Source organism: Perognathus longimembris, chromosome 1, assembly GCF_023159225.1.
Source record: "Perognathus longimembris pacificus isolate PPM17 chromosome 1, ASM2315922v1, whole genome shotgun sequence".
In the NCBI taxonomy this organism is placed as follows: domain Eukaryota; kingdom Metazoa; phylum Chordata; class Mammalia; order Rodentia; family Heteromyidae; genus Perognathus; species Perognathus longimembris.
Window position 1 is genome coordinate 83,948,549 of NC_063161.1, and position 72,089 is coordinate 84,020,637.

Genomic DNA, 72,089 nt, shown 5'->3' on the forward strand with positions numbered 1-72,089 from the left:
CTAGAATTCTAGAGATGATCAATTGCAAGCCTGTTCAGCAGCTTACTGGAACACCACTTTTTTTTGGACACTATTGGGGTTTGAACTCAAAGTCTCATGATTGGTAGGCTGGCCTTCTATTGCCTCCTGAGTAGCTAGGTTTATAGGCATAAATCACCAGCACCTGGCAAGTCTCAACGTGTGTGTGTGTGTGTGTGTGTGTGTGTGTGTGTGTGTGTGTGTGTACTGTTAGGTTTTTAAAGTAGGTAGCCGGTAAAGAAGAACACCATGCAGTATTGAGGCAGGAGAGAAAGTTTATTACCGAACTGCTGGCCTGTGGCCCAGATGATCCATGGCCAGAGAGAAGGGAGAGAAGGGGCGACCCCCACCCAGCTCTGCTTTATCTACGGCAGGGGCAGGGGGTATGGCCAGGTGGATTAGGATGTGACCTCAGGGAAAGGGGAGGTAACTGCCTCCAGGTCTGCTGGTTACCCAGGGTGGAGACTTAATGAGGTGGGGGCATCTACATGGAGCCTTCCAGGGACAGACCTTACATGTACCACTACTAGAACTCAGGGCCTGGGCTTGAGCCCACACCTCCATGTTTGGCATTTTGGTAGTTATTTGAATAAAAGCTTCACAGACTGTCCTGTTCAGGATCTCTTCAAACCTTGATCCTCAGATCTTAGCTTCCTCAGTTGCTAGGATTACAGATAGAAGCCACTGGGACTTGGCACAAGCAGATCAAATAGAATGGGATGGGGAAGGCCAGTATTACCTCCCTCTTTCATGAGGCAGTGTTCCTAGCCCCAGAAGTCTCAAAGGCTGCTCCCTATATCTTATCACCAGGAAGAAGTCACATGTCTACTCTTGCCCACAAAGGTCAGGGACAATCTTGTTTCTCAGCCTCAGTACTGAGACATGAGCTGGACAGTAGGGGGCTGGGTGTGGATAACAACAGCCTGACTATGCATGCAGTTATGCCATCATTGATATTCTCTCACCATTATTATTTCAGTTCCTTCAGTTAGAGATGCCCATTTTGTTTTTCTTTCTTCCTCTCCATCTCTAACAAACATTTAACCACAAAGCCTGGGGATTTCATTCTCCCTTCTCAGTGTTTTCCATGCCCACCTCTTTCTTTCTCTCCATGCTGTTCGTAATTTTTTTTATGTTACTACTTTATTAGTGGAAAACAGTAACTTTCATATGGTTCTCTTTATCTCTTTCTCCATTCCTCGATCCCTCCTGCACTCTATTAGATGAATCTTCATTAAATATCTGTATCAGAAACTTTTTTTTTACTGTTTCACATGGCATGTTGAAAGTAATTACAACAGTCATATAACACTCATTTCCATAACATGGAGTTCATTTCATTTAGTATCATCTTATGCGTTCATAAGGGCATAGCTATTGGACTCTTGTGATCCTCTGCTATGACTAGCCAAACCTGTGCTAATTATTCCCTATGAGGGAAACCATAGAGTCCTTGTTTCTTTGGGTCTGGCTCACTTCACTTAGTATAATTTTTTCCAAGTTCTTCCATTTCCTTATGAATGGAGCAGTGTCATTCTTTCTGATGGAGGCATAAAATTCCATTGTGTATATGTACCACATTTTCCTGATCCAGTCGTCTACTGAGGGGCATCTAGGTTGGTTCCATATTTTAGCTATGACAAATTGTGCTGTGATGAACATTGTTGTGCTGGTGGCTTTAGTGTAATTTTGTTTATGGTATTTTGGATAGATACCTAAAAGTGGGACTACTGAGTCATAGGGGAGCTCTATGTTTAGCCTTCGGAGGAATCTCCATATCGCACCACATATACAGAAAACGGCCAGAAGCGGCGCTGTGGCTCAAGTGGCAGAGTGCTAGCCTTGAGCAGGAAGAAGCCAGGGACAGTGCTCAGGCCCTGAGTCCAAGGCCCAGGACTGGCAAAAAAAAAAAAAAAAAAAAAGGTCGTTTATTTTGAGCTAGCTCAGTCCTCTGTGCACTCAGCACGCTGGTGACGCTAAGAGGCCCTGAGCCTAGGGCTTCTAGCTGTTTTATACATTCTTTGGGAAAGGCAGGGACTTAGCATACATCATAGCATCTTTTAACAAATCAACACACACCGCGGGAAAATTATAAAATAATTCTAAAGCATGTTTGGCACATTTGGTGGCAGGAAGGAATCTGGAAAGGGTCATTGGTCAGATCATTTAAAATTGCATTTAAAATTTAAAATTGATTGGTTAACTCCAAAACTTGTTTTTCTTCTCTGCCGGTCACTCTTATGAGTGTTTATGGTTTTTCTGAGAACTCTCTGTCCCAAAAGCGAGGGGTGGGGGGTAGGGCTTACAGTAAGGTCAGTCAGGTACAGAATGGGGTCTTAGTACAATATGGAGTTACTCTGGTCCTTCACTCTGGCTCTACACTTCTTCGTTGCCTCATTTTAAATGGTGTTTTGCTATGTATCCCAGGCTGACCTTGACCTCCCAATTCTCTTGCCTCAGACTCCTGAGTATTTGGATTACATGGCTTACCATCAATAGATTTTTTCTTGAAGCCGGCGCTGGTGGCTCATACCTATAATCTTAGCTACTCAGGAGGTTAAAATCTGAGGATCGTGGTTCAAAGCCAGCCCGAGCAGGAAAGTCCCTGAGACTCTTATCTCCAATTAACCACCAGAAAACCAGAAGTGGTACTGTGGCTCAATGGTAGAATGCTAGGCTTGAACTGAAGAGCTCAGGGACAGTGCCCAGGCCCAGAGTTCAAGTGCCACACCGGCCAAAAAAAAAAAAAAAGATTTTCCTTGAAAATTAAGTGCTGAGGCTACAAATATATTCTCAAGGCATAATGGGCAAGATAAATAAAATAATTATAGTCAAACTTATTGCCATGTATTTTCTATGGCACTCATTTGGCCTGTTAAATATATTGGTGAGCAGATGTATTATTAGTTGTCTTTTCATATATTTAAGTCTTATTGCCTACAGTAAGTTTCTCATAAATACAAAACTTCAAAGGGTTAAGAGCACCAGCAACCAGTTAGTTCATCAGTAATAGAATTAGCTTGATTATTGTGGAAGATCAGTTATAAAGTAATGTCCTTTCCAAATTGTTTTTGATACCCATTGTTGAGGGAATGATGAGTTTGGTATCAAACATGGATTATGAATGAAAAATAGAGAAAAAAAGCCATTATTTATTTAATCGACCAAAAAACTTCTCTCAACTTCTACTGTGTTCCATTGAATTGCCAGACTTTGAAGTCAGGCCCCACTTTACCACACGAACCCCACTTTACCACGTGAACCTGAAATAAGCAGGCCCTGTGAGCAGAACCAGGGCAAGCTTATTAGGGCCCAGCCGGTCAAGAACTCTAACCTCTGGGAATGCTTAACTCTAACCACCCCTAGAATGCCTCGAGCCCTGTGCCTCGAGCCCTGAGCCAATCAGATTTGTACCTGAGTCCTAATCTTGCTTGCTTGAACACCTGATTGCTGTAACTTTGTTTTTTCCTTTATAAGCCCTGTGTAATCGCAGCTTGAGGCTCCCTCCTAACCTCCGCTGTGTCGGTGGGTAGGACGAGGCTCGAGTTGCAGCTCGCTTGAATAAAGCCTTGCCTTGCTTTTGCATTTCGAAACGTCTGAGTCTCAGTGGCCTTCTTGGTGGTTGTCTCGTGACTTGGCACAACACCTTTTGGCTTCTCTTGGACTCTAAAGTGATTATTTTTCTCATACTTGGTGCCACTTTCTTACAACTGGTGTTCAGAGCTAAACATCCAAAGGGTTGATAACGTCTTTGCTTCTTTGTACTAATTAGACTGGAAACAGTCTTAGAAGTCTTAATTTCTGATTCAGTACCATAAACAAAAAGATCATGTGGGTGGGTGGCTCAAGTGGTAGAATGCTTTCCCAGCAAGCACTTTGGAGTAGGGGATCTCTTTTCCTACTCCCCCCACCCCATTCCTTTCCTACATTCCCTAAGTGTGAGAGTGTGTTCAATTACCCCAGTGTGCCTAGGAATGAGTCTTAGATGCAAGACTTTCTATGCTAAAACTGGGATCATCTGGACAAACTGGGGGTGGCCCTATGATGTTATAGCAGAAATACTCAAAGCTAAGGAGCCTGCATTAATTTAGGTTAGATTCCTGGCTAAGTTCCTTAATGGTGTCTGTGATTGTGTCTCTGCAACAGATTCAGGGCAAGTATCTTATCACAGCCTATTGGGCTTGATTTATATGTTGTTTGGGATAAGTCAGTACAAGCATGGATTTTTCAGTAAATATTTGACATAACTTTCATATCACAAATTCTCATGGTCTTGTAATAAAACTATACTAGAAGCTGTGGAAACCTGTGGGGCACACCTGGAAGTCAACTAGCTGGCCCCGCCTGTTTCTCAGTCTTGGGGACACTTGTGGCTAAGATGGCGGTGCCTAACAACAACGAGCAGCTGCTACAAGTGTCTTAGCCCAGCTCTTCCACCCTTGATGGACAGCTCATCCCTCCCCTTAAATAAAAAGTGAAGGTTGAACATGATGGTACACCCCTATGATCTCAGCACGCAGGAGGCTGAGGTATGAGGAGTGTTAAATTCAAGGCTAGCCTGGTTTTCAAAATCCTATTTAAAAATACAACAAAGCAAAAACAAAAGAAAGGGTTGCAAATATGGTTTAGTGGTATAGTGCTTGCCTTGCATGCCTGAAACCCTTGGTTTAATTCCTCAGCACCATATAAACAGAAAAAGCCGGAAGTGGCGCTGTAGCTCCAGTGGTAGAGTGCTAGCCTTGAGCAAAAAGAAGCCAGGGATAGTGCTCAGGCCCTATGTCCAAGCCCCAGGACTGGCAAAATAAATAAATAAAACATTTTCTTTCCTACTAAAGCTGGCTAAGGGTAAATATTTGCATTTGTTTTCTTTGCATTGAAATTAAAATAATCCACCTCAGTGGCTCCTGCATATAATCCTAGCAAATCAGAAGGTTGAGACTTGAGGATCACTGATTGAAATTAACCCTGGACAGAAAAGTCTAGGAAATATCATTTCCTATTCAATGTAGCTATAAAAGATAAGGTCTCAACAAATATTGCCACAGTCAGCCATATCAAATATCTTTATCAATTGTCAGCAACTTTTACTAAAGCAGATATGGGCTATACAACTTTTAGGTCAACAGTAGGAGAAAGCCAAGACTCAGGTCAGTGAAGTGGACACATATCCCTGATAATACAAGAGTTTGGATAGTGAAAATGGAGCTTTCAAATTTGTTAACAGTTATATGTATGTTAGCTCTGCATCTTGGAGAAAAAAAGCAAACTGATAGGAAATGCAAAACAGGGATATGGGCTGGGAATGTGGCCCAGTTGTAGTGTGCTTGCCTACCATACACGAAGCCCACATATACAGCACCACATATACAGAAAAGCCAGAAGTGGCACTGTCGCTCAAGTGGTAGAGTGCTAGCCTTGAGCAAAAAGAAGCCAGGGACAGTGCCCAGGCCCTGAGTCCCAAGCCCCAGGACTGGCAAAAAAAAAACCAAAAAAAAAAAAAAAAAAAAAACACAAAAAAACAAGGACATGTTTTGCAGAATTATTTAGCAATTGTTCTACTGATAACAGCATGATTGTGTTTTTAATGGGTTAACTGAAAGGACATTATTTAGGCCCCATAAAAAGAAATAGCAATTTATACTACATGCCAGGGGCTCATGCTAGCTACTCAGAAGGAAGGAGTCTGGAGAATCATAATTTGAAGCCTATCTGGGCAGATTAATCCTTGGAGACACCATCTACAACGACACCATCTCCATCATCTCTAGTCCAGAAAGCAAGCATGTGAACGTGATGCTCTGATAGCTGTACAAAGAAAAAAGAAAGGAAGGAAGGAAGAATAAAAGCAAGCAAGGAAGAAAGAAAAAAGAATGAAAGAAAGAAAGAGAGAGGAGGAAGTTGAGGGTACCCTTGGATCAAACCTGTAATTTTAGCTACTCAGGAATCTGAGGTCTGAGGATCAAGGTTTGAAGACATCCTGGGAAGACAAATCTGGGAGACTGTTTTTTCCAATTAGCCATCCAAAAGCTGGATGTAGAGGTGAGGCAGAAGTGGTAAAGTGAAAAAGATAAGCAAGAGCACAAGGCCTTAAATTCAAGCCCTAGTCTCCCCCCACCTGCCTCCAGGAAAAAAAGAGAAGTAGAAACACGAGTGGCTTGACAAGTTTGAAGAGTAATACCCGATTATGACAGATAATGGTGGAACATGTAGGAAACAGATCTTTTCTAAAGATGAACTAGATTGATGTTTTATTCTGGCAAGGTGAAGGGATTGTGTCATTCTCCCTTGTGCTTTAAAAAGAGAAATATAACAGATTTTTGCAATGTCTACCTAGATCAGTACCAAAGAGAGTTACACTGAATATCCAGAGGAGTGATGTGCAATTGAAAACAGTAGGACTGAAGGCTAAACATAGAGCTCCCCTATGACCCAGCAGCCCCATTTTTGGGCATCTACCCAAAAGACCACAAACAAGAACACACTAAAGCCACCAGCACAACAATGTTCATCGCAGCACAGTTTGTCATAGCTAAAATATGGAACCAACCCAGATGCCCCTCAGTAGATGAATGGATCAGGAAAATGTGGTACATATACACAATGGAATTTTATGCCTCTATCAGAAAGAATGACATTGCCCCATTCGTAAGGAAATGGAAGGACTTGGAAAAAATTATACTAAGTGAAGTGAGCCAGACCCAAAGAAACATGGACTCTATGGTTTCCCTCATAGGGAATAATTAGCACAGGTTTTAGGCTAGTCACAGCAGAGGATCACAAGAGCCTAATAGCTATGCCCCTATGAATGCATAAGATAATGCTAAGTGAAATGAACTCCATGTTATGGAAACGACTGTTATATCACTGTTGTAATTACTTTCAACATGCCATGTGAAACCGTAGCTTCTATTGTTGATGATCCTCTTGTATCCCCTTCCTGTGGTTGTACCTGCACTATCACTGTATCTTATTTGAGTACATTGGAAACTGTATATACTGGTATTAGAACTAGGAGAGTGAAAGAGAATACCAAAATTGAGAGACACAGGATAAAAAGACAAACGACTACAAAAGCAATACTTGCACAACTGTTTGGTGTAAACCAACTGAACAACTCATGGGGGGAGAGGGAAAAGGTTGAGGGGGAGGGGGGAATGAGGGAGGAGGTAACAAACAGTACAAGAAATATCCAATGCCTAATTTATGAAACTGTAAACTCTCTGTACATCACTTTGACAATAAATAAGAAAAAAAAAAGAAAAAGAAAACAGTAGGACCACAAAACATAGGAGGCTCTATTAGAAGATGAGAGGATTTTACATTCAGGCAGGAATTTTGTTTGTTTGTTTAAAGAACAAAGCACATAGTTTATATCTTAGACTGGCCAGCAAATGTTCTTTTAGCTCTGATTGTGAAGAAGTTGTGAATTTTCTTAGTTTAACTCATGGTAATCCTTTGTTCAGAAGCAAACAGCTTTAAGCTCAGTTGCCTGTCATTTGACTAAAGAAAAATTTAGCATTTTCTCTCTTCAAAGTGAAATATGGGCTTTCTTAGAAACCTTTCCTAGTTGTTGTTGTAATATTTTGATGTTCTATTTTAATAATTTTATGCATAGTATATTAATTTTTATTACAAATGTTCCCACACAGATGCTCACTGGTGGTAATATTTTATGTTTACTTTCTCATCTGTACAGATTTTTTTCTTTTGGACAACACATTCTGATAATGCATTAGGATACATGGCTGGAAAATTCTAATTTTAAAACAGAATAGTTTCAAGCAACATTAAAATTTAATTAGAAGCCTTTGCTGCATTTCATTAGGAGGTTATTCTGTAATTACTCAGCAGGTCCTAGTGTTTACTAATGCAGAAGTGACAGCACATAATACTGCTGAATTATTGCCACATGTCTGAAAAAGACAATTAGAAAATGGAGAACAGAGAAAGGCATTGTTTAAAAAGCCTCAGGGGAAAACACTGCCTCAGAACAGAGTTTTTATTTTCTTTTAAACAACCTTTCCCCATGTGGAACTAGAGCCACATATAGCCCATGGGCCTCATCTACTATATGTTAAGTAGCCTACATAATGGCTCCAGTTACACTTTTCATATTTTGCATGAAACCATTTTCTGGTAAGAGTAGGTATGAAGGAGGGTCTGTTAGACCTATTATTTGCTAGCAGACAATAATCACAGTTCTAAATTACCCAGCTATATATGAGGGGAGAAAATAAACCTGCAAATAACTGCTACAAATTGAGGTTTCCAAGAGGCTTTATGTTTCTCAGTCACATATGATTTTCCGCTAATCAGGGTACAGATATTATATTATGTGCAGAGGACATAATGGAATGAGAGCGTTCCATCAAATGTACCCTGACCCTGACAACACTGCAGGAATGTGTGGGTTATAATTTCTGTAAATGAGCTTGGTGAGATTCTGTGTTTTTTTTTTTCAATTTTTTTGTTTGTGTACACCTCAGATTCTTGCTGTTAATTTGATTTCCTCCTATCAATATTCTCAAACTGACTCTGTGTACTCAAAGTAAGTTGAGGCTAGTTGATCTTTGTATATGTGTGTGTGCCACTCTTGGGGCTTGAACTCAGGGCATGGGGATTGTCCCTGGGATTGTTTTTGCTCAAGACTAGTGCTCTAGCCAGGCCCTGGTGTCTCCTACCTGTAATATTAGCTACTCAGGAAGCTGAGATCTGAGGAGACTCTTACCTCCAATTAACCATCAGAAAAAAAAAAACCCACAAAAAAAACAAAATCGGAAATGGTACTGTGGCTCTAAGTGGTAGAGAGCTAGACTTGAACTGGAAAAAAAAAAGTTCAGGGATATTACCCAGACTCTGAGTTCAAGCCCCAAGACACACACACACACACAAAGAGTAAGAAGACTAGTGCTCTACTACTTGAGTCACACCTCCACTTATGGGGTTGGTTTTTGGTGGGTAATTGGAGATAAGAGTCTCACAGACTTTCCTCCCTGGACTGGCTTCAAATTGCAATCCTCAGATTCTCAGCCTCCCGAGTAGCTAAGATTACAAGCATGAGCCATGGGCTCAGTTCTAGTTAATTCCTTAGATAACTAAGATGGCAGTATTTTGATCAGGACCTATAGATTATAGATATAACTGTGTGAGTGTGTGTAGTGTAGTTGGTGCGTGTGTGTGCAGTATAGTGGGTGTGAGCAGAGGATATTGAGGTGAGGGCATGAACTAGTATCTATGGAATAGATTACCTAGCTAAGGTACCGTGTATGTGTATGTGTGTGTGTGTGTGTGTGTGTGTGTGTGTGTGTGTGTGTGTATGCACCAGGCACTCTACCACTTAAGTAGTATCTCTAGTCCAATTTTTTACTATTTGACTGGGGATAGAGTCTCACGGACTCTTCTGTCCCATCTGGCTTCAAATCACAATCCTCAGATACCAGATTCTCAGATTTCAGCCTACTGAGTGGCTAGGATTAAAGGTGTGAGCCATCAGAACCCAATACATTGACTAATATTTGCATGTTATTCATTTTATATATTGCAGATTCAATTTGCTAATTTTTGGTGAATATTTTTTGCAAATTATTTACAAGATATATTGTCCTATAGTAATGTCTTTATTTGGTTTTAGTATCAGAATAATCCTTATGTCACATAATGAGAAATATCCCATTCTCTTCTAATTTTTGGGAAAAAAGTGCTGTATTTGTATTATTTCTCCTTTAATTATTTTGATAGAATTCCTCTGTGAGCCATTCTGAGCCTGGAGATTTCCTTCTCAGAAGATTTTTCAAGAACCAATGCAATTTCTCCATAGGTAGTCTGTTTTACTTTCAGTGACTTTTTGGTTATTTGTGTTTTTTTTGCAAAAATGTTCTATTTCATCAGAGTGGATTTGTTGTGCGGTTATACACATGAAACTTGTTGTGTAGTTGTTTGCAGTTATTAATCTTTGAATTTCTGCAGTCAGTAGTAACATCCCTGTTTAGTTCCAGGTCTTGGTAACTTTTTAACATTTCTGCTTTTTGTCAGTATCGAGGCTTATATAGTTTATGATCTTTGTTAGTCTTACCAGAGGCACTGGTTTTGTGTTTTTTTTTTTAAGGTTCATAAGGAGGTTTATTAGTGGGGTCATAGTTCCCACGGGAGAGGGAGCTACATGGCATCTGCACCTTATGCAGGTGGCAGCTTCTCTCTCTGGGGGTAAAGGGAAAGTAGTTAGGTAGTGAGTAGGGGTGGCTCATTAGGTATGGGTGGATCTGGGGGCTAGTGGGAGGCGCTGAGGACCTGAGGCTAGGGAAATGCTAACATTTCCCCATTTGTTGTTTATTAATAACAGAGGACGGGTACCAGGCTGAGAGTATGGGCGGAAGTTGTTTCTTCTGCAGCTACTTCCTGCTGTGAAGGGGCGAAGTAGTCAGGGGTTCCTGATTCGTCATTTGGCCTGGTACCGTCCAGTTTGGTTGGTAAAAGTCCTCATCATTTCCACGAGAATGGTTAATAGGGCCAATGGGTGTCATGGTCTCCTCTGGCTACTTCCTGCAGCTTGGGCACATCAAGGAGTCCCTGGGCCTGGGGTCTTCAGGGTCCAGATCTGCGCTGGGCACAGCAGTGTAGGAAGAGGATGGCCTTGAACTGCAAGTTCCCAGGTGGTGACCTGGGTGAGGGATGTTATCCTGTTAAAAGAGACTTTTGAAAAGTTTAGGCAAAAGGCTGACAAGTTCACAGGACCAGTTAACATGAACAACATGGGAGAACACACCCTTGGCGTAAGCCAGAAAAGTTCCATTTGGAACATAAACCCAATTGTGGCCCATTACAAGGAAGGAGAAATAACTGGACTGGGGGCAGGAAGGAAGTGTTTAGGGATAGTGGACTGGTTGGGAGTAACCAGTCAGAGGCTAATGTGTGTATATATGTATATGTATATGTATATATATATATATATATATATATATATATATATATTCAAATAGCAAGTAACAAAGGCAAGAATGCAAGTTTCAGTCCAGATGGAAAATGGACAGGTATGGACATTAGGTGGGTAAACAACTATTCCTCTTGATCTCCCAGCTCTGATTAATTTTGAAAGGGCAAGTTTAAATTGACTCCATTTAAGATGAGACTTCATCTCCTCTTACTCCTCTCCATGGTTCCTCATTGTCAGGATTGACCTCGTCCTGGAGGTCTAGGTGCTCATTGCTCGGATAGCTGGTCCCAGTTGGCATTCACAGGGTTTGAACTCAAGAGGCACTGGTTTTATTGATCATTTTAAAGTTTTGCCTTTATGTTTCACTCACTTTTCTCTCTTTTTCTGTTTGTACTTAAATTGATTGCTGCGTTTAGTTTTGTACTTGCATTGGGTTTTTCTGTCCCTGGTGGAACCTTAGACTACTAATTTAAGGCCTTTTCTAATAAGATCATTTAATCCTTTAAAATTTCCTTCAAGTATTGTTTTAATTTCACCTCACAAATTTTGATAGGTTGTATTTTCATTTTAGTTCAGTTGAAAATATTTTTCTAGGGGCTGGGAATATGGCCTAGTGGCAAGAGTGCTTGCGTCACATACATGAAGCCCTGGGTTCGATTCCCCAGCACCACATATATAGAAAACAGCCAGAAGTGGCGCTGTGGCTCAAGTGGCAGAGTGCTAGCCTTAAGCATAAAGAAGCCAGCCAGGGACAGTGCTCAGGCACTGAGTCCAAGGCCCAGGACTGGCAAAATATATATATATATATTTTTTTTCTAATTTCCCTTCATAATTCTTTACTAAGAAATTGTTTGAAAGTATATTTCTGATTTTTCAAGTGTGTATGTTTTCTTATTATCCTTCTGTTATTGACTTCTAGCTTAATTCCTTTACAATCAAAGAACATGCTTTATACAGTTCAATTCTTTGAAATTCATTAAAGCTTGTTTTTCCTGGGTGGGGGGGGGGAGTATGGACTTTTTTGATCCCAGCTATTCAGAGGTGGAGACAGGAGGATCTCAAGTTCATAGCAGGCCTGCCATCAACAAAGTTAGCAATACTTTATCTCAAAGACAGAAAGATGGAGAATGAAGGTCAAGTGGTAGAACACATACTTGGAAGCTCAAGGCTAAGGGTTCCATCTGGTAGTGAGTATTATAAGCAGACATTCATTGATCCCTGGTATTCTTCCTGGTACACCTGTGTGCTGTGACAAAGGAGTGTTACCTGATTGGAAGAGGGGATGCACAGCTCAGAGGGCAGGGAAGTCAAATGATGTGATACCAATCAGTAAGTAGGGTGTCCTACCATGGTCATGTTGCCGTTCTTTCCTTCTTCCATAAGTCACATCAGCAAAGACCCATTACTTGCAAGTGGAGTCCAAGAAACTTTCTTGCCTTCTTGCAGGCAGTAGTAGAAAAGGATCTGGCAGGGGTGGGCCTTTCTGGATTGGACATGTACAAATGATCTTAGAAAAGTGAGCAGGGGGGGCTGGGGATGTGGCCTAGTGGCAAAAGTGCTCGCCTCGTATACATGAAGCCCTGGGTTCGATTCCCCATCATCCCATATATAGAAAATGGCCAGAAGTGGTGCTGTGGCTCAAGTGGCAGAGTGCTTAGCCCTGAGCAAAAGAAGCCAGGGACAGTGCTCAGGCCGCGAGTTCAAGGCCCAGGACTGGCAAAAAAAAAAGAAAAAAGAAAAAAAAGAAAAGTGAGCAGGGGTATGGATTATGGACTAATAGCTACTTGGCTTTGAATCTTCAATTTATGACTGCCCTTTCATGAGCACTGAGAATAGTTGCTACTTCTTGAGACTCAGTTTTCTCTTCTATAAAATAAGGTAACATTATTCACTTTCCTCTCTGAGTAATTGTGAAGAATACTTGTCATAATTTGGAGCAGAAAATGCCTGGTATGTGCTGTAGGTATCCAGCAGATGTGAAATCTTTATTATTCTTGGATTGCACTCTGAAGGTGTCAAATATCACTGCTCATCCTGGATCTTTGGTCTAGTGGAGTGGAAAATGGGGGGAAAAGATCATGAGCAGTCTCCTGGGATTCAAAATCGTGACCTTTCTTAGATAGGTAAAGGAAGAAACCTTTTTGTATTTCATGCTAAAAAATAAATTTGTTCCTCCAGTCAAATATTATCAAGGGAATAATGAGCTGCTCCTTCTTTTTTTTTAAAGCAATCACGGCAGAATTCAGAAACAACCTTAATTGTAAATCTCTTTCTTTAAAACAAGAAGTTCACATAAGCAAATGTTAACATTTCACAAAAATTCTTGGAGGGATTTTAATTGACACATGTAAGTACTGTAGTTTAATTTGCATTTAGATAGATGTTCTAAATATTTCCTTTTAAATAGGTTTTATTTCTCTCCTGTAAAAATAAAAAATTGATTTCTTCTTTTTTAGCGAAAGTGAGTGGCCTTGTAGGGTTCATGGTTAAGAGACTGGGTGCAGCTGTTCTTTTATTTTCCACACTCTGTGTGGAAATAGCCTTCCTGGGCAAGGCAGAGGCGAACAATAGAAATAATATAGTTTAAAAATGTGCTTCTGCAAAGGATTGATCAGTGATTTAACAAAGATTGACATCAGCATGACATTCTCTCCTTAAATGCACAAGGCTGCACAGAAAAATCTCCCCTATTTACAAGCACAGTCAGTCTTCCATCTCTGCTTTCTCTTGAGGACCAAAGTGACCCTCTTAAAACATACTGGAAGGAAGGATTTTCTTTGCCTTTCCTCCTTTCAAATTGGGACAGCAGCTCTCTGAAAAAGCCTCCAGAAATGGAGTTTGGGGAAGTGGATTTTTCATCTGAAACTTATTATCAAAAAACAACTCTAAAGACAGGAGTTTGGTAGTTGTGCTCCAGTCTTCTGAGAAGGGAAACTTCAGCACAGAACTTGCAATTTATTGAGGCCCCTTATTCAAGTCTAACCAGGCCTCCTAATGAGTGGTGGCAGAAAAACAAATTCACATTCTCCTCTTCATTCTTGTCTAGGTTACTCCTACCTGCCCCTGCTCACTTACAGTTATTAGGTTTGATCACAGGCCTGAGTTTTCAACAGGGCCAGGGGTTTGTTCTGACAGAGGCTCAGTACCTTTAAACCCACCTTCTCTTCTGAGAATCTGAACTCTTTGTTCTTGTCCAATGATGATGAAGTTGCTCTTTCTCTGAATGTCCAGCATTCCCCATCCTATCAGATCACTTTAAGGACTTTTCTCACCCTGAAAACACGGTTACTGGAGGTCTTGGTCAGTGGTAGAGCATCTGCCTAGCAAGTGAGAGTTACTGAGTTCAAACCCCATTACTGCCAAAACAAGACAGAATAAAACTGCCAGTTTACTCAGCCACCCACACATTCGATCAACAAACTATGCATTCACTAGACTACCTGTTTTAAACACATTCCAGATATGCCAGGCATTGGTGGCTCACAACTGTAATCCTAGCCACTCAGGAAGCTGAGATCTGAGGATTGCAGTTCAAAGCCAGCCAGATAGGAAAGTCTATGAGACTCTTATCTCCAATTAACCCCCAGAAAACTGGTAGTAGAGCTGTGGCTCAAGTGGTAGAGTGCTAGCCTTGAGCTGATACACATTGGAACAGTGCCCAGGCTGCAGAGTTCAAGCCCCACTACTGAAAGAAAAAAAAAGTTCCAGATATGACAGTAAAAAATGACTAAATAAAAGAAAATGGCCTATGAATAATTTGAAAATGAAACAAGAAAAGAACATAATAGAACCAACAAAATGGTAAGACAGGAAAACAGTTAATATTTACACTATTATACAACTAAAATTGTTCCTGACTGCTTCCTTTTAACTCCTTCATAAATCCTTATTTCTTGGAAGACTATTTCTTTAAACATTTCTTGATGGTTCCATTTCATCATTTGTCATCCACAGTGTATTCTAATCCTTGATCTCAGAAGCTTGAATTTGGGACCTCACTTAAAAAAAAATCATTTATAGGCCTGAGTAATTTTTTATGTACTATACTTATTTTCCATTTACATTTCTTCTTCTGTGAGGTTTTCTTTCTTTGTATCTTTTTTGGTTTCTGGGAATTAAACCCAGGCAGAGAAAAAAAAAGGCCATCAATTGGGAGAAATAATTGGGTTGGATTCTTATCATGCATGCTAAGCATGTACTCTACCACCCCTAGCTCTTTCATGGATTTCTCATTGTAATCGATTATTAACTTTTCTATTAGGGTTTTTTTTTCAATTGATATAGTCATATTCTTTGCATATGAACAGTATTAGCCTTTTTCTTTAAAAAAATTACCAGTTCTGGGGACTTGAACTCAGGGCCTGGGCACTGTCTCTGAGCTTATTTTTGCTCAAAGATATCTCTCTACCACTTAAGCCATCACTCTACTTCTAGTTTTTTTTGGGTAGTTCATTGGAGATAAAAATCTCATGGACTTTCCTGCCTGGGCTGGCTTGGATCTGATCCCCTCCCACCTGCCTTTTGGGAATATTAATTTTTTAGTCCATGTTATAAATGGTTTTACTCTCTCATTTGTTCTTGTTTATTTGTTTTTTTTTTTTTTTTTTTTTTGGCAGTCCTAGGGCTTGGACTCAGGGCCTGAGCACTGTCCCTGGCTTCTTATGCTCAAGGCTAGCATTTGCTGAAAGCTAACACTCTGCAACTTGAGCCACAGTGCCACTGCGCCACTTCTGGCCTTTTTGTATATATGTGGTGCTGGGGAATCCTACCCAGGGCTTCATGTATACGAGTCAAGCATTCTTGCCACTAGGCCATATTCCCAGCCCCCCTCATTTGTTCTTTTTTTTTTTTTTTTTTTTTGGCCAGTCCTGGGGCTTGGACTCAGGGCCTGAGCACTGTCCCTGGCTTCTTCTTGCTCAAGGCTAGCACTCTGCCACTTGAGCCACAGCGCCACTTCTGGCCATTTTCTGTATATGTGGTGCTGGGGAATTGAACCCAGGGCCTCATGTATACGAGGCAAGCACTCTTGCCACTAGGCCATATCCCCAGCCCCCCTCATTTGTTCTTAAACTTTGCTTATGGTACCTTTTGTGGATAATTATTTTTATGAAGCAAGTAAGGCAATCTTTCATTTGAAATTTTTCTTTTTTATAAGCTTACCAATATATCTTCCAATTTTTCTTCTGAGTAAAATGAATATGGGGGCTGGGAATGGGGCCTCGTGGTAGAATGCTTACCTTGCATACATGAAGCCCTGGGTTCTATTCCCCAGAACCACATATATAGAAAAAGCCAGAAGTGGTGCTGTGGTTCAAGTGGCAGAGTGCTACCCTTGAGCAAAAAAGAAGCCAGGGACAGCGCTCAGGCCTTGAGTTCAAGCCCCAGGACTGGCAAAAAAAAAAAAAAAAAGAATATGGGTAGATGAAACAGAGAAGGTTATGTTCAGAAAACTCATTTCCTTTTCCTCCTGAACCCAATCTTCCTTGCAGACGGTGTGACCATGTTATTTATTGAGTTCTAGCCAATGAAATGTGGACAGAGGAACTGCTGTACCCTGGGACTTACATGAGTGGTCTTTTATATTATTTTCCTAGTTGGTTAGCTGAAACAGATATAACCTGCTGGGAGAAATGGAGAATTATTGAGATGAACAGATGTAGCCATGGTACCCACTGGACATTATGGGGATGGGAGGAAAAAACTGGAAGAGAGGTAGGGAAGGGGTGACATTGTCCAAAATGAAATGTATTCTTTACCTGACTTATGTAACTATAACCCTTCTGTATATCACCTTTAGAATAACAATAACATTTTCAAAAATAAATGGAGAATTATGTCTTGAAGATAGTAAGAGTATAATATGGAAGAAGCTCTTGAAGAAAAACTACTCAACCAGAAAGACTTGTTTTTTCCTTTCACAAGAACTTATTCTAGGCTGGGGATATGGCCTAGTGGCAAGAGTGCTTGCCTCATATACATGAAGCCCTGGGTTCAATTCCCCAGCACCACATATACAGAAAAATGGCCAGAAGTGGCACTGTGGCTTAGTGGCAGAGTGCTAGCCTTGAGCAAAAAGAAGCCAGGGACAGTGCTCAGACCCTGAGTCCAAGGCCCAGGACTGGCAAAAAAAAAAAAGAACTTATTTTACCGAGATTTTTGGGTTATCCTTTTTAGTAGTGAATTAGCTAATATATAAATGTTTATATTGGTAACATTTACATTTTTAAAACAACTTAAAATAATTTATTTTCATGTTTGTTGTGAGATAAGGATCTGATTCAATTTATGTCTCCCAAATGGGATGATAGATTTCTGGGGATAATTTGTTTGTGCTTTGCCTTTGTAAAATGCTATTCTGAATACATATTTGATTGTTACCAGTTTTCAGATATTTCTGGGAACTACGAATAGTAATTTTGTCTGAGTCAACTCACTATTCAATTCTCTTATTTGTGCTATAATGTTTAAAAGTGTTCTGTTCTCTGTTCTCAGTCTTCTTGTTTCTTTATTAGCAGCATACTATTTTAATTAATCTAGTTTCACAGTACATTTTCATATGAGATGGGGCAATATAAACTTTGAAATTAGTTGGTTTTGTCTTGTAAAAAATCCTGTTTAGATTTTGACTGAAAGTGCATGAAATTCATATAAATTGTCTGAAGAATCAATCTCTATAATATGGAGTCTTCTCATTTGGGAGTATGGACATAAATAGACAAGGTAACATTTTGCACAAAAATTGGCATAGTTTAATTTTTTTTTTTTTTTTTTTTTTTTTGGCCAGTCCTGGGCCTTGGACTCAGGGCCTGAGCACTGTCCCTGGCTTTCTTTTGCTCAAGGCTAGCACTCTGCCTCTTGAGCCACAGCGCCACTTCTGGCCGTTTTCTGTATATGTGGTGCTGGGGAATTGAACCCAGGGCCTCATGTATACGAGGCAAGCTCTCTTGCCACTAGGCCATTTCCCCAGCCCCCAAGCATGGTTTAATTTTTAAAAGTGTAGAACAGACTATTTAATATGTAATTTTTGTGGAAAAAGAAAAGGAAATAAAAATGCATATTCATACTGGTTTCAAAATGCAAAATAATGCCAGCTGCTGGTGGTTCATGCCTATAATCTTGACTATGCAGGAGGCTGAGATCTGAGGATTGCAGTTTGAAGCCAGCCCCAGAAGAAAAGTCCATGAGACTTTTTTTTTTTTTTGGCCAGTCCTGGGCCTTGGACTCAGGGCCTGAGCACTGTCCCTGGCTTCTTCCCGCTCAAGGCTAGCACTCTGCCACTTGAGCCACAGCGCCACTTCTGGCCGTTTTCTGTATATGTGGTGCTGGGGAATCGAACCTAGGGCCTCGTGTATCCGAGGCAGGCACTCTTGCCACTAGGCTATATCCCCAGCCCCCCATGAGACTTTAAAAAAATTTTTTTATTATCAAACTGATGTACAGAGAGGTTACAGTTTCATACGTTAGGCATTGGATACATTTCTTGTACTGTTTGTTACCTTGTCCCTCACTCCCCCCTCCTGCCTCCCCCCATGAGACTTTTATCTCCAGATTAAGACCAAAAAAGCCAGAAGTGAAGCTAGGTGCTGGTAGTTCACGTTTGTAATCCTAGCTACTCAGGAGGTTGAGATCTGAGGATCCTGAGTCAAAGCCAACCGGGCAGGAAAGGCTGTTAATCATCAGTTAATCACCTAAATACACACACACACACACACACACACACACACATGCACACTCACACCCATGAAGTTGTGGCTCAAAGTGGTAGAGCTCTAGCATTGAGCAAAAAAGCTCAGGGACAGTGCCTGAGTTCAAGCCTCATGACAGACCAAGAAAAAAAATAGGTTCAAGATCCATATTGGCACCAAAAAAATTAAAAATGCAAAATGAAACTCTAGAAGGATTATAGGAAAGTAATAAAAGTAGTTTCCTGTTGGGTAATGGAATGGAAACTGGGGTATGATGCTTTTATATTTCATTTTCAATTATATTTTTATTATCTTTAAGTAGTTGTACAAAGGAATTATCTTGCAACAAATCAATTTGTAAGTACAGTGCATTTTGACCAATATCACCCTTTTCAGCATTCTCCCCCATTCCCGCAACCTTAACTCTATGATTGTGTTTGCATCTTCTACCATGTGACTATACTACTTTTTAAAATATTAAAAAAAATCTTGACATACTCAAAAGTACATGGTAGAAGGTCTGAAATACATTAAGAAAACCAAGAAACGATGAAGATAATGATAACATTTATTCTAATAAATACTTTGCCCACATTATTTGAGGACAGCATCCTGGGAGCCTGTTGGGCTTCGATATCTACAACATCAGCTTTTTTTCTGGAATTTCTTTGATTTTCCACACTGCTGGCCAGCCCTCCAAAAACTTCCAGGCTGCCAGGCCCCACAGCTAGCTTTTTTTTTTTTTAAGTGAGACTAACATATATTCTGCAGAGATGTTTTCCCCCCAGTGATAAGGATGTAAAAAGCACTTCCACTGAGCTATCCTCAAGCCCCGTATTCTGGAATGAGAAGTAAAAGAGAGCAGAAACTTTATAAAAGTCTGGGTCTCCTGGGTCCTAATCTCTTCTGCCTACTCCTAAACAGGACAGGAACGTTGTGTTGGAGCACCCCCATTTTCTATAGTCTGTTAGTGATGGGTTAAGGACACTGGCACTCTCTAGTCTTTGGCCTATGCTCCACATATTCCAAACTCCTAACGTTCTTGTCCACTGCTTTGGATATTAATGCCCTATTTGGGGAAATTACCAACTATGGACCCAAGACTACAAAGGTTATTCCAGGTTTCTTAATACACTTTACATGTTCACTGAGTCCCGATGAGTATTCCAATGTTAGTTACCACTGAACTGCCAAGCAGGATTACGGAAGTGTATTGAGGCTGGCCAAGGCTCAGCCATTGGTGAGATTTATTTTTGAAAAAGGCTTAAGAGTCTGGGGTGGGAGGGGAGGGGGAGAGACATTGGGAGCATGTTCTTGAATGGGAAGAATACAAGCTGCTGTTCTTCTTACCCTTTAACATAGACTGAGCTTGAGCCTGAAATAGCCTAAGGAAATAGACAAGTCAGCTTTACTTGTCCTATAGTTGGCCTCAAATTCCTGATTCTCCTGCCTAAGCCTCCAGAGTGCTAGGGTTGCAACTGCATACCACCATTTATTGCTATAACAATTTTAATTTATTTTAATATATATAATAATAATAATTATTATTATCAGGACTTGGGTTTGAACTCAGAGCCTCATGCTTGCTAGGCAAGTGTGCTACCCCTAGCCCTACAGTTTGTTTTAGAAAGTTTTCACTGAACACAGAACCTTGAGCATTGCAATGCAAGAGCTCCACCATTGAGCTATATCTCTAGCCCTTATAGCTTATGTTTCCTTAGGAATATTATTCTAACAGATATACCAGTAAATGTTTATAAGTATTTTGTGCTGATTTTTCCCCTACCACTGCTGTTACCTGTACCTCCTGAGTATTTTGGGACATGCTAGGAATGGGACCCAGGGTCTTATATGATTGCTAGAGAAACATTCTACCACTGATCTCCAGCCTCACCTTGAATATTACCTTTAGTAAAACCATACTTTAATAATAATAAAAATGTGCTACTGGTTAATTGGTTAAGATATACAAATTGTTTTGTATATATGTACAGAAGGGATACTAACATCTTTTGGTGTATTGTTATGTTTGCCACAGTAACAGATAAAGTAGCAATGGCAGACATGATTTCCCAAGCTGGTCCTATCTCCTTCACAAAGCTTTTCTTCAGTAGGCAGTTCATTTTTTTCCAGGCTACAAGGCTTTGTTCACCTCGCATTATTTTAGCAAAGCTTCCGTTTTTGTTTTTGCCAGTCCTGGGCTTGAACTCAGGGCCTGAGCACTGTCCCTGGCTTCTTTTTGCTCAAGGGTAAAGCTCTGCCACTTGAGCCACAGTGCCTCTTCTGGCTTTTTCTATATATGTGGTGCTGAGGAATCGAACCCAGGGCTTCATGTATATGAGGCGAGCACTTTACCACTAGGCTATATCCCCAGCCCAAAGCTTCTGGTTTAATGCAGTGTTTCAGCCTTGTCCTCCAAGTTCAGATTGGATCAATTAAATATGACTTATTAATTTCAAGGCAAATTAGTTGCAGAGAACTAACAAGTGACTCTCCCAAGCTTTCCAATTCACCAAAATAATTAGATTTGCTAGCAGATATGAAGTATAGAATTGCTAATATTGAACAGTCTCAGCTGCCTTGGCCTGGCTTCTTCATCACTAGTAACCATTCTTTCCCAATTAACTATAAAAGGCATGGTCTTTTAATTTTATATTGTGAACAGTGTTGACAAGGACTTTACTTGTGGTTATTTTATAAACAGCTTCATTGTTACCTTAAAAACTATTGAAATTATCACTGAGTGCCAGTGGCTAATGCCTGTAGTCTTAGCTTGTTAGGAGGTTGAGATCTAAGGATCACAGTTCAAAGCCAGCCTGGTCAGGAACATCCGTGAGATTCTCATCTTCAATTAACTACTAAAAAACCTGAAGTAGAGGTGTGCTTCAAGTGGTAGAGCTCCAACCTGGAGTGACAAAGCTAAGGGAGAGTGGCCTAGGCCCTGGATTCAAGCTCCAGTACTTTAGCCAGGTGCCAGTAGCTTTATGGCTATTATCTAGCTGATCTGGAGACTGAGGTCTGAAGATTGTGGTTTGAAGCCAGCATAGGCAGAAAGTCTGTGAGAGTCTTTTCTCCAATTAATTACCAAAAAAAAAAAAATAAATCTGAAAGTGGAGCTGTGGCTCAGGTGGTAGAACATTAGCCTTGCATCAAAAAAAAAAAAAAAAAAAAAAAAAGCTCACGGTCAGTGCCTAGAACCCAAGTTCAAGTCCTAAGACAGGCACCAAAAACTCCCAAAAGATTTGCTTATAGTGGAAGCTACCCAATGGAGATTCAGTAGTTACTGTGCAAATTTTCTGTGAATTGCATCCACACAAGTGTACACCATTGCTATTTTCCAGCACACCTTGTAGTAATGAAACAAATGTAGAAAATGACACAGAGGATGAATGAGAAGCTCAGATTGAGGAAGATGGAGGAAAGTAGCTCAAATGACTATAATCAGCTTTCAGCAAAAGGTACCACAAATATTTAGGTTATTAGCTGGTATTCACTGACTACCTGGTTACCATGCAGTTAATGAGAGCCAGCACTAATGGCTCAAGGAACTCTGAGTCAAATTCTGAAGTTTTATTAAAACGTTTCTCCACTTGTCCTCAATTATTTAGATCCAATCTAATTTCCCTTCCAAATTAAAGGCTAATTTATGTGACTGAACATTTAAAAATAGATGTCCTCTCTACCCATTTGTAATATTGTTGAGAGAAAAAGGGAGAGACAGAGAGCCTCATCTTTCAAACACAACCATTTTTCTAAACTTGTTAAAATGATGTGCACTGGAAGGAGCCTAGCTGGAGCCTTGTCCCTGAACACTACAATTTCAAGAGCCTCAAATTACTTTCCTCCCCATGCTTCCGCCTTCCACCTGCCTACTCACTTCAGCAGCTGCAGCAAGCTCTCCTTTACATTTACCTTAACCCGTTGGCATTTGGACTGAAGCAAAAACCCAAGGTTGCCGCCTGAGAGGACCAAGCACTCAGTAGAAATAACGTGTTCTGCTTCTGGATAATTATCACAGATCTTTCTCTAAACCTGGAGGATAGGGTCACCTGTAATCCTCTGGGATCTGGGCCTTTGGGCTTATTTTACTTAGATATGTGATCCCAGGCTATCACTCTATATTGTTTGAGGAGTCAGGAATGGCTAGTTGTGAAAGGATGTGTGTAGTAAATAGCAACTTTTGTGGACTGATAGCCACCATCAAGCCTTCTAGCTTTTCCTGTGCCTTCATCTTCCCTGGTCTTCTTTGCTATGCATTTGGTTCCTGCCTACCCCCCCCTCCCCACCTTTTACATTGTGTTGTTGGTCACAGGGCTTGAACTGAGGGCCTGGACAATGTCCCTAGGGTTTTTTTTTTTTTTTAACTCAAGGTTAGTGCTCTACTACTTTGAGTCACAGGCTACTTCTCATTTTCTGGTAATTTATTGGAGATAAAAGTCTCATGGACTTTTCTGCCAGGCTGGCTTCAAACCCCAGTTCTCAGATCTCAGCCTCCCGAGTAGTTAGGATTACAGGTGTGAGCTACCAGCACTGGGCTTGATTTTTCTCTTTGTCTCAGTTTTTCCTCTGCGACAGTTACCTTTCCTCTAAAGCCCTAGTTGCATATCAGCTTACCTTGGAAAACCAAAACCCACATAGAATAGAATCATCACTGACAGATTAATATCTTATCAGTGGGAATGACCTGGTTTAAAGTAGTTTTGAACAACTTGGGTGGTATGACATTTTCTTCAAGGAGTAGAAGTTGATCTTTTCAGGGACCATATGTATATTTTGTTTCCTGAAGTTCTATACTGTCATAGCATGCAGCTATTTTCCAACTGTTCATACCAGAAGCATAGACCAAATGAATAATTTGATATTGTTTTGCATTGAAATGTACAATGTGATTTTTTCCTTGAAAGTCTATTTTACTAATTACCCTTGGTTTGAAATTGTAGCAAATAAATACTAAGTATTGATTTAAATAGTATTTAATATATTAAATATTAAACAAATATTTCTCTAGAAGTACATAAAAAACTGCTTCTAGCCAGTATTGGTGGCTCATGCCTGTAATCTTAGCTACTCAGATAGATCTTAGGATCACAATTCAAAGCAGGAAAATTTGTGAGACTTTTCTCCAGTTAACCACCTAAAAACCAGAAGTGGGGCTATAGGTCAAAGTGGTAGAGCATTAGCCTTGAGCACAAAATCTCAGGGACAGTGCCCAAGCCCTGAGTTCAAGACCAGGACCAAAATAGTTGGAACATAGGAAGAAGCCAATGGAAAATGAAATACTTTCAGAAACAGAAGACTCAATATTTATTCAATTACTTATTTCTATCTTTAGCAAGGAGCAATTGCTGTGGTTCCAAACAAGGTGCAGTGTGTTTTTTTTAATGCCCAAATATAAGAGTCTAGCTCTTTATCTAGTGCAGTGTTTTGCTTTCTGATAATACCAACAGTAATTACTCAATGATGGTCCACCATATGCCAACTACTGTGCTAAATACTAGACCAAATTTATCTCATTTAATTTTCAAGTCACTTGAGAATTACAAATGAGGTTTCAAGACATGAATCATCTTCTCACTCAGTCCCACACAGTGATATATGGTAGAAGCATTACTCAAGCTCACATTGTGAGGTTTGATGCCTCTGTCCCTAAAGACTTTCCATAATGATTTCTGATTTGTTGGTGATGATTAGCTTTGTAGCTATTATTATTTTCTAGGGAAAAACAAATCTTGGTGCACATGTGTGCACGTGTGTATCTCTGTGTGTGTATGTGTGTGTTGGTTCCATGGCTTGAACTCAGGGTTTCAAGCTTGGGCTCCATGTGCTTGCTCAGCTGACATTCTACCATTTGAGCCATGCCTCCCACTGCTTTTTGCTAGCTAATTGAAGAGGGAATAACATGGGTTTTTCTGCCTGAGCTGGCTTTGAAATCCAGATTTCAGCCTCCTGAGTAGCTAGTTGGCACGAGCCACTGGTGTTGAAGGGGATCTTAGGGCCTGAAATACCAAGTTGTAAAGGATTTGGGGCCTGTTTATGTTTATTAATGTGAATAAAATATTGTATGCCTTTCATCAGGACAGTTTTGAGAAAATGACTGGAGCCCAAGCCTTTGATGATTGGCTAGATACAGTGGGTCTGGACAAGTCTAAAAAATCTTGAGTTACCTTAATATCCACATGGACTTGCCTTGCCCCAGAACCTTGCTGCTTACCCTTGATGCTCTAGCCTGCTGCTGCCCACCTGCCTCCACTCTACTGTATTTCAATTTACTCAGAGATAGGTCTTAATACATATATACATTATATAATGTTTAAATCAAGGTAAATACATCTGTCTCCTTAAACATTTATTTATTTTATTTTTTATTTTTTGCCAGTCCTGGGGCTTGACCTCAGGGCCTGAGCACTGTCCCTGGCTTCTTTTTGCTCAAGGCTAGCACTCTACCTCTTGAGCCACAGCACTACTTCCAGCCTTTTCTGTTTATTTAGTGCGGAGGAATAGAATCTAGGGCTTCACAAATGCTAGGCAAGCACTCTACCACTAAGCCACATTCCCAGCCCCACATTTAGATTTTGTATGTGTGCTGAAAACATTTTTTAATTGCTGTCTATAAGTCACCCTAGTGTGAATAGCACACCAACACTTCTTGCTACTCTCTAAGTGTAACTTAGTACCTACTGACCATCTGCTCCCCATCTTTCCTACTTTCTCCTCTCCCCATCTCTCGTCTCTGGTAACCACTGTTCCACTCTCAGCTTCTCTGAAATCTGCTTTTTTAAGTTCCTCATTTGAGTGCAATCATGTAATACCTATCTTTCTGTTGTCTAACTTATTTCATTTAACATCATTCTCTCCAGTTCCACCATCTTGCTTTTCTGTACATGACAAGAATTTGTTCTTTTTTAAGGTTGAATGGTATTCTGTGGTATATATAGGCCATATTTTCCTTATTGTTGAAGTGTTTGGTAGTTGCTCAATACTGTTAGTGTCAGTTATACAAACATCTGTTTGTAATGATGCCAGGGCAGGGGAATGAACCCACAGTAATATGAATCTACTTAAGTACATACTCCCTCTAATTTGGAGATATGACTTCAAAGAAACAATGAATAGCATAGTGGTTCAAACCATTTCTTTATTAAGAAAGGGCTTTGTGCTTGAATAATGGTATATTATTTTTTACAATCATTTTCAGCCTAAAATTGCCATATACCTAATTGCTATTTTAAATATACTTGTTAAATACAAAGGGTAATCAAATGCAGCAATGGTACTCAGTAGACACTATGTTGTAAATGAACTATACAACTGTGGGTGGGATGGGAGGGAAAAACTGGGAGAGAGCAAGGGAAGGTGTGACATTGCCCAAAAGAAAATGTATTCTTTGCCTGACTCATGTAACTGTAACTTCTCTGTTTTTAGCATTTCCAGATAAACATAATAAAAACAAATATACCTGTTAAACTATCAAAAATGTTGTTCACTGTATTTATTGTGACAGATTGCTGTCATTAAGAAACAAGATGACACTTTTTTCTCTCTCAAACTAAACCTTGAGGTCCAGTGCTGATGGCTCATACCTATAATCCTAGCTACTCAGGAGACAGATCTGAGGATCGCAGTTCAAAGCCAGTCTGAGAAGAAAAGTTTGTGAGAGCCTTATCTCCAGTTAACCAGCAAAAAGCCAGAAGTAGAGGTATGATTCAAGTGGTAAAGCACCACCTTTGAGTGAAAAAGCCAAGTGAGAGCTCTAGGTCTTGAGTTCAAGACCCAATATTGGCACAAAAACAAACTAAACCTTGAACTTGATAGTTTTAATATCTAGGCTATTACATTTACAATAGAACTGTAGCAGAGGAATTTTTTTGTGAAAGCAGTGTAAGAAAACAAACCTAAAGAGTAGGGCAAAAATTTAGTTTTCATCTAACATATTCTCCAAGGCCTTGCCCCTGTTTTTGTGGTTCTGCACAATTTGAAACAGAAGATGCTCTACCTGGGGCTGGCTTTCTGTGTGCTCAGCCTCTGAATTCTCCTTGTGGGGAATGCTTTGGCTTTGAATATTGATGTTGATGAATTATTGATGACATTTCAATTGGAGGTAAAAATCCTAAATTCTCTCTTGCCATTCCTCTCTTCAGGTCAAGAGTAAATCTTTTGGGGTTTAAACCATGACTTTGCTTTATTTCAAAATATTGCTTTGGTCTTCTCTTCACCCCTTACTGTGCAAGGCCCTGTAAACATTCACCTTTTACTTAGCAAACATTTATGGCCTATTGACTGCATTCCAGGTACTATTTGCTGCAGTGAGGAGAATCTAGTGACCATACAGGGAGAAGATGGGCTTGGGGAGTTTCTCTGTAGCAGTTTGATGAGAAGATACCTGGGGAAACTGTGGTAGAGAATTAATGCCTTAGCAGATTTGTAAGCAATAAAAGTACAGATCTTTCCTCCTCTTCCTCCTCCTCTTCCTCTTTCTCCTCCTCCTCCTCCTCTTTCTCTTCCTCCTCTTCCTCTTCCTCCTCCTTTTCCTCTTCCTTTATTCTATTTATATAATAGATTCTATCTGAAGATGTTCCCTTTCTTTTTGGTAAACTATACAACAATGGAGCCCATGACATTTTTCAGAGAACTTGTTTGCTTCTTGCAGAAAGAAAGTCTGACAGAAAGTACTCTCCAAAGCTAGGACTATTGGTGACACACAGTATGTTATTTGTGATAGAGGAAATAAGCTATTTTCCCTCTTCTGGGAAGATGTGCATTTATGAGAGCGTTTATGAAATAATTTGGGTTTCTAGTACATTATCAGAAATTAGTGAGATTGGTTATGGACTTAATTATGCTTTTCTACAAAATGTTTTTAGTCTGCTCTCAAACATTTTGAAGTGGACCTTCATTATAGTTACCAAATTGTATGAAAGCGCGCTGCCCTCATCACACAAGGGTCACAGGTGGAATGTAGCAGGGCTGAAATGAAGGGTAATGGAAAAATCCACTACTTGTGTTCTCTACTTAAATGTCATGGCTGGGTAAATGGATTTCTCTACTTCCTAGGACTCAGCTTCTACTACATTAGTCTGGCAGCAATTAGAGAGAAGAGGTTGTGCTCTACAAATTGGCTTGGCGAACCATGTAGTTCATCTTTTTTTATTGTGCAAAACAGAAAAAATTACTTCTAATCAATCCACTTCAACTTTTAGTCTAAAAATTATTTACCATCCCATCAGCTGAAAGGACCAAAGAAATGTTCTATTTGAATTAACCGAGGGGAAAGAGGTATTTGTATCAATAAGCTGCTTGCGATTAGGGTGGCCCAATGTTACTACGAAAACAGTAAAGAGACTGCATTATTATGGAGGTGTCCTTGCCAAACTGATTAATGCTTTTAGGGTAATTAATCTATATTTCAAACATAATTGGACTCTTATTAACTAAATCAGAAATGTACTACTTCATGATTGTAATGCTCAAAAGAGATAGGTTTTTCCTAATAGAACATGATTAACTTTGAACTTGTAATGTTTGCATTTGATTCACATGGTTTGATTGAACTGATGTTGAGGCACATGGAAATTTTATTAATTTTTACTTTGTCCATCAGTGCGGGCAGCGATTTTTAGAAGTGAATGAATGAATTACAGTTCAAGTATGTAATAATGAATTTGAGCTAGTGAAAATGACAAGAGTAGACTCACTGCAAATTGTGCTTTTACACAGTCCATTTCATTATGGAAAAGCCTAAGGACCTGCAGCCAAGCAGTGGAGAGGTGAGAGAAGAAAGGATGAGAAGAGAAGGTCTGGGGCAAGGGGCACATGAAGCTCGGGAAGCCTGAGCTGGGAATTAGGGTGCTGTAGGCCTCATTTGAGGGGGGAAAAAGAAAAGAAAAGAGAAGAAAAAAACCTTCCTTATAGCCCCAAATTGGATAAATATTATCTGGCTTCTCCAAAACAAAGATTTCCTCTGTAGCAGGAGTCCAAATTTCTGAATGAATCTTAGAGAACTAAAAGTTTATTGAAACCAAAAAATTTCAAATAGTTCTAATTTTTCCCATTAGCTAAACCCTGAAGCACCTAAATTAAAAACATAAACAAAAACAACTTTTCTAAAAAGAAAACTCACCTTTTTAAACAACTACACAATAGGGTATTAGGCAATATCTGCAGAACATGTTATGTCTTATTTGGTTTGAAGGTTTAAATTCTAGGACCCCATTTCAAAATAAGCCCTTTAACCTTTGTAAAAGAGAGATAGAGCTCCATTGCAGAAGCCTCCCCTTTGTGTTCTCTTCCAATTCCCTCTCTGTCCCCAGTGGGGGCTATTTAGGCCCTAGTTTCTGCCTATAAAGAAAGAGGAAGGCACAGCTGGCTTTGGCTTTGATTGGAGTTTGCTCTGTCCTCAGTTGCCTCTCATTACCAGGGCTGCATGTGTTATTAACACTCACAAAGCCTCCCACCCCTTGCAAGTGAAGAGGGTTTAGTTGAAGTGGGCTTGGTGTATAGAGTGCATGGGAGACTGCCTGCATCACAGGATCCTACAGCTTCAGTTCTCAACTCTTGTAGAGCCTCATTAGAAAGCCTGGAAAGGTAGTATTCAGGAAGAGGAAGATCAAAAAGGATCAGGAAAGCACTCTTGAATGCAATGCTCTATGCAAACTTAAGATTTTTGGTAAACTAGGTTGTAGACAGAGTATGGTCTAGAAAATGTTGAATGGTAATTTTGCTATTTCTTGGTTAGATCTTTATGTTGACTTCCTTTATGCCTTCAAGGGTTGTTTATGTCTTTGTTTATATCTCTTTCCTTCTTTCCTTCTTTCCTTCCTTCCTTCCTTCCTTCCTTCCTCCCTCCCTCCCTCCCTCCCTCTTTCTTTCTCTCTTTCTCTCTCTTTCTCTCTTTCTCTCTTTCTTTCTTTCTTTCTTTCTTTCTTTCTTTCTTTCTTTCTTTCTTTCTTTCTTTCTTTCTTTCTTTCTCTCTCTCTTTCTTTCTCTCTTTCTCTTTCTTTCTTTCTTTCTTTCTTTCTTTCTTCTTTCTTTCTTTCTTTCTTTCTTTCTTTCTTTCTTTCTTTCTTTCTTTCTTTCTCCCTCTCTCTCTCTCTCTCTTTCTTTCTTTCTTTTTCTTTTCTTTCTTTTGGCCTGAGTACTATCCCTGCACTTTTTCTCTCAAGGCCAGTGCTCTACCACTTGGAACCACAGCTCCACTTGCAGTTTTCTGGTGGTTAATTGGAGGTAAGAGTCTCACATACTCGAAGCCTGGGATGGCTTTGAACCACATTCCTCAGATCTCAGCCTCCTGAGCAGCTAGGATTACAGGTATTAGCCACCAGCACCCAGCTGTTTATATCTTTTGAATTTAGTTCCAAGTCATAACCTTTTAGTCTTCATTCCCTGATTGCAAACATAAAACTTTTATTTAAGGGATGACTTTTTCAGGTCCTACCAATGCTAACATTTTTTTTGGGGGGGGGGCAGTCCTTGGGGACTTGAACTTAGGGCCTGGGCTCTGTCTTTGAGTTTCTTTTGCTCAAGGCTAGCCAGCACTCTACCGCTAGAGCCACAGTACCACTTCAAACCCAGGGCTTCATGCATGCTAGGCAAGCACTCTACCACTAAGCCATATTCCCAGCTCCAATGCTGACATTAAAAAAAAAATCATGCTTATGTATTCCCACTACCCCCATCCATGTATCAAACATATTTCAGAAAACACAAGCCTCAGATAATCGGGAATAAAATAGGGTAATCCATCCTGTTGTGCACAAATGTACTAGATTTTTCTTTAACTTTTTTCTTTTTTTTCTCCTTTATTGTCAAAGTGAATTACAGAAGGGTTACATTTTTTAATATTTTATTTTTTAAACATACATGAGATTTTATTTTGCACCCAAGTCAGGATTGCAAAAGACTTGGTTAGCACTCCTTAAACATTTCTAGCACAAGCACTCTTCAGAGCAAGGATATCTGCACAATTCATTCACAAAATCATTTTTCCCACGTGAAAAAATGACTACTCATTCTCATATTGTTTTTTGTTTGTTTGCAGAGAAATCAAGCTTCGTGGGAAATAGATGAAATATAAAGCAAATTCACTAAGAGAAGAGCCAATATCTATTTCTCTTGTAGCTTCTTTCCTTCCTTTCTTCCTTATATTATTTTTTCCCCCCAGAAAGTATGTCTTGACAGTAAATACTTAGGTACTTTTAGAGGTCAGAACTTTGGGGGTAAATTAATGTAAAAGATAAGTATAATATTTGTCTTGGGAATTACCTTACCACCACCAAGGTTTACTTTATTTTGAGTTTATTGGGTTAATTAGTTACTAAACTTATTCTCTTAGCACAGTCAGACCCACAGGGGTTGGAGCTAAGGTAGGGGACAGGGGGAGAGGGATGTGGGATAACTTACCCCCCAACAACCAAAGAACTGTGGAGATGATCATCAACAGGGCTCCTGTGCAGTGCTGGGCAAAGGGTGAGGACTCCCTCTTTTCCTATCACTTCCCCATCCGGCCCACCTACCAGTGTGGTATCCCTGGGCACTTGCCAGGGCTGATGCAGAAAGAGAAGCACTGCAGGGATGCCATTTGCTATGTGCATATGTGCCCCTGCCTCACTTTTCTTCCTTTTTTTCCCCTTCTTCTTTGAATATTGCATGCAGTGAGAGGAGAGGAGGGTGCAGCCATCACCCAGCACTTGTGAGTGCGGCATGACCTTCACAGGAGGCAGGAGCAGTGGAGAAGAGATAGGGCAATTTACATTTACCCAGACCCTATAAGAGGTTAGAGGAAAAGAAAATAAAAAAGAAACAAAAGCTTTAATGTACTGATGATGGAAAATGAGGGACAGGAGAGGTAGCCGGGACAACCTGAGATTGAGGGATAAACTATCTTCTCACATCTTTTTGGAATGCAGATTCAGAGCCTTCCTCCCTTTTTGTTCTATTGACACTTCCAATTTCACACACACACACACACTCTTGCTTGCATGTACACACACACATACACACACAAATTTATAGGCAGACTATAACCAAGTAAATAATGTGGCATATTATACTGAGTTAAAAAAAAAAAGATAACCTAGTAGCACTTTTCAAGATTCAGGATGGCAGGATTTTAAACTAGCATTGAACCCATGACACTGCCTGGAGGTAGTTTTACTTTTGGAAGAAATTCCATTTTGCATTTGGCAGGAAAGTTCTGTCTTTATGAACAGACTTAATGCTAAGCAAGGAGAATTATGGAGTGTTGCAATAGTGTTATGCCATCCTATCATGTGCCTGAAACCAAGTAAAATTTGTATTATGTATTTGTGTGCATAGGCACACATAAATATGTATGAAAAGTAATCTACGAATTGTAGAACATTAGGGCTAACCATGTCCTTTGCACTCAATGAGCAGTCTAAATCACTCAACTGGCAGATGGGCTGATTTCACAGTACAATTCTTTGTCTTTTCAGGAAGTTGTGTCTTTCTGTTGTGCTGCTGTGGTGGAGTGTTTTCTAAGAATTACTTCATGACAGATCACTTTGACAACATGTTAGGAGCATATACTGTTTAGGCAACTTCAACTTATGCTTTTAAAGCATTTACAATTAACTTTGGCTTCCATATTTCTATTTTCCAAAAAAACACACACATAAATCCTGGACTTAGAATTTTCTCACAGACATTTAACCAAACAGGTGCAAATGAATTCTCTTGTTTGGGTTAAAAAAAAAATAATTCTTGCTATTTTATTCCCTGTGTCCGTGGAGAGGAAGCCCTGGCCCATCAGCCTTTCTAATGATCTGTGAGGCATTTTTAGAATCTGTGGGTTTGAGATGGTGGTTGTAGAAAGGAGCTACATAATAAGAGAAATTCACAGTAAGTAGAAAGATCTCTCTCTTCCTTTCTTTCTCTTTCTCTCTTCTTTCTTTCCCCTCCCTCCCTCCCTTCCCCTCCTCTCTTTTCTTGCTTGCTTATAAAGCAGACAAGGCAAGTTTATTTGAAAATGAAAGGAAAGACAACAAATAGGAAGACTCTTCCATTCTAAGAGGGGCCTCAAAGAGGAATCTGGCAGGGGAAAGATTTTCTGAGAAGGAATCTCAGCCTATAGTGATAGCTTCATAGGATTGTGTTTTGAAACCAGCCAGGGAAGTAAAGTTTGAGCATTCTATCTCTGAAATAATCAGAAAAAAATCAGGCTGAACATATGACTCACATAGTAGAATACCAGCCAAGCAAGCATGAAGCCCTGAGTTCAAACATCAATACTGTCAGGAAAAGAAAAGATTTTTCTTAGGAAAACTCATATTTCTCTGTGATTCCTGAGCAAGTGACAGGCCATTTCTGTTTTAGTCTCTGGAGACACAAAGAGCTCTTTTGCAAGGTGACTCTGGTGCATACGTTCATTATAGTTCTCAGGTATTTGAAAGTACAGGGACTTAAGATTTGCACATGTGGCAGGTTATTATGATAATTCAAAATTTCTAAATAAAAATAACTTTTTTTGTTTTGTGTGTGTGTGTGTGTGTGTGTTCCAGTCCTCGGGCTTAAACTCAGGGCCAGGGTGCTGTCTATGAGCTTTTTTGCTCAAGGCTAATGCTTTCCCACTTGAGCCATAGTTCCACTTCTGGCTTTTTGCTGGTTAATTGGAGATGACAGTCCTACAGACTTTCCTGCCTGGACTGGCTTTAAACCTTGATCCACAGATCTCAGCCTCCTGAATAGCTAGGATTATAGACATAAGCCAGCAGCATCCTGCTTAAATAGAAATAATTTTAAATTTTTCTTTACCACTTTGTTTTCACAAAATTGTTGGTGTTGTCAAATACCTATTCATTTCCTCTCTCCAACAAATTTTAAGTTTATGAGTTTTTTATTTGTTGGATATTTTATTTACTATTTTTAGAGCATGATTGATTTGGGGTAACAAAACATGAGAGTGAGATCATCATGGGTCAAGGTACCTACTGTTAATCTGTGGCTTTTGTTCAGTTACTCTCCATTTGAGAAACTGTCTTTTAATACATTGAAAAGTGTATGAATGAATTTGAGAAAGAAACATGAGTTCTGGAATGTGATTGTGACTTTCATAATAGTTTCAATTTTATTTTGTATCACTGAGCCAAAAAATGCCATCTAAATGCTTCCCAAACTTTTAGCAAGTGGTGGCTCTTTTTTTTTTTTTTGTGGCCAGTCCTGGGCCTTGAACTCAGGCCCTGAGCACTGTCCCTGGCTTCCTATTGCTCAAGGCTAGCACTCTGCCACTTGAGCCACAGCGCCACTTCTGGCTGTTTTCTATATATGTGGTGCTGTGGAATCAAACCCAGGGCTTCAAGTATATGAGGCAAGCGCTCTTGTCACTAGGCCACATTCCCAACCCCTAGTGGTGGATCTTGATAGAAAGGTAACCTTTGTGAGGTCTCTTGGGGTTAATGGTCAGGTGTCAGAGCTGGTGGTTGCCCAGATTGTTCTTAGCTGTTGGTGGACCTGGGAGTAGGGAGAGGCTTAATACTTTGCAAGTCTGAAATCTAATACTAGCACATAGATGGGTATAGAGAAGCATTACCCATTCAAAATAGCTGGAGTGTTTAGGAAGGCTAGGGATAAGGTTTGGAGAGCTGGGAGTAAGAGTGGTGGCAAATGTCCTTTTCTGGGGAATTACTTTATGTATAAAATGAGATAACTAGCAAGATGACATCATAAGAAAAAATAAAATAAAGGCAAAGAAAAAAGAGAGTTGCTATTTGGAACAAAACAAAAAAACATTCTTTTAATAAAAGCAGTTATTTTGATGGGTGCCAATAGCTCATGCCTGTAATCCTTGCTACTCAGGAGGCTGAGATCTGAGGATTACTGCAGTTTGAAACTAGCCTGGACAGGAAAGAGTATGAGACCCTTATATCCAATTAACACTAAAGAGCCAGAGTAGAGCTGTGGTTCAAGCGGTAGAGCACTAGTCTTGACTAGAAAAGCTCAGGGACAGTACTAAGGCCTGGAGTTCAAGCCTAAGAACTGGCACAAAAAAATTAAAAAAGATTTTTTTTTTGATCCAAATCAGGACAACATGCATGCTAGGCAAGCCCTGTATCACTGAGCTCCACTTACAGCCTGAAAACTTTTTTTTAAAGCCACTGTTTTCAGTAGAGTATTGTAAGCCAGCCTCTCCTCTAGGAGATAAGGTGCTGCAAGACTTTTATTTTTAGGGTTCTTCAGTGTATCAGAGAGAGAGTGTGTCAGAGAGAGAAAGAGAGACAGAGAGAGAGAGAGAGAGAGAGAGAGAGAGAGAGAGAGAGAGAGATTTTCCTGGGTATTGGCTGCAGAGCTTGTTGTTGCAATCAGAAGGTGAGAATTTGATTGAACCAGGGCCAGAAACCATCGCTTGCATGAATGGAGATAACTCGCCTATTCATTTTCTTCTTCAGGAGATGAGAAATGTCAAGCTGTGAGCCATCGAAAACACCTTTAATCAAGCTCATTTGGGTTTTAATTTTAAGAACCACATTTTCTGAGAATTGGAATTGGTACAGTTTAAATATAAATCTCATATAAAAGTGATTTCAGAAGAATCATGAATCTTAACTATTTCTATTCCCTATATATGTTTCTTTTCTTAGAATCAGAGGTCTTAACCAGGTACAGTGCAAGCACAGACCCCCCAGCTTCCCAAAGAAGAAACCTGGGGCCTTGTCCTCCAGGCAATTTCCTTTGTGTTTCTTCTCTCTTCTTTGTCTTAGTTTACAAATTTGAGCAAGGAGAGAAGCCACAAGGAGAGCCTCTGTGAGATTTGTGCTGAAAAAGCTGAAAACTGTCAAAGAACAAAATCGTAAAATTTGAAGCCCTTAATTGACTTCATTTCATGATTCTAGAATTGGACATTTATTCCATAAAATAGAACTAGTGTTCCATTGAGCTGAGCAGAAGAAATTGAGGTGTGTGTGTGTGTATGTGTGTGTGTGTGTGTGTGTGTGTGTGTGTGTGTGTGCCACTATTGGAGCTTGAACTCAAGGCCTGGGTGCTCCCTCTTAATCATTTTGCTCAAGGCAGGCGCTCTACCACTTAAGCCACACATCCACTTCTGGCTTTTTGTTAGATAAGAGTCTCATAGACTTTCCTGCCTGGCATTGACTTCAAACCACAATCCTTAGATCTCAGCCTCCTGAGTAGCTGGGAATACTGGTGTGAGTCATTTGTGCTTAGTTAGAGACTGATTTTGTAAACAAAGAAATTACTGATTGGCTGACTGCAGATTACTTTTTGTGAGAGCCAGAAGATACAAAGATTTAAATTCACTGTCATGCCATGTTGTCTGTTTAAGAAATATGGCTCTCTCTTTCTCCTGATTTTTTGTAATGGCAGAAAACAACTTAGTTTTGGTTTAGTGATATGAAATTTAGCATGAATAACTCTTTTTTTTTTGCCTGTCCTAGTGCTTGGACTCAGGACCTGAGCACCATCCCTGGCTTCCAACATTCTACCACTTGAGTCACATTGTCACTTTTGGCTTTTTCTGTTTATATGGTGCTGAGGAATTGAACCCAGGGCTTCATGTATGCAAGCCAAGCATTCTACTGCTAAGCCACATTCCCAGCCCCTCATTTTGATCTTTAGTGTAGAGTGTTTAGTCACATGGACTCCTCTGATTTTTTTTTTTTTTTTTTTTTGCCAGTCCTGGGGCTTGGACTCAAGGCCTGAGCACTGTCCCTGAGCCACAGCGCCACTTCTGGCCATTTTCTATATATGTGGTGCTGGGGAATTGAACACAGGGCCTCATGTATATGAGACAAGCACTCTTGCCACTAGGCCATATCCCCAGCCCCTCCTCTGATTTTTATTTAGCAAAACAAACAACTCAACTGAGGTGCCAGACTTTGAAGTCAGGCCCCACCATGTGAACCCCATTTTAGAATCGAACCCTGAGCCAATCAGATTTGTACCTGTGTGCTAATCTTGCTTGCACAGCTGATTGTTGTAACCTTGTTCTTTGCCTTTATAAGCCCTGTGTAATCACAGCTCGGGGCTCCCTCCTAACCTCCGCTGTGTCGGTGGGTAGGACAAGGCCCGAGTTGGCAGCTCGTTAAATAAAACCTTGCCTTGCTTTTGCATTTCGGAGTGTCTGAATCTCGGTGGTCTTCTTGGGGGTGGTCTTGCGACTTGGCACAACATTTGGGGGCTCGTCCGGGATAGCCCCAGAGACCCCGAGATCCCAGACTCCGAAGGTAAGAAAACAGCGCTGTTCATTTGTCTTGTCCTGTAATTTGTCTGTTTGTCTGTTTTGCTTTTGCTTATACTTGTAGGGCGCGAGTCAGTTTGGTTTTTGGCCGGAACTGACCAGGAGGGCCTCCTAAACGAGACTCAACCCGCCCACCTTGTACTTGGGTCTGCTCCTTCTGCTTATCTGGCAGGAGGTTGTGGACCAACTTGGGTCCACTCCTCCTGTACCCTGGCAGGAGGTTGTGGGCCAACTTGGGAGATCTCCAACGCGTAACTCGGGTCCACTCCTTCTGCACCCTTGCAGGAGGTTGTGGGCCAACTCGGGTCCACTCCTCCTTGCAGGAGGTTGTGGGCCAACTCGGGTCCATTCCTTCTGCACCCTTGTAGGAGGTTGTGGGCCAGCTTGGGAGATCTCCAACTCGTAGCTTTTCTTAGGCCTGTGTGTTTTCCTCCTTTTGTATTAATTGTTTTGTTTTTGTAGCCTTCTGGAAGAAATTTGGAAGTAAAATTGTCCTAAATAATTATTGCAAAGTGAGAAAAGGAGAATTATGGCTACCAAAATGTTTAATTGCCATTCCAGCTTCTTTGTAGGTTTTTTTGTAACAGTTTCCAGCAGGCCCACAGAGAAGCACAGGTGATTCCTACAAGTTTGTCAAGATCTAATACTGACCCTTAATAAGTTCCAGGTAAGAGAGCATGCTTAAAAACTACTTCTGTGTGGACCACCTTGTTGCTTATAATTGGAGTAAAGTGGCCCCTTATAAGACTCATTGATCTGAATCTGCGGTTCGAAGCCAGCCCGGGCAAAGAAAGGTCCCTGTGAGAGACTTGTCTCTAATCAGCCAGCAGAGTGCTAGGAACGGAGTGGTGTGGAGCTCAAAAGTGGTACGGTGCTAGTCTAGAGCTGGAGAGCTGAGGGACAGCACTCAGGCCCTGAGTCCAAGTCGAAAGTCACTCCTCCTGGGACAAAAGTGATGGAGCATCCAGAGGCAGTAAGCCACTGCTTGGATGGCAGAGATGATGTCAGATCCTAGAGTCACTACTGTTGGCCTTTCAAAAGTTAAAGCCGGGAAGTCCTAGAAGAATAGTTCATAAGCATGCCTTTCCAATGCCCATGTCTGTCTACTGGGCAGGAATTTGCCAGTCATATGTGATAGTGGTTGGTAAGGGTAAGTTTGTCAAATGAGAGGATAGATTAAAATCTCACCCCCCCCCCCCCCCCGCATTTACTCAAAAACTCTGACTGGCAGTAAGAATTTTAAGCTGATACATCTGTTTAGGAAAGAAAGCTTGTAGACCTGAGATTGTGTTGTGTCCTTATTGAGATCTGTTAAAGGCCTGTCAGCTTGCCAATGCCCCCAATCAACAGATTAACCACGGTGGAAGGGACCCTAGACGGCAACGCTACTTGGGTTCATTGCTTCCACGCCAGGCCAGCTGACCCCTTTGCCCTGGATGACAACTACCGTGATGGAACATGGGAGGTCTCCAAGCACCCAACTCAGCCGCTTTGCCTTTGCCTCAAGACTGAGACTAAGGTTATAGGTTCCTGGCTAGGTAAGGTCTACGCCCCTGAGTCAGCCTGAAGAAGTTACAGAAGATGGATGATCTGCGCCCATCAGCCCCCCTTTAAAATCAAGGGACCAGAGTTGTTTTTGGGAAGATGAGGCAGGATAAACTAGAGACATGCAGAACAGAGGTACAGAGAATATTCTTGTAAGAAATGGTGACAGGCCCTTTGGTTACTACATTGGGCCCTACTGGCCCATGCCTTACCTCTATATCATCCCCTAGACATGCAAGCCATTGAAATGGACAGAATGGAGCCATGATTGGCTCCCAAGGTACCAAAAAGAAAAAGGGGGAAATGAGGTGCCAGACTTTGAAGTCAGGCCCCACCACGTGAACCCCATTTTAGAATCGAACCCTGAGCCAATCAGATTTGTACCTGTGTGCTAATCTTGCTTGCACAGCTGATTGTTGTAACCTTGTTCTTTGCCTTTATAAGCCCTGTGTAATCACAGCTTGGGGCTCCCTCCTAACCTCCGCTGTGTCGGTGGGTAGGACGAGGCCCGAGTTGGCAGCTCGTTAAATAAAACCTTGCCTTGCTTTTGCATTTCGGAGTGTCTGAATCTCGGTGGTCTTCTTGGGGGTGGTCTTGCGACTTGGCACAACAAACTAACTACTGAAAGTAAGTTGAAACTAGTCTGGAAATGTATAAAGTTGGAAAAGATGGTGGAAATGTCCAGGAAACTTTTTTTTTGCGGCAGTCCTGGGCCTTGGACTGAGGGCCTGAGCACTGTCCCTGGCTTTTTTTTGCTCAAGGCTAGCACTCTGCCACTTGAGCCACAGCACCATGTCTAGCCATTTTCTGTATATGCGGTGCTAGGGAATCAAACCCAGGGCTTCATGTATTCAAGGCAACCACTCTTGCCACTAGGCCCTATTCCCAGCCCTCCAGGAAACTTTCGTTTAGGATTTATGTACTGATATTTGTGGTAACAATATGATGATAGCAGAGACACGGAGAATAGATAATAGATATTTTATGGCATATTAATTTACTTTCCTTCATTCCTGGGACCTTAAGTCTTTGAGATCAAATCTCATGAAGCCTGTCCCTGAGCCTTTTTGCTCAAGGCTAGTGCTCCACCACTTTAAGTCACAGCTCCATTTCCAGCTTTTTGTTGGTCAATTGGGGATAAGAATCTCTTGGTCTTTACTAACCCAACTGGTTTTGATCCGAGATCCTCAATTCTCAGCTTCTTGAGTAGCTAAGTTTACAAGGCACGAGCCACTTTCTGACCAGCTTTTGTTTTTCAATGAAGAAAATTTAATGGATTTTTAAAATTTCATTTTCTGAGGGTGTGATTATATAAAGCCTTGAACTACAGAGATTTGGAGTGTTGTAGAAAAGCCTGTTCTTAATCATGTTTTATATTTCAGTATGCCCTTTGGCTTTTCACCATAGGGGAACCAGTGATATTTATGAGTTGGTTGGGCAAAAGAGAAGCGAGAAGAATCATAATCCAGGAATTTGCAGTACAGTGGATTCTCTGGTTTCCTGATATTAATAAAATAAATGAAGGCCGAAGCTTCTAAAATAATCTTACTTCTTCCCATTTTGTTGGGTAGAGAGTAATTTTTGTGTTTTCCTTCTCAATTTAACCTGGAAGGTGATATCAGAGTAGAGAATTTTTCCAAGGAATTCAGGACAACAATCTTCATGTTGTAGCTCAAGATTGAGTGAAATGAGTGAGAAGACTGAATGGAGAATATGGGATATGGGATTTGTATCAGTAAACTTTTTTTTGTTGTTGTTCCTCATGGGACTTGAACTCCAGGCCTGGGCATTGCCCTTGAGCCTTTTTACTCAAGACTAGTGCTCTCCCACTTAAGCCACAGCTTCACTTCTGTGGGGATTTTTTTGTATTTTGGTGGTTAGTTAGAGTTAAGTGTTTCAGGCTTTCCTGCCTGGGCTGGCTTTGAACCTCAATCCTCAGATCTCAGCCTCCTGAATAGCTGGGATTAGAGGCATGAGCTACAGGTGCCTAGCTAAACATCTAAGTGTGTAATTTAGTAGTAAGTACATTCATGTCATTATAGAACTAATCTTTAGAACTTTTTTTTTGCCTTGTATTAAACCATGCTCTAGCCCTTTTGTTTGCACTTTGCTTTTGATATAGGAACTCACTAACTTTTCCTTTAATGCTCTCAAGATTCTTGTGCTTCACTTTGCTAAGTTGTTTGGATATAGACTCACCCCACCATACCTGACCAATTGATAGAACTTCTAAGTCACATTTCACAGGCGTTTAGGAGTAAACAACTGTGGCTATTTTTGCAGTTTACATGGAATGCTAGAATTATGACAAGAGTGGTAGAGATGGAAAATGTATCAGATAGGCTTCTTAGAATCAGATGAGTGGTCTTGCATGTCTAGCACAAATACTACAGAACTCTCTAAAATACTGAAAGTAAGATTTAGGAGGCAATGAATGAATTTTCCTTGGGATATTTATCAGATAACTATGGGATTTAATCATTAAAACTGCCAAGTAGTTTTAAGATAAACCTTTTACTTTGAGATAACTTTAGATTTACAAAAATATTGCAATGAAGATATAGGGTCCCTAATATTTCTTTTTTACATAACCTCCTCTAATGTCAACAATTTACATCATCATCACATATTTGCCAAAACTAAGAAGGTAGTGTTATACATTATTCACTAAAATCTAGAATTTATTTGGATTTCACCTGTTTTTTTTTCCATTCATGTTCTTTTATATTCTGGAATACAACCTAGGATATCATTTTGCATTTAGCCACCTGTGTGTGTATGTGTGTGTGTGTGTGGTATGTGTGTGTGAGTTCTGGGGTTTGAACTCAAGGCCTGGGCACTGTCCTTGAGCTTTTTTGCTCAAGGCTAGCACTCTACTACTTGGGCCATAGGTCTACTTCTGGCTTTTAGTAGTTTATTGGAGATAGGGGTCTCACAGACTTTCCTCCCTGGGCTGGCTTCAAACTATAATCTTCAGATCTCAGACTCCCGTGTATCTAGGATTACAGACATGAATCACCAGCATCCTGTAAACAACCTATTAATTTTAACTATTAGAAAGTTCTCAAGCTGATGATATTGTACCTAGTGTTTCTTGGAGAATCTTTCCCATAAAGTAGTTCATCCTCCCAGTTCTTAGCTAACTCTAAGTCTGTCCATGACTTTCCTTCCTTAATCTTCTCTATTCATTAATCATCTCTAGCTTAGTCTATTGGCTTTCTAAAGTGCTACGGCTCTTAGGCTTATAGACCACCTTTCTAAACTTTAGGAAGCTCCTGTCTCTCCTGTGCCTCTTTCAATCTAGTTCTCTCTCAGGGACCCCTGGAGGTGTCTCCTGTTTCCAGGGTTCCTTCTCTCAGCCTCCATCACACTTTCTCAAATTTCTCTTGACTGTGTGATTTTTTTTCCCCTTTCTTTTTTTATTGTTAGTATTGGTTTTGAAATCAGGACCTTGTGTTTTCTTGGCTTTCTTGTTCTGCTGGTGCTCTAAGACTTGATCTATACTTTCAGTCCTATTTGGAAATGGAGTCCCACAACTTTTCTGTCCGAGCTGGTTTTGTGTCTTGATCCTCCAGATCTCATCATCCTGAGTAGCTAAACTGTACAGATGTGAGCTGCTGATGACTCAGGCCCAGCCCTAGCCTCTTTTTTTTTTCTTTTTCTTTTTTGGGATGGGGTCTTTGCCTGGGATTGACCTTGAACTGCAACCTTTTTTTCCATGCCTCCTCTATAGCTGTGCACACCATGATGCCTAGTTGATTAATTCAGATGGGCCTTCACAAAGTTTTTGCTTGGGCTGTCCTTGAACTGTGGTTCTGCTAATCTTTGCCTTTCAAGTAGCTGGGATTACAGGCATGAGCCATGGAAATTTATATGTGGCTGTTAGAGTGTGACCCTGTTGGATGGACATATTCCCTATGAAAAATTTAATGCTGCTTGATTTGTACCTGTGACTCTCAGGAATGGGCAAGGCTGAGAAAGGGCAGAACTCTTTTGCACTATGCTACTCTGTGCTCCCTGTCCATTAAAATGTTCTGTTGTGGGCTGGGGATATGGCCTAGTGGCAAGAGTGCCTGCCTCATATACATGAGGCCCTGGGTTCGATTCCCCAGCACCACATATACAGAAAATGGCCAGAAGTGGCGCTGTGGCTCAAGTGGCAGAGTGCTAGCCTTGAGCAAAAAGAAGCCAGGGACAGTGCTCAGGCCCTGAGTCCAAGCCCCAGGACTGGCCAAAAAAAAAAAAAAATAGTTCTGTTGTTGGTTTGAATATGCTATGTTCAATAATGCTAAACCTCAACCCAACCAACAACTGACAAAAAAGCTTTACTAATTATGGAGGAACTGATTAAATAATTTTCTTTTTGTCTTTTTAAAACTGTTAAACTCATTCTTTTATACAGGGAGATATTAGCCTTCTAGTGTACTTCTTGTTTGTTCCATTATTCCTGAGGGTCAGCCTTGATTCTTCCCCACTATTTCAACTTCAGAACCCTCTCTGGAGCTATAACTAGCTTTGGGCTCTGTTGGGCATGCTGCACTTGCTGTGAGTGTTGGAGGAGGGAGACCATGGAGGCTATGCTGGCCCCAGAGGTGCCACAACTTGTTTTCTTGACCAGTCCCTGATGTCAGCTGGCCTGGTGGTCATTTACTGCCTGTTCAGAAGGTAGAGAGAGGCACGCACAGCTGCTGGACTCCTGGGCTGGGTGGTGTGCCTGACTTTCTAGCAAATTAATTAGCCAGACAGAGGCAGAAGTCATTTTTCCCTCCTAGTGATTTCTTGCCTCCAGAAACATTATCTTCCTGATCTACTCAGTGACTCACACAAAATATAGTTTCTTCTATCTACACTGACACTATGCATACTGTCTTACTTACAATTCACATTTTCCTAGCACACAAAACTAAAACCACCCAGTCATTTGCCAGCCCATATGAATAATCTCAGTCTGGAGGTGTAGAAGATGGTAAGATTCATTTTATTTACATATTTTTAAATGAGTAACACAGTACTCTTTGGAGACACAAGCACATCTTAAGTGAGAACAAATTAGTTTTTGGTTGATCATTAAAATTTTTATTAGTATTGTTTTGGTTGAAAATTGTAAATGTCTACATTTATTATATATAATGTGATTTTTTTCCTGCCAGTACCTGGACTTGAATTAAGGGCTTCATGCTTATTCAGTTGCTTGGTTTCCTTGTACTCTCCCATTTGGGTTATGCTGCAGCTTAGCTTTTTGCTGGCTATCTTGGCAATGGAATCCTTTGGACTTGTCTGCTCATGCTGTCCTTGAACTGTGAGTAGCTAGATTCTAAGCACAAGCTACCAGAGGCCAGCCAATATGGTGTTTTGATAAATATGTATAATATAGCATGATTAAAACAATCTCATGGGGCTGAGAATATGGCTTAGTGGTAGAGTGCTTGCCTAGCATGCACAAAGTCTTGAGTTCGATTCCTCAGCATCACATAAACAGAAAAAGCCACAAGTAGCACTAAGGCTCAAGAGGTAGAGTGCTACTCTTGAGCAAAAAGAAGCCAGGGACAGTGCTTAGGCCCTGAGTCCAAGCCCAAGGACGGGCAAAAAGCAAACAAACAAACAAAAATCTCATTTAATCATATCTGTCATCTCACTTCCTTAGCATTTTTTTCCTGGTGACATTTACTGTCTTAATTATACCATATATTAATAATAAGGACATTAACATATCAATGATATTAATATATTATTGATATATTCATATGTTAATGGTAATGTTAATACATATGTAATTTATATTCTTTAAATGAAGCACATTGTTGTATTATTCAAAGCAGACAAAAAAAAAGAGAGAATCCCACCAAATGATCATTAAGATCTCTAGATAGATACTCAAGTGGAATCCACAAGTAGGTAAATCAGTTTTTTTTTTTTTAGAGAGAGAGTAATAGAAGTTTAATAGGTTTTTTTTTTGTTTTGTTTTGTTTTTGTTTTTTTGCCAGTCCTGGGGCCTGAACTCAGGGCCTGAGCACTGTCCCTGGCTTCTTTTTGCTCAAGGCTAGCACTCTATCACTTGAGCCACAGCGCCACTTCTGGCCTTTTCTATATATGTGGTGCTGAGGAATGGAACCCAGGGCTTCATGTATATGTGGGGAGCACTTTACCACTAAACCATATTCCCAGCCCTCTATGAGACTCTTATCTCCAATTAACCAGCCAAAAAAATCCCTTCATAAAAACTGTAAACCATTAGTGGAGCTGTGACTAAGTAGTAGGGGGCTAGCCTTGAGCAAAAAGACAAACAGGAGTGTGAGACACTGAGTTCAATTCCCAGTACCTGCACAACATATCTAGATGATAGATAGATAGGTAGCTAGGTAGACAGACAGATGCTAGATAGATACCTCTCACCCCCCCCCAAAAAAAAACTGCTAGAAAATATCCCAGATATTAGCAGTTTGTGGATGACAACATATATCCCAGTTTTGTATTATAGCAGATTGTGTGATTTTTGTCTTATACTCTCCTTTTCCAAACACTTGTTTTTACTTCCTAACAGCATCTCAGGTGTGTTCAGAGAGAGAGAGAGAGAGAGAGAGAGAAGAAATGACTGTACAGCCTCAGGCCCATTGTAACCACCCTAGACCATGAATCCTGAGATGTGAAGGCATCTCACTGGGTAAGATCTGTGCAGCCCGTGTCCACTCAACTTCTGAGGAACTCAGGGCCCCCAGCATGTGAGATAGAGAGACTAGGGTTGCAGCACTTGGTTCCTGGGAGGGAGGATCTGGCCAAGCCAGAGGATTTCAATCCTTGTCTTTCACTGCCCTTTGTCTTGCTAGCCTACATTCCCAATTTGCACATCTTATTTCTAATGAATGTACTAGTGTGAAGTCTTAGCTCTGTTATGAGCTGACTGATGTCCCCCTCATCTCACTTGATCCAGTCATATTTTGAAGTACTAACCCCCAATGTGATCGTGTGTGTGTGTGTGTGTGTGTGTGTGTGTGTGTGTGTGTGTGTGTTGGACTCAGGGCCTTGTGCTCAAGGGCTTGAACTCAGGTCTTTATACTCTCACTCGGCTTATTCATTCAAGACTGGCACTCTACCACTTGAGCCACACCTCCACCTCTGACTTGTTTTGGAGGTTAATTAGAGATAAAAATCTCAGGAACTTTCCTGCTTGGGCTGGTTTTGAAACTAGATATTCAGATCTCAGTCTCCTGAGTACCTTGGATTATAGGTGAGATCACCTGGATGTGATCTTTAAGAAGTAGCTATGGTTCAATGAGGCCATAGAATGGGAGCATATTCAATAAGATGGATGTCCTTGCAAGAACTTGCTGCTGATCATTTGGTATGGACACTCAAACCATAGCAGAATTTACCTCCCTGGCTGGTCCTCAGACCTCATAACATGACTAGCACACAGGCTTGTCCTGGCTCTTACTGCAGCCTTATAATACTCTAGCAGAAAAAAATTAAATCTATGTCTAATACTTTTCCTTTAGAATGTGTTAATAATTTTCTCTTCAAAAATTTTCTATTTCCCTTTATTTTTCTCTTGTCTCTCTTTTTAAAAAATTTTGTTGACAAGGCGTTGTGCAAAGGGGGTACATTTACATAACCTTTTATTTTTTTCTTGATGGTACTGGTGTTTATTATACTCAGGATCTTGTGCTTGCTAGGCAGGTGCTCTATTGCTGAGCCTCCAACCCTTTTCCTCTAGTCATTTTTGAGATATGGGCTTGCTTTTGTCTAGGCCCTTCTGTATCTCAATTGTCCTATTTATTCTTCTCACTACAGCTGGGATGACAGACATGTGTCAGCATGCTCAATTGTTCTGTTAAGATAGAGTTTCTCAATGTTTGCTCAGGCTAACCTCTGACCACGATTTTCCTGATCTCAGCCTCCTGAGCCTCCAGGATTACAGATGTGAGCCACTGAACCCAGCTAGATTTTTTTTTCCCAGTCCTGGGCCTTGGACTCAGGGCCTGAGCACTGTCTTTTTGCTCAAGGCTAGCCCTCTGCCACTTGAGCCACAGTGCCACTTTTGGCCGTTTTCTGTATACGTGGGGCTGGGGAATTGAACCTAGGACTTCATGTATGTGAGACAAGCACTTTTGCCACTAGGCCATATCCCCAGTCCCAGATTTTTGTTTCTTAAACATCCCAAAGATGGAATTTCTAATAGACAAATCTAATGGGAAGGCATATTCACACCATAGAACCCTCTATTATTGGGAGTAGAAAATGTTTTTTAGCAGGATAGCTAGCCCAGATTTGGTTCATAGGTATGCTTTGTTCCAAGTAGTATTCATGCAGGTTTACAATTTGAGCCTTTGAGACAAAATGTGCTCTTTCCAATTTGGCAGTCACCACGACTCTCCATTGTCTAACCTATAACCTGCTGCTTTCCCACTCACTATGTGACTCATATAGCTCCTAAGAGCATCAAGCTTCCAACACACGTCCCCAGTCATAGTCTGAGACTTTGTTTCATCACACACAGACACACATGCATACACATTTTTTTTGGTGCTTTTCTTAGGGCTTGAACTGTGTACTGTGCTTGAGCTCCTTTTGCTCAAGGCTAGCAGCACTCTGCCACTTGAGCCACAGTACATCTTCCAGCTTTTTCTGTGATTCCTTGGAGATAAGAGTTTTAATGGACTTCCTGCCCAGGCTGGCTTTGAACCGTGATCCTCAGATCTCAGCCTCCTGAATAACTAGGATTATAGGTATAAGCCATTGGCACTTGGCTGCATGCACAATTCTTTTAAAAGAGCTTTTTGGTCTTTATTACACAAAGACCAAAGAATCTATCATCTACATTTATTGTACTTTGATGCTTGAAGGGTTTGGAACACTGCTACTAATACAAAGTATACTGTAGCCAACAGAAAACAAACTTAATTTTCTAATTTCTTCTTTTAGCCAGGAAATAGGTATTAGTATTGTAGTTCACATATGGGTTATTCTGAACTTAGAGTTTAGACTCATGCTGTCTAGAGTGGTAGCTACTAGTCATCTGCAGCTCTTAAGCACTCATCTGAATTGAGATAGACTGCAAGCATAAAATACATACTGGATTTCAAACACTTAGCATTAAAATAATGTAAGACATCTCATTAATATTTTATTAAAACTGTGTGTGTGTGTGTGTGTGTGTGTGTGTGTGTGTGTGTACTAATACTAGGGCTTTAACTCAGGGCCTTACATTCTCACTTATCTTTTTTACTCAAGGCTGGTGCTCTACCACAAGCCATATTGCCACTTCCAGTTTTTTTTTTTTTTTTTGCCAGTCCTGGGCCTTGGACTCAGGGCCTGAGCACTGTCCCTGGCTTCTTTTTGCTCAAGGCTAGCACTCTGTCACTTGAGTCACAGCGCCACTTCTGGCCATTTTCTGTATATGTGGTTCTGGGGAATCGAACCCAGGGCTTCAAGTATATGAGGCAAGCGCTCTTGCCACTGGGCCATATCCCCAGCCCAGCCACTTCCAGTTTTTTTGTTGGTTAATTGGAAATAACAGTCTCATAGACATTTCTGCCCAGACTGGCTTCAAACTGTGATCCTCAGATCTCAGCCACCCAAGCAGCTAGGATTATAGATACAAGCTAGTAGTGCCCAAATTGAAACAAAACTCTTGAGGTATTGGGTTAAATCAAATATATTATTCAAGTTAACTGTACCGGTTTCCTTTTGCTTTTAATAAGAGCACTAGAAAGTTAAAAGTTGCGTAGACTTTTTGTTGACAAGGTTGAGTAAATTCCTAAGTACATGAAGTTTGCTATGTTTATGATACCATATGCTGAGTCTATTTATATCCTTCTATAAAATCAAGAATGGACAACTGTTTTAGTTCCTGAAAGAGGCCCCCTTATGGGATGGTGATAGAGAAGTGTACTATGAAGATTTTATATTCTTGCAACAGGTGAGCATAATATTGTAGAAGAGTTTGGGCTGGAGATTAGTTGTTGCTTTGTTTGACATGCCACACGATTTAACACTTCTGTCATATATATATATTTCTCCATCAGACAGCTGATAGAATCCCAATTCTTCTTATATGTTTTGCCAACACACACACACACACACACACACACACACGCACACACACACAGTTATCTTGACATCTAATGCAACAGGAATTCTCTTAGGAGAACTCTGAGGAGTTTTCTTGGTATCAAATGTGAAAATTCTTTTCTAGTGGTAAGTGACTTTGGTATTCTTTTAAAACTCTGGGGGCTCTTAGAGATGATTTCATGGGGGCTGGGGATATGGCCTAGTGGCAAGAGTGCCTGCCTCATATACATGAGGCCCTGGGTTCGATTCCCCAGCACCACATATACAGAAAATGGCCAGAAGTGGCGCTGTGGCTCAAGTGGCAGAGTGCTAGCCTTGAGTAAAAAGAAGCCAGGGACAGTGCTCAGGCCCTGAGTCCAAGCCCCAGGACTGGCAAAAAAAAAAAAAAAAAAAAAAAAAAAAGAAAGAAAGAAAGAAAGAGATGATTTCATTGACTTTTTATTTTGTGATACAAAAATTAAAGATAAAAGTTATAAATAAGTATTAACATTCATGCATCCATATTTCATTGTTATAATTAATTGCTTGAGGCAGTATACTTTTATGAAGAAAAGAAGTTTGTTTAGCTTATAGTTTGGGAGGCTTACAATCCAAGAATGGGAAATACACTGATTTGGCATCTGCTGAGGGTCTAATAGTGGATGGCACTATGGGAGGAGGAAGAGGTCACAAGGTGAGGCAGGAAGCCAGAGACAGATTCAGGGATTGGACTTAGTCTTATCTGTTTGTTTGTTTTTGAAACAGGCTATCCTTAGTTAGCCCAGGCTAGCCTTGAACCTGCAATTCTCGTGGCCTTAGCCATCAAAATGCTGGGATTCCAGGTATGTATTACCACATCTGGCTTGGGCTTGCTCTCAAAATAAGTCCAGGGGACCAGAATTCCCTTCCAAAGGCAGGATGCCAATAACCTACAGATGTCCCATTATGCATTACCTCTTAAAGGTGGCATTGCTTCTTATATTGTCAGAGACCAAATCTTTAGCACTTGAACCAATGGTGCACAGACCACACCTAAACCACAGAAATATTGAACAATGTATGAGAAAGAGGTAGAAGATGCAATAGGCAGATATAGGAATCTGGAAGGAGATAGGAGGTTTACATATTGACTTTGCCACCCACAAGCTATGACTTGGACAAGCCCATCCCTGCCATGAAGCTGCTGCTTCTGTGCTTCTGTGCTTTATAGAGTTAATATGCAGATTAAAGAAGTGCCTTTTAGACTCCATGATTCTCAAGTTAAGATTTTTTTAGTAGAGGATAGAGGATATCAGCTTTCATTTCATAATCATTACTGTTAACAAACATTTGAAAACTAACTATTTGTAAGCTACTGCTCCAAGAGTAGTGCTCTGCTTTGGCACTGCACTAAAAACTCTGTTTATGATAGAACAGGGCCTTGTGTTTCTAGTGACCTTCTCTTTCAAGTGACCTTCTCTTTCATGGGGAGAAACTATGTTATGCTTATTTTCTTTTGTTTTTCTTCTATCCATCTAACTATCTGTTCATTTTGATTTGCATCAAGGCTTTACATTTGCTTGGCAGATTCCTATCACTTGCGCCATATCTTCTGCCATTTTTCTTCTGGTTATTTTTTTATTTTTATTTTTTTTATTTTTTGGCCAGTCCTGGGCCTTGGACTCAGGGCCTGAGCACTGTCCCTGGCTTCTTCCCGCTCAAGGCTAGCACTCTGCCACTTGAGCCACAGCGCAGCTTCTGGCCGTTTTCTGTATATGTGGTGCTGGGGAATCGGACCTAGGGCCTCGTGTATCCGAGGCAGGCACTCTTGCCACTAGGCTATATCCCCAGCCCATCTGGTTATTTTTAATATACGGTTCTTGCTCTTTGCTTGAGTTGGCCTGGACCACAACCCTCCTATTTTGCTTCCCTAGGCACACACAAGTAGTCATGTGTCAACATGCCCAGCTATTGGTTGAGATGAGTCTTGATAGCTTTTTGTCCTGGCTGGTAAACTGCAGTCCTTCAGATCTCTGCCTCCCACATTTCTGGGATTATAGGCATGAGCCTCTCTTCACCTTTCATTTTAATGGCCAGATTCGTATTTCAGTCTCATTTGCTTATGAGCCGAAACATAAACCTTGGGGAGTGGAAAGAAGATGGGTAAAAGAGATAAAGGTGAAAATAAGCTCCACTAGAAAAGAGAAAGAAGTCAGCACAAATAAGAGGCAGTGGCAAAGTGTGGGGATTAGTGTAGTAAACTGACTAGCTTCTCCAGGATCAACCTGCAGGTCTGCTTCTCAGCAAGGGTTTATTAGCATATGAAAAGGACAGATTCTTCAGTCCCACCCCAACCCACATTAAAAGACTTAAACAAACACTAATCTGGTTTTTAATTACTCAAAACAACAACCCCAGGTAATTTAGACCCCTTTCAAGTGCCCCAGAGAAAGCGAAAGGCTGAGCAAAGAATTTATTGTTGGAACCAGTCACGCCTGCCTGGATATAGGCATTTCTCTTGAAACATTTACTACCAAGGGTTTACAATTGTGAATGGCAACTCTACTGGCAGGGTGTCTATGCACCTCCTACAACTCTGAAGCGTCCTTTTCAAGGACGTGAAGGTCAGTCCTATGGAATGTATCTTCTAGAAAGACTAGGCTTCTGTCCAGACACATCTGAGGCATCAGCATTCACTTTGCAATCTCTTCCAGCTCCCACAATCCCAGAGCTCTCTCTTCCTCCTCTGTGCTGAGTCCTTTATGGATGATTCCATCTTAGCAAACAAGGAGATGTCCAAAAGAGCTGAGAACAGCCTCTAGTAATAGCCAGGAAGAAACGAGTTAGGGAACTGAGAGGAAATGATTTCTGCCAATAATTTATACTAAACAAAATCCATATGCCTAATAAAATAAATCACATACCAAAGCTGGATGCTGATGGCTCATGTCTGTAACCCTAGCTACTCAGGAGGCTGAGATATGAGGATCATGGCTCAAAGCCAACCGGGGCAGGAAAAGTTGTGAAACTCTCGTCCCCATTAAACAACCCAAAAAGTCAGAAATAGAGCCGTGGCTCAAGTGGGAGAGTGCTAGCCTTGACAAAGGAAGCTCAGGGATAGTGCCCCTGCCCTGAGTTCAAGCCCCAGATAAGGTAGATGCACATGACAAACACACACACACACACACACCACCACCACCACCACCACCACCACCACCACCACCACCAGCACCACCAACATGTCATGACCAAATAGGAGTATGTTAGGATTGCAAAGATAGCTGAATATTATCAAGAAAAAAATCTGAAGAACTGAGAATATAACTTGGTGACAGAGAACTTGCTTAGCAAGTTTTGATCCTCAACACAGCAGAACAAACAAACATCCTTCTTACCCACCTATCAACTCATCTTAACAGATTTCACAAGAACCACTTGATTATCTCCATAAATGTGTCAGGGTAAACATTTGAGAATATCTAACTAAATATGGAAATGGAATGCATGTATTGGTCTAAAACTTTTCAGGGACTGAGAGGGTGCATGCAATTTGTGCTTGGAATGGCTAAAATTGAAGAATATGGTAAATAAATGCTGTGTATTGAATTTAAAAGTAAAGATTTACAGGGTTGGACATGATGGCTCATGCCTGTAATTCCTGGCACCTGAAGGATGGAGAATGGGATGTAGTTTGAGGGTAGCATGGGAAAAAAAAAAAGTTCTCAAGACCCCAGTTTAACGAATAAATCTGGGTGTAGTGGTACGTAGCTGTTATTGCAGTTATATGGGAAATACAAATAGGAGGCTGTAGTCTGGGCTAGCCTGGACATAAATGCAAGATCCTATTTGAAAAATAACTATAGATTGAAAAGAACTTAGAGCAAGACTCAAGTGATAGAGCATTTGCCTAGTAAGCTCAAGAACCTGATTTCAATCCTTGTTACTGCCAAATAGAAAACAAACAACTGCTGAGTGCCAGTGAATCATGCCTGTAGTCCTAGCTACTCAGGAGGCTGAGATCTAGGGATCGTCCATAGGAAGCCAACGTGGGCAGTAAAGTCTGTGAGACTCTTATCTCCAATTAAACACAAAAAAACTGAAAGTTGAGCTGTGGCCCAAGTAGATAGAGTGCTAGCCTTGAGCACAAAAGCTCAGGGAAAGAGCCAGGCCTAGAATTCAAGAGGACCAGCAGAAAAAAAAAAAAAAAAGAAATTTTAAATCCACAGATTACACCTTAAAACCCATCATTTTAAGCAAAAATTCATGTACATTAGGTATAAAAACTTCATATATTCAGAAATTCATGGAGGATATGATGGAAGGATTTAAAACATTTTAATAACAACAACCACCTACCCAAAACATACATGAAGTTTTTTTGGGGAAAAAATATCTAAGTAATAATATTTGGCAAATAATCAATATCTTTAAAATATAAAGAACACTTACAAATATGAGAATAAGCTGACTACATCAATGGAAAATTTAAAAATACAAATATTCCATGGAATAAAGAAAATACTTAAAATATTTGAATCCCAAATGTCTTTGGTTGAGACTTTGTCTTGGGGAGCCAGCCTTTCTCATGTCCTCAGGAAGAACAAATACAGAAATTAGATGTTAATGGACCTGAGTTTACCAGGCTAGGATATTGAATGAACTGTTTGTGTGGAAGGTAAGGAAGTATTTACCTATAGAAGCTAGCTGCTTGAAGGAAGGTACTTGAAAGGAAAACGTTGTCATGGCAACAGCGTCACAAACAAGGCAGAATTGCATACAGATGAGTCACGATTTTACATGTAAGACAAAGAAGCAAATATTCTATTAGGGCTAGCTTTATTAAGCTTAAAAAGTGCAACAAACATTTTAATGAGATTTTCTTTTTTTTTTCAAAAAAAAAGAAAAGAAAAAAAAGGCAAGTATAAAAAAGGGTAAAGATGTGGGTTATACTTCTTTCCAAAACATTATCACAGTGGGGTCTAGAGCTGCTGCCCCAGCTTCACCTCCTGGGGTCCCAGCCTATTTACTGGGGAGCTGAATGGGAGGGGGGGTGCTCTGTTCCAGTTCTAGCTAGAAGAGCCAGGTATTTAAAGCATTCAGTCAGAAGAGAAAGCTGGTAGTGAAATGACTGTGTGTACCAGGGCCATTGTTCTTCTGAGAGGCAGGGACGCTGGAGGGGACCCTGAGCAAAGTACAATGTCCTCTGCTTCTCTGAGTATCTGCTCTATCAGGTCCAGGATGATGACAAACACTATGTGTGGGCCACAAAAGCAGGTGGAGTCATTGGTTCAGATTATGATTATAAAGCACTGCTCCAACAAGTGGACCATGTCTGGGGCTAGAAAATAATGGTTCTATATGCATTGTTTAAAATGTTATCTGTTGGTTGATACAGAGCCATGATAAATAATAGGAGGCTCTTGGCTGAGTCTTACCCCAGTAAGTCTCAGACTAAAGGCTGTGTCTGAATCACGTGTGTGTGTGTGTGTGTGTGTGTGTGTGTGTGTGTGTGTGTGTGTGTGTGTGTTGTTAAAACCTAATCCTGAAGTGGGGTACTCACACCAGTAATCATAGCTATTCAAGAGACTGGGATCTGAGGAGGATTGGGATTCCAAACCATCTCAGGCAGGAAAGTCTGAGACTGATCTCCACTCAACCAACAAAAGGCAGAAAGTGCAGGTGTAGCTCAAGTGGTAGAACACTAGCATTAAACAAAACAACTAAGGGATAATACCCTGGCCCTGAGTTCAAGCCTCACTACCAGAAATTAAAAAAAAGAAAACACCCCAAAACAAAACAACCCCCCCAAAATGAAAAAAAAAAACACCAAAATAATAGCAAAATAGCAATGCTGAGCTATGCTCAGACAGCTTTTGAGTTTGCATTTCCAAAATCCTAGGTGATGCAAATGTGTTTTGAGAAGCTAACTTTGTTTTAGTCAACATTCATCTGATAGGAAGGCAAGGCTGTGGGTGATGATGGTAGTTGGGGATAGCACTCCTAGCAACCTCAGGTTTGATCCCTAATACTCCCCAAATGGTGAGAACCTTCTATGGCTCTAGTGTTTCCCACATAAGCTTATTTTGGAAATACAAATTTATATATATTAATGGTATTTGGTGGGAGGTCTTTGAGAACTAATTAGGATTAGATAGGTTCCTGAGAATGATGTTTAGTTCAAAAAGACAAGGAGAATAGTCTAAGAGAGGGCTCCACACCAGCACAGATTTATTTAATGGTGGGGGTATGGGGGGGGGAGGGGAAGAACCTGCTGGTGGTGGGGAGTGTCTCCATCCAAAGCAAGAGACTCTCTTATTGGTTGCAATACAGAGTATTTTTAGTGGGGAACACTAGTGTGGTCTGGGGGTGATAGTTAGAGAGTAGCAAATAATGGACCTTCAAGGTTGGGCACAGGAAGGTGGTATGTTAGTAACCCTAAAGGGTTAGATCCAGACAAGATCAAGTAGGAGCGATTGTCAATCAAAACACAGATAACCTGCCTGCTAAATGGGTCACCTCTGAACAAGGGGAGGGAGTAAGGCAGGGATATTTGTAAACCAAAGCCCTTGTCTGGAGCCTCAAAACAAAGACACATGGCTATTCTTTGGACATAGCCCTGATGGCATTTGTGACTTTATAAGAAGAGGAAGCACACTGGCCCCATCTCGCCCTATGGTGCCCTCTGCTGGGTTATGCTTTAAGCAGGGAGGCTTCACAGATGTTGGCACCAGATTCTTGGACATGCCAGCTTCCAGAACTATGAGCTGAGTAAGCCTCTATTATTTATCAATTACAAAGCCTGTGGTATTCAGGGCAGCCGTAGAACATGGATGCAACAACAGGTCTGTGGTTCCCTTTTCCTTGGCACTAAGTAGCTGAGCAGTAATTGCGGTCTTGGGAGGCGAAGGCTGAAGCAGGAACTTGGTTGAGGTACATTTGGAGAAGTCAGAAAAGAGTTCTTTCATCAGATCCCAGGCAGTGTAGGAAGGACTTTTTTCCTGGATTTATCTTTTTCTTCTGGATTTGAGAACATGGAGATGTAAGAATGGAATTGGGATTTTTAAACCCCAGGCTTGAAGTCCCAAATAAGATCTGGCCACTTGCCCCCATATGCCAAATGGTCAAGGGCCATGGCAGCCCAGAGAACACACACACCTCCGTACATCTTCAGCCAGCTGTACAGACGCTGGCTTCAGGTTAAATAAGGGAGAATTGGGATCAGGGATGAGAAAGATATGCATTGTTAATACTGTCCCAGGTCACAAGTATGGCCTGGGTGAGCATTAGCTCAGTCTTTGTCCTTGGAGGAGTTCTCATGAAGTGGAACAGAACAGGAACAAGTCCCCCAGTGGCTGATCTCCTGAGATTTCAAATGCAATTATGTGATTCAGAATACACTATGTGGAAAATGACCTACGTTACTTGTGGGCATGGATGAGAGGGGAAACGGGGGGAAAGCAAAACAAAGGGTGATATTGTCCAAAAAAAGGAATATACTCATTACCTGACTTATGAAATGGTAACCCCGCTCTAATAATAATAAAAATTATGTTTTTTTTAAACAGAGAAGGAGGCATCAACTGTTTGAGGGGCAGTTTACTTTCCATATATGATGCTTCTCAGTGAATTTTCTCTCTCTTGGAGCCCAAGGAGATTGCAAAGGGACTGCAGCAGATAATAGTGAAGATAAAAGGGCACAGATACTAAGTTGAAGGACTTTTAGTTCCTTCACAGAGCCCAGCAAAAAGCATTTTATAGATTGCCTCTTATAAGAACACACTTCTCAGAGAATTAGTCTTCAACCGCCAATGTTGGTGTCGCTTATTAGAACTAAGCTATTAGATTGAATTTATTAGAAATGAAAAGTTTCACAGAGCTTCCCTATGACACAGCAGTTCCACTACTGGGCAGTTATCCAATAGAACACAAGCCACAGTAAAGCTACAAGCACAAGTATGTTCATTGCAGCATTGTTTACCATAGGCAAGATAGGAAATCAACCCAGATGCCCCTCAGTGGACAAAGGGATCAAGAAAATCAGTTGTACATACACACAACAGAATCCTGCACTTCCATGAGAAAGAATGATATTGTATTATGCATAAGGAAATAGAAAGGCTTAGAAAAAATTGTATTAAGTGAAGTAAGCCAGACCCAAAGACACATAGGTTGCATGGTTTCCCTCATTTTTGTTAACTAGAATGTGTCTATAAACCTACAAGTAAACACACTGGATGGTAAAAGAAAAAAAATACACTGAAACATGATAAATTATACAGGTCTCTAGCCATCCACACAGGGTGAGACCAAAGGAGGATATTCTTAGGAGAGGATCGCATACGTGTAATAGCTATGTGCACCTGACTATATAAAATAATATTTATTGAAATGAACTACAGGAAGTGAAATAAGATTTATTTTTCTCCTTTGTTGCTGTTTTTTTTTTCATTTCCTTTTGTCTTGCTTGTTCATTTGTCTTTGGGAGGGTAAGAGGGGCACAGAAATGGTGGGTCAAAGAGTGAACAAATGCTGTGATACTACACACTACGCCGAAAATGAACTATATAACTTGTGGATGAGGACAGAAGGGAAAAACTGGAAGAGAGTGAGGGAAGGGGGGTGACATTGTTCATAAAGGAATGAACTCTTTATCTGACTTATGTAACTATAATTCCTGTGAACATCACCTTTACAATAACATTAAATACATTGAAAAAAGAAGAGGAATGAAAAGTTTCATTCCCTAATATAGACCTGCTGAATCTAAACTACACTGTGCATGTGCCCCAGTGTGACTAGGATGCCCATTAAAGTCTGAGAAACACTTAAGTCGAAGACCTGCTGCCAACTTTGTTTCAGGCCAAATTTGGCCTTTAGCCAGCTAAAGGGCCTTGCTGGTTTTAGGGGCAGGGGGTGGGGTGGATTAGTGACCTGTAAGTTTCTTACCAGCTCTGACATGCCTTCATTATGTCCGGTAGCCTGGCAGGTCCAGACTTGCTGAGGCATCTCAAAAGGCCCAGGGCCCCTGAGGTCTTTGAGCTCTTTCCCTGGTGGCCCCAGGGAGTGACTGTGTGCTGACTTGTTCCACATAGCTGACCTCCTGGGAGCTCAGAGTGTCCTCTCTTTCTCTCTTCCCCTCTTCCCTTCCATCCTCTATGGATCATTAGCTTTTATTGAGTTTCTTTGTGTAACTCTCATGTATCAACCCTTCTTATTAAACCTTGAAAGCACATCCAGTTCCATAATGCTCTCTCACTATCCACTGGGTACTGGTGTGGGACCCCCAGCATATAGGAATCTACCCTTGCTTGTCCTTTCCCTACAACAGTGTAGTATTTTCCTATAACCTTTTTTTTTTTTTTTTTTTTTTTTTTTTTGCCAGTCCTGGCCTGAGCACTGTCCCTGGCTTCTTTTTTGCTCAAGGCTAGCACTCTGCCACTTGAGCCACAGAGCCACTTCTGGCCATTTTCTGTATATGTGGTGCTGGGGAATCGAACCCAGGGCCTCATGTATATGAGGCAGGCACTCTTGCCACTAGGCCATATCCCCAGCCCTTCCTATAACCTTTTTAATCCTCTTATATGCTTTAAATGCTCTCTAGATTACTTATACTATCTAACCCAATGTAAATGCTATGGAAATCATTGATATAATAATAATTGTTACACTTGTTTTAAAAGTAATGGACAAGAAAGAAAGACTTATGCAATCAGTAGAGACTCAGTTCCCCCCCACCCACCTTATTTCCTCTTGAAGGTGAGTGGCACAAAGGGGACAGATTATCTTGTTTACACACAGAATGACGGGTACCAGTCATGAGGAAATGCGATGGGAATGGAGAATGAGATCACAAGATTTCAGAGAAAATATTGTAATTCCCAACTCACAGGGAATGTCAGCCCTGTAGACTGAACCTAAGTAAGGCCGGAATTAATATCTCACAGGCAATCTCAGTAAATTCTCAAACCTCCAAGGCTAATGCTGTTGGTGTCACTGTACAAACAATGTACTCCCTCCCAGTCTAGTAAAAGTATATTATAAGCCAGGTACTAGAGGCTCATGTCTGTAATTTTAGCTATGCAAAGAGCCTGGGATTTGAGGATTCTGGTTGGAAGCCAGCCTGAGGAGGAAAGTCCATGAGACTATCTCCAGTTAACCAGAATAAAGCCAGAAGTGGAGGTGAAGCTCAAGTAGTGAAGTGCCAACCTTGAGGGAAAAAGCTAAGCAAGAGTTTGAGGCCCTGAGTTCAAGCCCTGTGGCTTGAATTGGCACACACACAAAGAAAAGATGTGTTGCAATGGTTACTTAAACTATTTTTGCTGCCTCAAAATTAACTAAAAGCAAGAATAAAGTCTGTCATCTCTGCTTCCATTGTGTATTGTCATTGTTCTAAGCTATTCTGTCCATAGCTACTTTGTAATCACTTTGGGGTCTTGGAAAGGTAAGACTGATCAATATCATCTTTATGACAAGGTCTAAAACTATGCCTAAGGAGTTGCAGATCCTTGTAGAAAATACCATCCTCAAATAAAGATCATTGTCAATTACTGATCAGGTAGGCTGCACCCTGGAACTCGAGAAATCATCCAATAGGAACCAGATTATCCCACTCAAAGGATGACAATAACTTCTACAGAACCCTGGAGAACCAGATATGAGATAATGCCCAATCAGACTTCCTAGAATCCAGACTCTTAAATGATGTATACTTTTGTCCCCTACCCCTAATTCTTCCTCTACATAAACCTAAAGCTCAGGTCTGTGCCCCTCTTCCTGTGGCATGCTCCATAATTCCTTCTTTTGCCCTATTTCTTTCCTACAAAGACCACAAAACATTTCTATCAGCTGGGTACTGGTGGCTTCCACCTGCAATCCTAGCTACTCAGGAAGTTAAGATCTGAGAATCATGGTTTGAAGCCAGCCCCAGCAGGAAAGTCCATGAGGCTCCAGAAAACTGGAAGTGGGGCTGTGGTTCACAGTGGTAGAGTGCTAGCCTTCAGCAAAATTGCTCCAGGAAAGCACCCAGGCCTTGAGTTCGAGCCCCATGATGAACAAAAAATCAAAACAACAACACACAACAACAACAACAACAACAAAAATCCCAAAAAATGTTTCTGTCACTTTTACTGCATTTGAGTCTTGCCTAAATTCTTCTTAGGTTGCATGCAAAAGTTGAGGTTGATGAACAGATGAGATTGACTGCACTTTTGGTAACAGAAGCATCCTCCAAACTAGTAAAATGTTGTATTAGGGAGATTTTTGAAGAGTTCTGTTCCTATCCTTCCTTTCTCTAGAGAAAATGGAATACATTTTCTGATTTGAAACTTGTATTAATTAATATAAGATGGGGAGGAAAGATACCTGGTGCCCAAATTAATAGGTTTATTATGGGAATGCTTAATCTGCTTGATGAATAAAGTGCTTTTAAAGCCTTCAGACACATCAGCTTTTGGATAAAGCTGTTTTCCTGAAGGCTAGCTCTGTGGGCAGTGCACTTGGTCTACTTCAATGCTCAGAGGTTGCACTTTATATTCCTTCAAGTGTGTCTCACCCTGATGTTGGCTAATCTAAACCCACTTACTCCTAAACCTCTCCACATGTACTCAGTATTTTCATGATCTTTAAGATGGCCCTACTTCTCCATGAGTTTGATTGACAGATGAATTTCTTTGGGCTACTATGGAGAGAAATGTTTGGTCCCTTGGTCACATATTGGCAAAGGGTGACTTGGACAAACTTCTGCTTCCCGTGAACTATCTCTTTCCTGTTTTGTTTTGTTTTGTTTGTTTGTTTCTTGGTTGTATGGTATCCATTGTTAAAAGGTCTTTGTTCAGGTATAAGAACAGTTTACTGGGAGGAAGCAATGCCTGGCTGGAAAGAGGGCAGAAGGAAGAAATGCCACAAGACAATAGGGTTCCATTTTCAATGGATGAGGTCAGGGTCAGAGGTGAAGGGAAAATAAATCCCTGATAGAAATCCATAGAACTCAGAGATTTGGGGCTGGGGATATGGCCTAGTGGCGAGAAGAGCTTGCCTCGTATACATGAGGCCCTGGGTTCGATTCCCCAGCACCACATATACAGAAAACGGCCAGAAGTGGCGCTGTGGCTCAAGTGGCAGAGTGCTAGCCTTGAGCAAAAAGGAAGCCAGGGACAGTGCTCAGGCCCTGAGTCCAAGGCCCAGGACTGGCAAAAAAAAAAAAAAAAAAGAACTCAGAGATTTGTCTAGAAAGTCATGTGTTGGAGTGGGAGTGGAAATTACAGCTCATCTCTGTAATCAGAATCCTTACTCTTTGATTGGGAGCAGGGGGTAAGGGGATGGGGGACGGGAGTCAACTTCTATTAACACAATGTCAGATTTTACTCCTGACTTTTGTGTTGGGAGTAGAGTTTTTGTTGTTGCTCCCTCCTGCCTCTTGGAACTCAGGGCCTGGTTGCTGTCCCTGAGCCTCTTTGTGCTCAAGGCTGGAGCTCTACCTCTTGAGCCACAGCTACTCCTGGCTTTTTCTGAGTAGTTTATTGGAGCTAAAGAGTCTCATGGACTTTCCTGCTTGGGCTGGCTTTGAACCATGATCCTCAGAGCTCAGCTTCCTGATTAGCTAGGATTACAGGCGTGAGCCACCGGTGCCCAGCTGCCTTCTCTTTTTATTTCAACATGATGTGTGTGTGTGTGTGTGTGTGTGTGTGTGTGTATGTACGCAATACATACATACATATGTACATATACGCATTTCATATATATGTATATATACATATTTCATATATATGAAATGAGAATAGTCTTGCACAAAAGCTTATAGGCATATAAGATTTATTATAGCTTTGTTTGGAATAGCACAAATCTGGAGATGCACAACCAATATAGAATTATTTAGATAAATTTTGGGATGGTCATACTAGAGAATATTTAGCCTTAAAAATTGGAAAGACAAAAGACAACCCATCATATACCTCTTTACATCAATAGGACAATCTCCAAAATACAAATGTAGTTAGGATTACAGGTGTTAGCCACCAGCACTGGTTATTCTCTGAAAAAGGATAACTTTATGTATTACAGGTTTGAACAATGGAACAGCCATCAAATCAAATCCAAAGATAAGTAACTAAATATACTAGGGAACACTGATATGTGACATAGTTGTAGGATGCACTTGGGGAATTTGAAGAGGAGACATACCCCAACCTACTCTAGTTCTGTTTGGCTTCATAGCTTCAAAGTAGCTGTGGACAGGAAAACCCTGTCTCTTAGGGGTCTGAAAACCCCTGCCCCTCACTCTCCAGGCATGGTGGTCTGTTGGAACCTGTGTGCACCTCTCAAGTTCTCTTTGAAGGCCATGTCCTGGCTGGAGGCTAATTGGGGATTCTGGGAACAAAGGCCCTCAAAGAGCTGTTCTTCTAAGTTTGTCCCCTTCTGTCCTGTGCAAGGAGGGCCACTCCAGCCTTTCATTTTCAGTTTATGAAAACACTGGGAGTGGATTAAGCTTTTCCTTTGGGAAATGAAATAACCACAAAGAGCATGTGTGTGGACCCCAGAAAACCTGTGCTGCAGCTGCAGAGTTGTTTTCAATCTCAAGCATTTGGCTTTTGAAAGCGCTTTAAAAGGATGCTGAAGAAAGCCCTGAGTGCTTGTGGAAATGGAGGATTTTGAAAGCCTGTATTTATCTGCTCTTTGCAAAAATAATCAGTTCCTCTAAGGCAATGCTTCCCAACCTTTTTACGTCATGGCACAGAGAAAATGACATTATTTGAAAAGCATTTGGAGTAAATACATCTCTACAAGGCTTCTTTTAAAAAAAATATGGCTTTTTCAATGTTAGAATTGTGTTAAGAAAGTCTGTATAAAGAAGTAGGAAAGATCTTATCTTTGTTTAAAGTTTTCAAATAAGATTTGTTCAGAATTTTAAATGAGAAAATTGAGCAGTATTTCTACAAGTATACATATTATGGGAAAATTTCAAAATATGTAAATAAGGAGAAGACTATAATAGTCAGTTTCCCTTCCCCACTGAACACCTGGATGAAATAGTTATCCACATATTTTACTTTCAGATTTCATCCTCTATTCTCTCCCTTTTGCTCCAATCTCTAGAAGCACATCCTAGAAATTATTCTATTTTATCTGAAACACTTCAGTGTGAATCTCTCTTAAACATGGCAGTATAAATCTCTAACAGACAAGACTTTTAAAAGGAAAACTGGTGTACATATGTGAAATAGGAGCTAGGTAACTTGGGGTTAGGAACAATGGGGGAGAATGATAGAAGGGGTAACATTGATGAAGATGCAGTGTACTCATAACCTGATTTGTTGAACCCTTTGTACAACTACTTAAAGATAATAAAAATGAATAAATAAAATTAAAGCAAACAGATGAGTAACTGGAATGTCATCATCACCTCCAAAATAAATTTAAAATATATTTTCAGACTAATATCCAGACTATATTCCATTTTCTTAATTTTTCTCAAACATGTCTTTTCATCATTGGCCTATGTGACTCAAGATCAAAACAATATTTATAAAAGCAAGGTTTGTAAGTAATTGGTATTGTGTGTGTGTGTGTGTGTGTGTGTGTGTGTAATGTATGTGTGCCAGGAGCTTGATCTCAGGATCTGTGTGCTGTCCTTGAGCTTTTTTTTGCACAATGCTAGCACTCTACCACTTTAGCCACACCGCCACTTCTGGCTTTTTGCTGGTTAAGTGGAGGTAAGAGTCTTATGTACTTTCCTCCCACAGTTAGCTTCAAACCCTGACTCTTAAATCTCAGCCTCCTGAGTAGATAGGATTACAGCCATGAGCCACCAGCACCCAGCTGCAATTTCTACTTAAGCATAACTTTTTCTTGTACATTACATTTTATTTGTTTATAAGTTATACCTTACTCTCTCATCCTCTTTTTTTTTTTTCCTTTGGCCAGTCCTGGGCCCTGTACTTAGGACTTGGGCCCTCTCCCTGAGCTGTTTTGCTCAAATCTAGTGTTCTACCACTTAAGCCATAGCTCCACTTTGTGTGTGTGTGTGTGTGTGTGTGTGTGTGTGTGTGTGTGTGTGTGTGTGCGCGCGCGTTTAATTGGAGATAAAGAGTCTCATGGGCTAGCCTGGGCTAGCTTTGAACTGTGATCCTAAAATCTCAGCCTTCTGAGTAGCTAGGATTACAGGTATGAGCAACCAAAGCCTAGCTCCCATTCTGAAAAAATTCTAGTTTTATTGAGCTATAATCCCCCACTGGAGTTGGCTGAAAAAAATGACCTGTCTTCTTCTCTTCCTTGCTAAGATGCAGATCCTAGTGTCTGGAACTTGTGTTAGACTATATGAAAATAAGGCTTTTAGAGATGTAATGAAGTTAAGAATCTTGAAACAGAAGCATTACCTTATTTTGTTAGAGGGAGCCTTAAACTCACCTGTACCCTCATGAGAGAGAGACAAAGGGGATACGTTATACACGATGTCTCTGTGCAGATGAAGCAGAGAAAAATTTGAAGGTCTTAGCCAGAGTGATGTGGCTACAAACCAAAGGATACTGGTGAACATTAGAAGATAAAAGAGGCCAGGGAGGAATTGTTCCTAGATCCCTAGAGGGAAAGTGGCCATGTCATTTCCATGATTGATCCCAGTGATATAGTTTGGACTTGTGGTCTCCAGAACTGTAAAGAATAAATTTTTACTTTTTTACGTTATCAGCCTTATGGTAATTTGTTAAGAGTAGTCACAGAAAACAAATGTAAATGCTATACATTTCACCTGTGCACAATTCGAGTTTTTGGTGTATGTATTCAGAGAGTCACCACGATCATTTTAATAATTTCATCACTCCACAAAGGAATTTTGGATCAATTAGCAATCACCTCATTCCTTCCAGCTGTTGGTATTATGAAATCTATTTTATTTCACCATTGATTGGCCTACTCTGGACATTTTTATATAAATAACTTCTTGGAAAAATGTCTTTTGTACCTGGCTTCACTTTTCAAGATTCATCATGATATAGCTTCCTGTATCAGTATTCCCTTCCTTCCTTCCTTCCTTCCTTCCTTCCTTCCTTCCTTCCTTCCTTCCTTCCTTCCTTCCTTCTTCCTTCCCTCCTTCCCTCCCTCCCTCCCTCCCTTCCTCCCTCCCTCCCTCCCTCCCTCCCTCCCTCCAACCCTCTCTCCCTCCCTCCCCCTCTGTCTCTCCCTTGGCATGATCAAACAGTAGGCTTCACACTTGCTAGACAGGTGCTCTACCCCCTGAGCCACACTCCCAATTCCTTCCTGCATTACTTTTTGTATGTGTGTGCCTATCCTACGGCTTAAACGGAGGGCCTGAGCTCTGTCACTGAGCTCTGTCAATGGCTCAAGGCTAGTGCTCTACTACTTGACACACAGCTCCACTTTTGGCTTTTTGTTGGTTAATTGGAGATAAAAGTCTCTTGAGTTTGTCTTCCTGGGCTGGCTTTGAACTGTGATACTCTGATATCAGAGTAGCTAGGATTACAAGCATGAGCCACTGGCACCCAGCTCTGCCTTGATAATTTTTAAGGTAAGTTCTGGCTATCTGCCCTGTCTAGCCTGGGCTTCAGTCCTCTTACTTGTGCTTCCCTATGCCACTCAGGATGACAGGGGTCTGTCACTGCCTTCTGACACTGATTGAGAACTTCTTTTTGCATGGGCTGGCCTTGAACTTTAATTCACAATCTTTACCTCCTGAGTTGCTAGTATTACAGGCTTACACCACAATGTCTGATTCTTCATGACTTCTTATTGCCAAGTAAGAACATAACCGTGTTATCAGTTTATAAACTTAAAATGTCTGTGAGCAAATCTTTTTCAGGGTTCTAAATGGCAATCTTGTCAAAATAATAGTAGTTACCATCAATACTTTTTGTTAGTATATGTTAAGAATTTAAATTTTTGATCTATTTTATTTTAATATTTGTAAAATTTATAATGCTTGAAATTCTCTTTCTATATTTTCTTTCCTCCCTTTCTTCCTTAGTACTGAGATTGAATCCAGGAATTTTTCACATGCTATGCAAGCACACTATCACTGAGCTATGTTCCCAGCCCTTGAAATCCTATTTAAAGAATCCAGCAGTTCTTTCTAGCTTTCACTGACAAAGGTGATACTAGGTTTTCTTGTGATAATGTGTATCGACTTTAAGTTCAATAGAACAATTTCACAGTAGGTATTTCAAGATAATGATGAAACTAGCCAGTGCCACTGGCTCACATTTGTAATCCTAGCTACTTAGGAAGCTAAAATATAAGGGTTGTTGTTCAAAGCTAAGCCAAGGCAGGAAAGTCCAGGAGACCCTTATCTCCAATTAACCATCAAAAAGCTGGGAGTAGAGCTGTGGCTTACATTTTAGAGCACCAGTCTTGAGCACAAAAGATCAGGGACAGCTTCCAGGCCCTGAGTTCAAGCCTCAGTACACACCCCCCCCCCCCACGATATCACTAAGAAGGCTCAGTAAACACGAATGTGCAAAACAGAACAGATGTGAAGACAAGGTGTGGGGGACACTGGAAGCTCAGCTTCTCAGATATGCATACATGTTCTGTTTATTTCTCAGCAGCTACAGTGGCCCTTACGCATGGACATAGATGTGTGCTGATGTGGGATACTGAGGTGGATAGCCAGGTGATAAAGAGGGATCCTTGGTCTGGTACATCCTATTAAGAAGGAATCAGGTATTTGAGTGTCTCTTGTATCCATCATTGAGTTACTCTACCCCTTCATATCCCATCCTCTGCTGCTGACTTTGGAGGAGCCCTGGTCACCATGTTAGAAGGATCAGCAAGCAACACATTGCTCTAGGTTGGCAGTGAGCATTAGGATCCAGTATGGGATGATACATGACAAGAGAATGCAGCATGAATTTTATCTGGCATTTTTTTAATAATGGTGCATTGTAACTGGTTATTATTTCTTCTTGCTGAGCATTAGTGTCTACACTGGTTATCTTATTCTTGCATTGATATTGTAGATTGGGAGTTTGGGAAGCTAAGAGATAACATGTGGCCTAGATTCCAGAGATTAAGAGCAACCATTCTCAATGGAGCAGTACCTGAGGTTCTAGCTTTATCTAAGTTCAGACAAGATAAAGGGCCTTTGAGTTGATGTTGACTACAAGGAGGTTTTGGTGATCTTGGAAAGAGGCTAATTTGTTTTATATTTGTCAGGATGCAAACTATTATGGCTGTTAGGAAAATACAGGAGGAAGGAGAAGGAAAAGGAATAGATTGGATTCGATTCTCAACAGGCTAGGACTGGTGATTGAGGCATAGTGATGGGTAACAAATCTTCCCATGGGAATGAATGTTGTGTAAGGAGGTGGGTTTGGAGATGAGCTTTTATGGGGTCTGAGCAAGGAGACAGAAGTTATCAGAAAAGCTATTAGGGATGGGGGAGGTGGGGACTTCCCTTTAGGCCCACAAAGGAATGTTGATGGCCAGGCTTAGTGGACTGTTCTGCCTGCATCAAGCAGTCTGCACATATTTGGTGTAATAGGGTGGGGGTCAACCCTTTAATGGCTAGATGGTAAAATGTCTCAAAAGTAGTAGCTATCAATAATTTCCCACTTCATGTTCATATCATTCCTTGGCTTGGTGGCATTAATCTGTAATCCAGGATGGGTTTGGCGGCTTTAACCTGTAATCTAAGCTACTTGGGAGGTAGAGATCAGGGGATTTTGGTTTGAGGCAAGTTGCTCATTGGTTGAGACTCTATCTCAACCAATGACTGGTCTCAGCAACAACAGGAAGCATTCCAGGATCACATACCCTGCCAGCCTGGGACAAAGCAAGACCCTTCTTGAAAATAACCAAAGCCTCCAGGTGCCAGTGATGGATGCCTGTTTTCCTAGCTACTCAAAAGGCTGCAATCTGGAGGATCAAGGTTCAAAGCCAGCCTAGGCAGAAAAGTCTTTGAGATTCCATCTCCAAAATATCCATGCTAGAGGCATGGCTCAAGTGGTAGAACACCAGCTGAGCAAAAAAGTTGAGAGAGCACAAGGCTCTGAGTTCAAACTGCAGTACTAAAAAAGGAAAAAAGAAAAAAAGAGGAATATTTGTTGAATCTGGCCAGCTCTGACTTTTGACCAATATAATATAGCAAAAATGAGGTTCTAAAATTCACATAGGAATTTTTTTTTGCTAACCTTGTTCCTTTATTTGAACTGATTACTCCTTATTAAAATGGGTTCTCCTTAAGTTTCAGCCTGGCTTCTACTCAGGGCTAATTTTCCTGAACAGTATTGATAGGAAGCTCTGATTTTCATGTGGATTTTGAGCTTTAGTGTCAGGTTCACTAAGGAGTTGATTAAATTATTCTATTTCATTTATAAGATACTATTTTTAAATGTCAAATTATCATTAGATGCTAGCATTGTATTTTTAAAGTGTATTTTAGCCTACTTTTAACAAAAAAAAACCCTACTCCTTAAAATATTGAATCAATAGGGCTTACATGATGGAGATTCGTTTTGTCTGCAAATGAGACCTCTATTACAGATGTTCCTGGAGATCTTCCAAATTCTGTATGCAGATGCTAATTATTTTCCAGTATGTACAACATTGACACCTACAGTAATTTTTGGTCTTAGGGAGAGCATCTTCAGAATGAGTTCTTATAATGAGTGGGCCATGTGCTTTTAAAGATAGATATCTGGTAAATGTACGAGCTCACCAATGCATCATGCTTAATATATGGGTTCTGTGTAGAATACCAGCCTAAATTAAAATATAAATTTGTAGTGAATTTTTATTATATTTATGTATTTATGTTAAACAATATTTTATAAGGCCTTTTCTCTTTTTCTTTTCCCATAAAATATCTTTCAAACAATAGAACATATAAGACATAAAGGTTAAAGCAAGATACTTGAATACATTCATGGAAATATCAACTGAAAACAAAGGAAACATTATGTTGGCCTGAGTAAAGATAGTATGTGGTATTAAATTATATAACGGATATTAATACTATACTACTTTAGTAAGTCTGGCATAAATATAATTAGGATCAGAAAAGAGTTTAGGGCCCAAATCTTACTTTTGAACTAGTAAGACTTTCATATAGGAATTTCAAAACCTAAAATATACAAATAAATAAATCTTGAACAAGAAAAAAGTCTTGGATAACCCATACTGCCTAATTTCAAAGTATAATACAGTTGTAATCAGTCAGTTAAGTATGGCATTGTAAAAGCAGACATGGACCAATAGGGCAGAATAGAAAACTCAGAAATAGACCCGTGCATCTGTGCATAATTGAGTTTTATGAAGGTGTCAAGGGCAATAGTTCAGTAGCAGAAGAATAATTCAATACATGGTGTTTGACAGCAGGATCATTGTGAATAAAGGAATCCTAATTCCTTTCTCATATCACACCTAAGAAATGAATCTAAAATAAATCATAAGATAACTGTAAAAGTAATAGTCATAAGGTTTTTATTTTTAAAAGGGAGAAAAATCTTTTCAAACTTGGGTAGATTTGCAATTCTTTGAAAAGAAATAAACCTACCCTCCCCAAACCTATGTATTGGATAATATTAAAAAATTAAAATTTCTGCTTATCATGAGTATCATTAAAAAAAATCAAAGGCAAGCTACAGGTGGTGGGTGTGTAGGTAGAGATACAGCTGAGAAAGGATTTGCACTCAAATCTATAAAAAATGGTTTTGAAGCCAGTCTGAGCAGAAAAGTCCATCTCTAAAATAACAGCAAAAAACCAGGGTGGAGGAATGGCTCAAGTGGTAGAAGTCAGTTGAACAAACAAGTGTTGCAAGCTTGAGGTCCTGAGCTCACTTTAGTACCAGCAAACAAAACAAGAAACAAAGAAGAAAAATTTCTAAATATATAACACAGTAATAACTAGCAAAAAATGTACAAAAGACATAAGTTCACTTCATAAAAGAACTTTTATGAGTGGCCATTAGTGACCTGAATATTATCAATGATCTGGAAATGCCAATTAAAATCATAGTGAGATATCATCTAGTGATTATGAGAATGGCTAGAACACAATGTTGGCAAAAATGTGGAGAAACTAATTCTCGTAATTTTCAGATGAGAATATTGGGTGGTATTAACAACTTTGAAAATTTCTGCTTTCCTTTCTTTCTATCTCTTCTGCCTTTCCTTGTGCTGAGGATTAAACCCAGAGCTTCACACTTGCTAGATAAGCTCTCTACCTCTGGGTGATATTGCTTGCCTGGACCATGTTTTAAAAGAGTTAAGTACACTTACACTAAGACCAGTAAATTGCACTTTTAGGTCTTTATCTAAGAGAAATAAAATATGCATATCTAGGGCTGGGGATATGACCTAGTGGCTAGAGTGTTTGCCTCCTATACATGAAGCCCTGGGTTCGATTCCCCAGCACCACATATACAGAAAACGGCCAGAAGTGGCGCTGTGGCTCAAGTGGCAGAGTGCTATAGCGCCTTGAGCCAAAAAAAAAAAAAAAAAAAAGAAGAAGCCAGGGACAGTGCTCAGGCCCTGAGTCCAAGCCCCACGACTGGCCAAAAAAAAAAAAAAAAAAAATGCATATCTAAGATAAGATTATACAGAATATCTGTATAAGAATACACCAACTTTGGGGGAAAGAAACAGACTGTGTTGGGGGTACTAGAAGGAGGAAGTTGGGGTAACAGTGAGGGTGAATGAGGATGAATAAGATCAAAATACATTGTTTGCATATATAACAATAGAATAATGAAACCTGAAAAGAATTTATTCATAATAACTAAAATCTAAGGAAACGTAGATGTCTATCAGCAAGAGATTAGATTAATAAATTGTAGTTTTACAAAAGAATACTGATTAGAAATTTTAAAAAGAAACAAATTATTGTTAAATATAAACATAGATCTCAAATGTATAATCTTTCTGAAAGAAGCTAGATGCAAAGAATATGTATTGTTACATGAAAATGAAGAAAAAGGAAGTAAACTAACTTACAATGATAGAAATCAACAGCAAATATCCTTCAGGATGGGATGGAGAATGACTATGAAGCCGACAGAGAAACTGGGGTGATCAATGTACATGATAAACACATACATGGTCTCCCCTGTATCTGTGAGTTCTACATCTGTGGACTCAGCTAACCAGAGATCTTACATTTAAACATGTAAGACACTTGTCACTATTCTAAATTATAGTATAAAATTATCTGTATAATAATTACATTATGTTGTAGTTTGGATCTTAAATGTCTTCCAAAATCCCAAGGCTTGATCATCAGTTTGTGGTGCTATTGCAAGGTGGTGGAACCTTTGAAAGGTGGAGCCTAGTGGAAAGAAGTTAAGTCATTGGGACTGTGGCCTTGGAGGAGGGATATCTGGGCCCTGGTCCTTCTTTCTTTGCTTTCCCACCACCACAAGGAAAACAGTATTCTGCTTCCATGAGCCTGTCTATAGCTCCAAAAGCAATAGGGACATGGCATATAGGCTAAAACCACTGAAGCTGTGAGCTAAAATAAACCTTTTCTCTATGCCCTCTTGCCCTCCACCCCTCCCTCCCCACCCACTCCACCTCTGCCCTCAGTATTACTAGGGTTTGAACTCATACTTGTGATTTCTAGACCAGTTCTCTAATACTTGGATCACACCTCTAGTCCTATTCTTTTTCTTCAGAAGCATTCTTATAGTTGGGTGCCAGTGGCTCACACCTGTAATCTTAGCTATCTAGGAGGCTGAGGCAGGAAAGTCTAAGAGCCTTATCTCAGTTAATGACCTGAAAACTGGAAGTGGATCTGTGGCTCAAAGTAGTGGAGTACTAGCTTTGAGCAAAAGGAGCTCTGGGATGGTGCCCAGGCTCTGAGTTCAAGCCTTCTGACTGACAAACAACAACAACAAAACAACAACCAACCACCACCCTCCCCCCCACCATCATAGAACCTAAAAGATTGCTATGTAATTTGTGCTTATTAAGAATGTTAGGTCAGGCTGGGGATATAGCCTAGTGGCAAGAGTGCCTGCCTCGGATACACGAGGCCCTAGGTTCGATTCCCCAGCACCACATATACAAAAAACGGCCAGAAGCGGCGCTGTGGCTCAAGTGGCAGAGTGCTAGCCTTGAGCGGGAAGTAAGCCAGGGACGGTGCTCGGGCCCTGAGTCCAAGGCCCAGGACTGGACAAAAAAAAAAAAAAAAAAAAACACAAAAAAAAACCAAAAAGAATGTTAGGTCAGTATTTTCAAACGTTACTCATTTGATTGACTCATTGATTAGACTTTATCTAGAATATGTTTTCCTTACCCCCCAGTCACCTTCTCCCAGAAACCAGAACTCATTCCTTTCATTTGGTCACAATCACCAGCCCTTCCCCAGGCATTTTCTTGTCAATAATATTTCACATAGTTCTTTCCTGGGAGACCTTTGGACAAAAATAGACCCAACAAGGATAGCTTTATGCACAACCCTTTTGGGAAGCAAGCCAACAGCTGGGCTCTGAGTCTGTGAAGGAAGTGGATTTGAGTTTTAACAGGGACAACATAGGCATGGCATAAATGATGGCTGCCTAAATTCTAGAAGATCTCCTAATTGGGTCTGAAAAGAGCAGTAGATGAAGAAGCTATATACAGTATAGCATGGTATATGTCTACCTAGAAGCAGAGAAGAGATTTATGACTTCATTTTTTAAAGTTTATTTTCAGATTATGAGGGCAAGACTTGTTCATTGTTCAAATCAGA